This window comes from Watersipora subatra, chromosome 10, assembly GCF_963576615.1.
Source record: "Watersipora subatra chromosome 10, tzWatSuba1.1, whole genome shotgun sequence".
In the NCBI taxonomy this organism is placed as follows: Eukaryota; Metazoa; Bryozoa; class Gymnolaemata; order Cheilostomatida; family Watersiporidae; genus Watersipora; species Watersipora subatra.
In genome coordinates this window covers 2,444,173-2,495,065 of record NC_088717.1, presented here as the reverse complement: position 1 = coordinate 2,495,065, position 50,893 = coordinate 2,444,173, and the positions used below count along the sequence as shown (strand labels likewise).

Here is a 50,893-nt window from a genome sequence, read left to right as displayed (position 1 = left end):
TTATTTAATTAAAATAATATATTAATTATATTGCTCAAAAATGGAAAATCTGAGAGGTGTAGAAACCAGATATTTGAAATCAGCTCAAAATTCTGATCATGATGCCACTCTTATCACATAACCCACCTTCAAAAAGAATAAATCACTTTTTTTGACAACTTTTTGATGCCCTCCTACAGTACTGTACCAATGGTAATGCGTACGTCGAGATCATTAAAATCATCAGCTAAAAATAACTTAGATGTTGGGTATTTCTTGAAATATTTTGTGATGCTTAAAATAGCTTGGTCAATAGTTTAAACCTTTTCAGAGTTTTTAAAATCTGGAGGGCGGTATAGAACTGGGTATATAACTAGTGTACAGTTTAACTGCTGTAAAAGCAACTGGAATGCTGACATGGGTCTATTCAAGTATTCCCCCATCATTAGAACTGAGTAAATATCTTGCGTGTAGATTGTAACATCCCCACCAAGTCGTTTATTAGCTCTATGACATGGATGTAGATGAAATTCATCAATATTATAGAGATGTTCCTTTTCTACAATAAGCTGTGATTTGGTAAGCATCATAATATCATAAAACTTTGATAGTTGCTGTAGTTGGTTAAATTGATCTCCATTGATAGACTTGCCATTGTGAGTAAAAACAGATGGTAGAGTATAGATAGAGGCATTGTTAGAGTTAGAATGGTTTTTGCTGTAATCATCACCTAGTCAGGAACAGATGAAGATTTGACTGAGTTAGCGTTGAATCTTGAAGTAGCAACATTTTATAATGTATTGAAAACCTGACATTCACTGGAAGATGATTTCTGTTGACTATTACAATTCATGCAATGAGGAACATCTGTGCATACATACCCATGGTATGATTTTTTCACAGTTGTAACAAGTTCTATCATTTGAACAGGAAGATGCAATATGATTACAATGGTGACAATTGTAGCATCTAGTGACAGAAGGCTGATCACATTATTCAACAATAAAAGTCAAACCATTAGTTTTCACATTATCCTTGATAGCTTTTGTAGACATTCGGATGAGTTAAATTTTACCTTGTTGGCCCTTTTTGGTTTGCTTGCTCTGGAGATTCTAGAGGCTAGAAGTAACATAATATTTTCCATGGTCAATGTCTTCTTTAATATGATCAGCATCAGTAAATATTGGCACTTCTTTAACTAATCTGGTATTAGCTTCCCATTGTTGTATTTGTTGTATTGCCGTCCTAATATTTGAATGACCAAACCAATCTGTTGACCACTTATTTAAAGCAGTATCCACTATTCTTTTCTAACTAAATTGGACACAGAATTTCAACAGTGACCGCTAATTCTGCTAATCTTCTCTATTGTTATTTTTTTGTCTAACCCTCCCATAGTGTTTCTGATGTCATCATCACTTACTACTATAACACCATCTCTCTCTCCCTCTTTCTCTCTCTCTCTCTCTTTCTCTCTCTTTCTCTCTCTTTCTCTCTCTTTCTCTCCTCTTTCTCTCTCTTTCTCTCTCTTTCTCTCTCTTTCTCTCTCTTTCTCTCTCTTTCTCTCTCTTTCTCTCTCTTTCTCTCTCTTTCTCTCTCTTTTTCTTTCTTTCTCTCTTTTTCTTTCTCTTTTTCTCTCTCTCTCTTCCATGTAGGTGCAAACACAGGGCGCTAGCTACTCAGTTCTTTGGCGAGGTTTGCAAATAATAGTTTTAAAGAGCCATTATTTATAGCTTCTGATTCCTGCATTACAGTTTTAGGCATGTGAAAATTTCATTTGATTCATTTCAGTTTTGAGGCTAATGTTTTTGATTTAACAGCTCCTTTACTTTGTGTTCTAAGGTGTATATTCAGTCAAGAATAGATAATAGCTGATACTAAATAGCTTCGATTGCTGACAACCTTGTACAGAATATGTGTGTGGTCTGGTTGTTTCACCTTTGATTGGCCAAAAAGAATACCCAGATTGTTCATTATATTGTTTTTTGGCTACTGCTCAGGAAGCATTAAGTTCCGATTTGTCATCACTGTCACCTCTCTCACCTTGCTACATTGCATGAGCACATCTTTACATACACACCGTATGTTTATTGGCCTTTAGTATCTGGTCAATGCGAGGTGTTTGACTTACAGGCTTGCCGTGATTGGTGCCCCTGGTATATGGTAGTGAATATAAATTTTGTTCATTACAGGCAGCAGAATGTCCAATCATGGCAATGCTGGTATTAATTCAAACACTAAACAATAAAAAAATTTGGTAAAATTGATGAGTGATTTTTAAAAAAATGCTTTATTTAAAATTGAGTAGTAACTTAACGGTTTACTAAAAAATAGTTTGAAACAAAGGAGCCATTTTAAAATCTATTTAAATGCATTTTACGGTAAGACTAGATTAGAACTAATGTATCGTTAAAGACAAATGTCAGTTCCCACAGTCTGACCTGCTGCTGTCTCTCACTGTAAGTTGGCTAACTAGATCAGCAATGTCTCCACTGAAATGCTGCTATTTTTTTTTGCTGTTTCTAATCCTGCAGCTGACTGCAAAAACAGAGGCTGCTGACAACGAGGCCACCCAAGTTAGTGAATGTATTCAGTATTCTGTATTTGTTTCATCATTTCATGTTTTGTTGTACTGCTAGTATCTGTTTTAAGTTTCACGGTAGAATTAGCATTTTATGTCATTGCAGAAATCCATATTCTATGTCACAGGATAATTCCATATTTTATAAGACAGTAGAATTCCATGTTTCATGTCACAATAGAAATTCATGTTCCGGGTCACAGTAAAATTCAATGTTCCATGTCACATTAAACTCACATATTTTATGTCATAGTCGAACTTCCTTACTAAATGCTACCATTATTGTTTATTTGACAGCTATTGAAGTTGGCAACGGTGCTTCTGTATCGATCACCAGCAGGAAATGGGCTGGTAAGGTTCTTTGAAGAGAATGAGTTCAAGGTTGCTGCAGCAAATATTCAAGCAAGAAAGTACAACTTGTCAAAGAAAAGATGTGGAGTATGTATGCTTAAATTTATACATTGTATGTATATTTACATTCATCTCCCATAATTTTCATTCCTTCTTTCTCTTCTTTTATCTGTTTCCTTTTATCTGTTTACCATTACCTTCTCCAACGTTATCACTATATTTACCTCCTATTTTTCTTAATGTTTTGATGCTTTAATATATATAACTTACCTATTTAATATGACTTACTTTGCCTTAGACCGAATCTCACACATCTACACGTTATCCGCATGTCAATTTTTAATTCAGGATCTTTTCACACAAACCTCTTATTCGTTAAACAAATTTATACTCAGACTTCGTTCCCTTACCTTATGTGATTCCCTCAAATATTTCAGCACTTCAAACTAGTCAACCTTTCTAAATCTATTGCTGCCAATTATTTTATTAATTACTCATTTATGATAAAACTCTCTTTCTTCATCGTTTTTTTGTACTGCTTTTCCAGTTCTTCTTCATCTCCTATATTTATCAAACTTCTCTCATTTTTCTATTTATTCTTTCTTATTGCCTTCCTATTCTATTTACCCTTATTATCTTGCACTGCATTTAAATTATTTTTTATCTCAAGTTTTGATCAGTTTTCTTTTTTCTTGTAACCACTTTCTTAGTTGCTTGATGACCAAGTTCTAACAACCTAAACTATCACTCTCTCTTTTGCTCTCTTTTTCACTCTCTCTCTTTCTCTCTTGTTTTCTCACGCTCTCACTCTCTCTCTCACGCTCTCTTTCTCTCTTGCTTTCTCACGCTCTCACTCTCTCTTTCTCTCTTGCTTTTTTACGCTCTCACTCTCTCTCTCTTTCTCTCTTGCTTTCTCACGCTCTCACTCTCTCTTTCTCTCTTGCTTTTTTACGCTCTCTCTCTCTTTCTCTCTTGCTTTCTCACGCTCTCACACACACTCTCTCTCTCTCACTCTCATTCTCTCTTTCTCTCTTGCTTTCTCACACTCTCACTCTCTCTCTCACTTTCTCACTCTCTCTCTTTTGCTCTCTCTTTTCGCTCTCTCTTTCTCTTTTGTTTTCTCACGCTCTCTTTCTCTCACTCTCTCTTTCTCTCTCTCTCTTTTGCTTTCTCATGCTCTCATTCTCTGTCTCTCACTTTCTCTCACTCTCTCTCTCTCACTGTCTCTTTCTCTGTCTCTCACTTTCTCTCACTCTCTCTCTCACTGTCTCTTTCTCTCTTGCTTTCTCACGCTCTCACTCTCTCTCTCTCTCTCTCACTCTCTCTTTCTCTCTTGTTTTCTCACGCTCTCACTCTCTCTTTCTATCTTGTTTTCTCACGCTTTCACTCTCTCTCTCTATCTTTCTCTCTTGCTTTCTCACACTCTCACTCTCTCTCATGCTCTCACTCTCTCTCTCTCATGCTCTCACACACTCTCTCTTTCGCTTTCTCACGCTCTCATGCGCTCTCTCTCTCTCTCTCTTTCGCTTTCTCACGCTCTCACGCGCTCTCTCTCTCTCTCTCTTTTGCTTTCTCACGCTCTCACGCGCTCTCTCTCTCTTTCGCTTTCTCACGCTCTCACGCGCTCTCTCTCTTTCGCTTTCTCACGCTCTCACGCGCTCTCTCTCTCTTTCGCTTTCTCACGCTCTCACGCGCTCTCTCTCTTTCGCTTTCTCACGCTCTCACACGCTCTCTCTCTCTTTCGCTTTCTCATGCTCTCACGCGCTCTCTCTCTTTCGCTTTCTCATGCTCTCACGCGCTCTCTCTCTTTCGCTTTCTCACGCTCTCACGCGCTCTCTCTCTCTTTCGCTTTCTCACGCTCTCACGCGCTCTCTCTCTCACTCTCTATCTCTCTCGCTCTCACTCTTTCTCTCTCTCTCACTCTCTATCTCTCTCTCTCTCTCTCTCTCTTGCTTTCTCACGCTCTCACGCTCTCACTCTCTATTTCTCTCACTCTCTCGCTCTCACTCTTTCTCTCTCTCTCCTTTCTCTCTCTCTCCTTTCTCTCTCTCTCTCGCTTTCTCTCTCTATCTCTCTCACTCTCTCTCTCTCGCTCTCACTCTTTCTCTCTCTCTCTCACTCTTTCTCTCACTCTCTCTCTCTCGCTCTCACTCTTTCTCTCTCTCTCTCTCTCTCTCTCCTCTCTCTCTCGCTCTCACTCTCTCTCACTCTTTCTCTCTCTCTCCTCTCTCTCTCCTCTCTCTCTCTTGCTTTCTCATGCTCTCACGCTCTCACTCTCTATCTCTCTCACTCTCACTCTCTCTCTCTCGCTCTCACTCTTTCTCTCTCTCTCTCCTCTCTCTCTCCTCTCTCTCTCCTCTCTCTCTCACTCTCTCTCACTCTCTCTCACTCTCTCTCACAATCTCAGGCTTTTGCCCTTTTGCCTTTTTGTGCTTTCGCCATCTCTCTTTCTTGCCTTTTTGCCCTCTTGCACTCTCATTCTATCACCCTCTTGCTCTCTCGCCATCTCACTCTCTGGCTGTTTTTTTCTCACTTTTCTTTGTTTCTCTCTTGATCCTATCTGCTTTTAATGTTTTAGCCTGTGCTTCTTTATTTGTATGACACTTGTATGTTTCACTAACTAGATTCAGATAAGACAGAACTGGCTGCCTCAAAAAAAGATAAATTGAGTTTTGCTACTTAAAAGACCGGTTTAATCTTTAGAAAAGGAAGAGAGATATGGAAGACAACCATTTTAGTCCAAGTCTAGGAATTGAAGTAGATGGGGATTTGATGTACCTGCCATCTCAAAATGATGTTCTTAATTTCTTGGATACAAAAGAAGGCCAGGTAAGTCAGCCCCCGACCTTTAGTAGCACTCACATTTTTTGTTACAAATAAAGCAAGCTCATTCTTTAAAAATGGTTCAGCTTATAAGATGAGTGACGCGTGTGCCAGATTGAATGATGTCTGAAGCTTTTTACTATAAATAGATGCCAAAAAGAGTCTCAAACTAAAATGCAGCTGCTGGGTGAAAACTAAAAAAACCCATAAAAATTTTTACTACAAAAACTAGTTTTAAAAATAATTTGAAATAGCTTTTTTTCTCTGGCTGCTAGTTAATTTGTTTCTATAAAAACATATTAAAACTGTTTATGAATCTAGAGGTTGTCATATAAACTAATTCATATTAGTAACTGCACATGGCATAAAAGCAACTTTTATCAATTAGTAGGAGACTTGGCCAGTAGCAGTTTTATCTACTGTAGATTTTCAAGTAAGCAGGTGACTAACATGCTAGTCTCTAACCAAGCAATTATACAATAACATCACAGCTGTAAAGAGATCTTGGCGTAAATAAATGTTATTATAGACGTGCAAGCAATCTGTTCTTAGTTAATTAAGCATTAGTAAAATATGTGTACTTTTAGGAGAAGCCAACTCCAAAGTTACTAGCTGACAAGTAGAAAACGAAACAATTTTATAACAGAGTCATGTCCGAAATTTATGTTAAACTTTAACAATCAAAAATCATCATATTTATTCTTGTTACATTTAAAATATTTCAGCAGAAGGCAAGACAGCCATTTGAGAAATAGCAACTAGCAAATGGGGATCAGCCAATAGCGATTGACAAACACTGGCAGAGAAACGTGCAAATCTCTATACGACTCATTTTATTCCTTTACAGCAAGTTGTAGCTAGTCACCTAGCTGTTGAAGAACCTCTAGCATCTTCTACTCTAGAGGCTGAAAAAAGAGCAGCTAGCGTCAAAACATGGATGTACTACATACCGTCTGGTAACTTGGGAGGTAAAACGAAACCGGCGGTTCTACTTGCACGAGTTAGAAATGCACTGGCTAACAAGTACTCCTTCAGACTGTTCAACTCCGCTCTTGTCGATGCCACAATGCGTGCAGCATTGCAAAATGTCGCCTTGTGCTCCAGTACAGCCTCTTACCAAGCATTTATTCAACAGAGCGGATAGATCTATGTGTAATAGATCTATGCATATAAGTAGATCTATGTGTATCATGGTTACTTAACACCTGAAATATAATTTGTTGGTTTATTGAAATCTGAGTGCTTTCTCATGAGCTCTAGCTTTTCAAAGACCTTCCTTTATAGCAAACAGAGCTGTTTAACATCAAAAATTTAATTTAAAAAGTTCATAAAGCTGGAGTGTATGACTTAACTGTATAGTAACTATAAAAACTTGTAGTTTGGCAGTTTGCTGAGTCATGAGGAATTATCATGTGTAATAACATTGCGCATAACTATTCTGAGCTGTGACAAATTGGCTGAGTGGAGCAGGGGTTAGAGCGCTGGTTACAAACTAAAAAATGAAAGCGATGTAACTTTTTAATAAAGCTCTAACTGTGGCTTTGAACAGTCAGATGAAGGGACACAGCTCTTATTATAGTAAGAATTCTCTCAACTTTGAGTACTGAAAGGGCAAGTAAACCGAGACAAGTTTATCACTCGCTATTATCACCTAACGATGCTGCAGATTGTGTCACGCTAAATGCAACCCAGCAAGATGAAAACAAAGTAAGAATGATCTAAAGTAAGAAGGAGTCTGATTTTCCTTACTTTCTTACCAGAGAGTACTAATTGATCTATAGAGTAATGAATTTACCAAATGAATTGATTCAAAAGACAGACAACTCTTTGTAGTTAGCTGCTAAGATTATTTTGATGTTACCTATTAGACTCGTCACTTACAAAAGATGTAAATATCAGTGTTTAGGAACTTATTGAATTTTTTTTAGAGAATTTTGCTGTAGAGCTCAATAATGCTTCTATTCACAAGTTTTGCAATATAATTGTCTTAGGTGCTTTGTATGTCAAGGTCGTTCAAGAGATACACTCATAATCAGCTTACAACAAAAAATGTTTAAAATCTAAACAAAATTTATGCTGTGCATTACAGAGTATAGTATAGATTAATTAGAGCAAAAAAATTAAAATTTGACGTGACATGACTTCAAGTAGTCTATCACCATCAAAATACAAAATCTATGTCAAAAGAGGTTTTTATCTAAAAATCTAATTGAATCAATTGTCTCTGTAATGTCAAAATGTGTTAATATTTAGAAGCCTTCTGTTATACTACAGAAGACTTAACAAAATAACTTTGAGATACAAAACCAAACATTCAACTCTCCCCTCTTATAAATGGTATAATGTTTTAATTTTCACCAATTATTTCGATGAAGTGGACAAATGTAGTAGTCAAGTAGCCTATATAATAATTTGTGTTAAATGAAAGACTAGAAAAATAAGGAAAAGAATGAACTTGGAATACCTAAAATATCACTTCGTATGACATTTGAAATAAACACAGTGCATCACCACTGAGTGGGGCACTTTCTACATACAAACTTTAAAGTTTTCTTTAAACGGACATAGCGTGGGTAAAATAGAGTTGAAAAGGCAACATTGTTTTTGGTACCATGACACTAACATCCTAGATTGACCATCATATGTTTCAGTTTATAAACCTTCTTTTGCTATATCCACCAACTCACTATCCCGATTCTTCCGCAATAGTATTTGATCACCAACCTTTAAAACACCTTTGTTTCACGCACTCAATTATTCCAGATTTCTGTCTTTTCAGTTTTTTGGCATGTACTGGAAACCATAAACTTTGTTGATGATTATTAATAGCAATAAGAAGTTATACATAAATGTACATACAAGGGCAAGAGAAGATCATAGCACACAGCTCAATAGCCACAAACTGATACAAGAAGGACGAGCTCAAGAAGAATGTAGAACTGCAAAAGGGGACAACGGATAGTCAAACATTTCTAACTCAATTCTATAAACATCGCGAAACCTTTTAATAAGGCTCTGGTTGTTGAGAGAGTCGTAAAAGTTTATATAACTTGAGGAGAGTTTCCACTTTTCTACCTTTCGTATTGTTTTGCTCCGAACTTCCTTCATCATAGCGAGACTTTTGTTCACACCGGATGAGTCTAATAGGTAGCTGCCTTCAGCTTGCATGTTTTCCAGAACAACTGCAAACAAGAAGTTAAGTTGACATTTAGAAGGAGCCTGTTAAGCCCAAGACAAATGTAATAAAACCATCTTTAGTTACTGAAGTTGAAGATGGAGATCAACTCTCTCTAAAAGAAGCATGATATCATTTTGATAAGTTGAAAACTTTTATGGTGTCTTAGTTTTTCATATTTGTTGTCTCTTTTAGTTGTATATTTCACTCACAAACAGTCCTTTTTTTTTTTAAATTGGGGTTTTTGGGTTCGCTCCAGAGCTAGACCTAAATCACTGTTTTTGAAAATATAGGAAAAGATTTACTACTACTTTGTTTTCAAAAACAGATTTTATAAAACCATTACACGCGTTCATGTAGAAAAGCTGCTTTCGAATTGCTGCCAATTCAATATCACCAAAGATGCTCTTACATTTGATTGAGTGCAGCATTATTTTTTTGCGATTATTTTTTGCATATTACTAATGGAACACTTAATGCCAAAATTTATGCACGAAAGGATTCAAATTTTATTGCTGAACATCCGTTAACCACAAGAGTGCAGAAATGAGCAAACCTGAAAAGGTATATGGATGATTGCAGACGTCGCAACGCAAGTATGCTGGCTCCCAGTGAATATTGTAGATTCCCTTCTCCATGAGTGCCACGGCGCATTCAAAAAACTCTTCGAAGCTCAATATTGCTTTGTCGGGGGGCCTGCGAAAATCCTTGCAGAACTCTAGAAATTTTTCTCGCTGAGTTTTGGCGGCTACAAGTCAATAATCAAATGACCAAATACAACTAACACGTAACAGACATGTAATACACTAACATATATGTAACTTAATAAGACAAGCTGTGTCAAGATATTTGTAAATCATCAAACCTTCAAATAAAGCTGCACGGTTAAAAACTACTTGGTTTTTTTCCAAATTATGCTATGCGATTTGTTGGTATGAAAACTTGCTTATAAATTGAGAAACTGTTTACTAAACCTGTGCATGCCCACAGTTCTAAGTCTTGCTGACTGCAATTATTAACTGGTTGTTTCACATGATATAGCAGTTACTTTTATCTAATTAGTAGGAGACTTGGTTAGTAGTAGTTTTACCTAATGTAGGTTTTTAATCAAGCATTTATACATTAACATCACCACTGTAAAGACATCTTGGAGAAAAGAAAATTAGTTATAGACGTGCAAATCGTCTGCTCTTAGTTACAAATTTTCAAATAACTTTATACACATTCAAGAAAAGTCAGATCTGAAGTTACTAGCTGCCATGAAAAAAAAACAAATAATTGTAAAGCCAATTCATGCCCAAAACTTTATGTTTATAGGAAATTGTTGTAGTTGGAGAGCTAAACCATCAACCTATTAGATTGAAATGATTATTTTTACAAGCAAAAAGTTGAAACAAAATTCAATTTTTGCAGGCATCAAAGAGTAAACATACCAATGCTAATATTAATACAAACACTAAAGGATAAAAAGAAATATTTTGATAACAAAAACTCATTCGAACATCTTGTTAAACCAAGTAACAAAATAAATCTAAACCACTGAGATTTACTGATTGTAAATCATAATCTTCAAATTGACTATGTTCCAGAAGGTTCTGCAGCAGTTTATCTGAATACTGCTAAATGAAATCAGCTTGGATAGTTATTAAAATAATATCTCTAGACGCTTTATCTCAATGTAACAGCTAAAAATGTTCATAGTAATCACAGGGTTTTTACTCCACTTACAATTAACTCTGGTATCAGTATCTGCATCTCCGTTGCCACCAGCATAGTTAGATGCTCTATACATAATGCAGTGATTATTTTACTAGAATGTCACAAATAAACGTTCTAGCTCTCGGCTGGTACCGCTAGCATTAGCAGTCTTAACGACAGAGAATACGTTTATTAATTGTTACCTGCTGGTGACATCTTCTCTATGTATACGCTGACAAGTCTATGCCAAGGATTTCTAGTAATGTAGGCGAATACTTGCGATTTGCTCTACAAGATATAAACTGACATACTTCACTTTTGCATCTGTTTTCATATTGACCTTGACACACTTATTAAGAAGTTTTCAGCGAAGGGTTAAAATCACTAAACCAAAGAATTATCACTAACAAGGTTCAAACACAAGCCACATGGGTCTTCGAAGAAATATACGATTGACTAACTGAATACCCGGCATTGCACAGGTAATAAAATAACTACCCTATAAATTTAAGTAACCAACCTAGTAAGCTAGTAACTTAGGCTAATCTAAACCTTTAGTATAGTAAGAGCCATGTTAGAAGCCAGTCTAATAATGATCAAGCAGGCTAGTTAATAAGCAGTAGTATTTGCCCAAACACTTCAAAGGTTGACTTGCAACAAAATTAACATTACAGTTATTTGGTATCATAAGATTCACCATGTTTTACTCTGTTGTATTGTAGGTGCAAAATATATGGGAATGTGATTAAAAGCTCTTAAAAGCAAAAAACGAACAGTTAATCGCAGCCACACGAGACCGCCGTAGTTTGGAGTCCCTTTCCAAAACGGCTCAAATGGGACGTAGTTGTTACAGGATGGTTTTTGTTTACACTTTCATGCAAGCTCATTTGTCGAAATATTTTCACAAATATACTTCACGCATTCAATAAAACCATGTCTATTGTTCTTACGCGTCTGTTTTATTGTCATTGTAATGCTGTCACTTTTAGCACTGATATCTTATAACTTACCGTAAAAAATCGTTAAACTTTTTAACCGTACCTCGAAGGAGTGCATATCATTGTCTGATAATCATGACGAGCCTGTTGGTCACCTGTGATAATTGAAAAGTGCTGCAAAAACTATTTGAGAAGTATTGGGTCACATGATCAGAGAACGTCTTGACGATTGAATAATGCCGAAACAAAACTGTAAAGTAGCGAGCATCTATATTTAATACGGGGACTTCGGTAAAACCCGAAGTGTTTGTCATAAACTAGTGCTACGATATGTTTTATAGTGAGCTTTTTATTGGCCTTTCAAAACACGTGAGAACATCACATGACAAGACGATAACCAAACTGTAATGAATACGTCATCGAAATAAAGAGATTCCAATCTACGGCGGCGTTTCGTTTTTGAGCTTTTAAGAGCTTGTAATCACCTTTCCACATATTTGACACCTACAAAACAACAGAGTAAGACAGGGTGAATCTTTTGATACCAAATAACTGTAATGTGAATTTTGTTGCAAATCAACCTTTAAGGATGCCTGTTTTAATCCATGTAATATGTGCACTACTATTGATTGCCAAAGCCTAGTTTAGTGGGTTAGCTTGCCGTTTTGCAGACTTAGAAGTTCTAAGTTCAAATCCTTTGCAAAGTGAATTTTTCCTACCTAAAACTTAATCACTATAACTGGACACACCAACGACAGACAACAGACAAACACTGAGATTTATACACATGTATATAAATGCAATTCAATTTTCACACAGAGGTTGTTAATTATAGAAAATTTTGTGTCCACTGATGCAACCAGAAACAGGAAAAATTGGTTGATCAGGTTATACTATTAAATCACTCACCACATTTTTCCAGGCTTTTTGTACAGAGGTATAAGTGTAGTTCGAGCCAGTGCCATTTGTTATATGCTGTATTAGATGATTCCAGTACGTGCTACTCACTTTTGGTACCAAACATATGGAAAGATTGTGCTTGTTGGAGGAGACAACTCTCAGCTAAGTAAGACAAATTGGGCCTTTATCCAGAATCGGATTGAGAAAACAACTTTCCAAATAAATGAGCCTAATTAAGTATGATGCATGTATACTATAGTTAATGATTCCAATTTAAACTTTATAATTAAAAGCTTATCCGCTTTTTAAGTGTTATTTTACTATTTTCCTTAAATTATATGTTACATTTAGCATGAGTTTCTAGTATGGTACTTCAGTTGGCAATAGAGATATATTCATGAAGTTGCAGAAAGCAAAAAGTATGACACTCAGTGAACAATAGATGAGTTTTGTGAATTAGTCTATTGACTTTTGGTCAATTTCATTCTCTAGCCTGCTATAACTTTAACTGAAAAGTTATGCCACCCATACAAGAAAAATATTGTAGTTGGTTTTTGATACATAAAAGGCAGACAACTCCACACATGATATACTTATTAATGTTTACCAAAATAAACAAAAAGACGTATACATCATTTTAGCTTATTATAAAATTGAGTCTATTGGCCTTTAAAATGAATTCTTAATTTCCTAGTTAATTATTTTAAGTTTTCACTTACCCTACGTTTCAAAGTATAATGGCGATAAGAGATGATTTTTTATCATTAAACATTAGAAAAGTTGGTATAATAAAACCCTCCATTAATAGAGCACTTTAGAAAGCAAAGATAAATAGTGATAAGAGTAAAATTAGCCGTGATTATAATACAACAACTCACTGTTCTTTTTCTTCCCTTAAAAACTAGAAAGCATGCAAAAAGATGCTGACAAATAAGGGACAAATAAACCTTGAGCCAGAGCTAAACAGTTTTCCCCTACCAAGCACTTGTACAATTCAATTACTATTTCATTAAAGGTTGACTTGCAACAAAATTCACATTACAGTTATTTGGTATCAAAAAATTCACCATGTCTCACTTTGTTATGTTGTAGGTGTCAAATGTGTGGAAAAGTGATTACAAGCACTTAAAAGCTCAAAAACGAAAAGCCGCCGTAGATTGGAATCTCTTTATTTCGATGACGTAGCCATGAAATTTGGTTATCGTCTTGTCATGTATGTTCTCATGTGAATTGAAAGGCCAATACAAAGCTCAATATAAAACTTATCATAGTACTAGTTTATGACAAACACTTCGGGTTTTACCGAAGACCCCCGTATCAAATATAGATGCTCGCTACTTTACAGTTTTGTTTTGGCCTGGTCTAATCGGCAAGTCGTAATCTGATCATGTGACTCAATACTTCGCAAATAATTTTTGCAGCACTTTTCGATTATCACAGCTGACCAACAGGCTCGTCATGATTATCAGACAATGATATGTACTCCTAAGTAAGGCTAAAAAATTAAATGAATTTTTACGGCGAGTTATAAGATATCACTGCTAAAAGTGACAGCATTTACAATGACAATAAAACAGACGCGTAAGAAATATAGACATGGTTTTATTGAATGCGTGAAGTATAGTTGTGAGTATATTTCGACGAATAAGGTTGCATGAAAGTGTAAACAGAAACTATCTCCCACAACTACGTCACATTTGAGCCGTTTCGGAAAGAGAACCCAACTACGGCGGTCTCGTGTGTCTGCGATTAACTGTTCGTTTTTTAGCTTTTAAGAGCTTGTAATCACATTCCCACATATTTGGCACCTACAACACAACAGGGTGAATCTTATGATACCAAATAACTGTAATGTGAATTTTGTTGCAAATCAACCTTTAAGATTCATTGCTCTCAATTTGAGCTGGGTTTTCTGATATACAGAAAATTCCATTTGTACTCTTTTGACTGTCAATTTGCAGGGTTATGACAAGGGATTTTGTAAGCCGTAGCCTTCAAATCTTCCAGCTGTTTATAAAAACTTACAGCTTGTTCAGTTTAGTATTGAAGATATTACTAGTTGTCTCATGAGGTCAGTACTTAACTAGTGATAACTGGTAGTGAATAGGAGCCAGTCATGTTATCCATGGAATATCTATTAATATGTTTCATCAGTTTTAAATAATCATGACTTTCAGCCTTATACTCATTTATCGGGTTTCCAAAGTACAAGCTGTGCTTTTAATTTCAGTAAAAAAACTCTCATCTATTGCTGAAGGAATATTTACTTAGCAATTTACAAAAAGTAATTGCAAACAGAGATGTTTGTTTACAGTGTAAATGCATCTGCTTGCAGATTTTATAGCACATTTGGTCAATTCATCTTTTAACTTACAGGCTGCTCAGGAAAGCCTTTGTATCAGACACTATACTCACTCACCAGCTGTAGATAACTGACCAGATATACAATGCCCTGCAACCAGCTAAGTTCACATTGAAATACGCAAAAACTATACTCTGAGTGAAATAACTGGCAGAAAGCAGCTAGAGATTCTCTTATTTCTTCATTGACAGCCCACTTATCCTCATTTACAGCACACTTACCTTCAGTGACAGCACACTTACCCCCTTCCTTAGATTGTCCTTTAAATCCTTCAGAGACTTTCTTTGGGCAGCAATAGTTGTTTGATAAAGCTGGCAAACCTTCCTGCAAAATTGGCTTAGAACATGATACATGATGGCCATAGACATATGCTTTAAATTTGAGCACACGTTTCACTGACAATCTGCTGTATAGCTAAAAGTCTGTGGCACCAAAGGTTTTGGTGGTTTAAGCAGAGCAAAATTGTGGAAACAACTTCGGCACAATTTATGGAAGAGTGTCAGTGTATGCATACAGTATATAGAATAAACGCCAGTTTATGCATACTGTATACACAACAGGTGTCAGTGTGTGCATACAGTATACAGAATAGATGTCAGTGCATACACACAGTGTATAGAATAGATGTCAGTGTATGTATACTGTATTCAGAATAGTAGTCAGTGTATACATACAGCATACAGAAAAGGTCTGAGAGTATGTATACTGTACATGTACACTGAAAAAGTGTCAGCATGTGCAAACTGAATACAGAAGAGGTGTCAGCATTTGTATACTGTATAGAGAACAGGTGTCAGCATATGTATACTGTATAGAGAACTGGTGTCAGCATATGTATAGCGTATAACGAATATGAACAAAAGGTTAAACACGATAGTAATACTTGGCTGTCAATATATGAATGACAGCGATTGTGACAGTTTCTTGTGTCCACATCCTAAATTGCTGGCTTTTAACAACAATGAGAATAAAACTATTGAATTGTAAATCTCTAGAGCACTTTGTGAAAAGCTAGGCCAGAGACTTACATATTAAGTTGAGTTTGCCATAGACTATGAAGCTGCATATATTGGTATTGATAACCACATTTACACGAATGTGTAGACTTTAGCTATCAAATGAGCCAAAACAGAAATCAGATATGTTTAAGAGTGATCGGATACTGAGGGAGGTTTTAAAAGAAGAGAAAGAGTAAAATTCCTTGATAACTTGAAAACGTCATGAAAGTTTGCTTTCAGACATAAATCAGCTTTGGTAAGTCAACATGCTTTATAAGTAATAGCAATTTATACTACAATATCTCTGTAAAAAGATCTGACTAAGACTATTTTATGAGCTGCGGGAAGTTAAGGTTGATAGAGTCGTATGCTTACCATATTCTTTTATTCCTCTGCTCAAACACGCTAGCCATGCTCTTGTTTGACTGCCAATCCGGTTTCCAATTTGTGTAGTTTACATTTTTCCAAGCAAGGACAAGATTTCTGTCGAGCTGCATATCTTCCTTGATACCGTGAGAGACGGATTCTGTAGCCTGACTCCATAAGAATGCCAGGGAACAGCATGTGAGCACAACTAACAGAGCATAGATGCGCTTCTCACAGCTAAGCATCGCTACTAGACGAGGCTAGTAGTAGCAACACAATAATTCCTATTTCTATAGAGCCGCTTCGGTAACTGTCTTACTAGCTGCTGCGCTTAGCTAATATCAATGCAGAAAGACAATAGATGGAGCATTATGCACAGCAGCGTGTTTGTAGACGCATGCGGTCATTGTCTTGACAATCTCATTGACAAATGACATGAAACTATTAATAAACGCGTTATTGTTAGGGTTTTAGCTGCTACGATATGATGTAGCATATCTAAAAGTTAGAAAAAGTAAATCATGAATTATTATGATTTATGATTTAGCTTTCTCTGATATGATAAACTTCTTGTTATCTTTGTGGTTATGTGTTTTTTGTGCTGTTCAAAACTGCTTCACAATGTTACAGTAATTTTGTTATGTTGTGCGTTGCTTTGCACTCTTGCTTTGGCTGCTCAAGATGTTACAAGCACCTCAAATGATGCTCAACTAAAGATTGCAAGACTTTGCATTAATAAATATTTTTCTACTGAAATGAGTTTATTTAGAAGAAACTATTTTATAACCTAGTCAAAAGTGAAGAGCTTTTTTGTTGATCTACAAAATATTCAACCTATTGGTCTTAACTTTTTCTCGCTGCAGAAGTTATTGTGCTCATTTGACCTATAAAGCATATCAAGTATATAAACGAGCTAACCTTATGACCTATAAGGTATACAACCTATCACACTGCTATAGGTCAATAGAGTAAATGAGCGGCTAGTAATTTGTTGGCTTATATAACGGCAGGTAAAGTATTTAATTTACTTCAGTTATACCTATGAATTGTAAATTCTTCAGAAAGAGTTTTCAAAAAGGCTAGCTGAAACGATTACAAGAATATTCTGAGACTGGAAACAGTAATATTCCATAACAGAGTTGTTTACTCTAAAAACAAAGACAATGCAAACAGCTAGTTGAAGTGATTTGAGTCTAACTTCTATGACTATATTTTTAAATAAGTATATTGTATTCATCTTCTTTAATAACAATTCCAATCTGACGTATTACAATTAGCAACAACCATATTTTATTTGACAACATTTTAAAGACGTACACTACTTACATAAAACTTTAGTTGATTTTATCAGAAAGTATCAGTAGTATTTTATTATTTGCGGTTGTTTTTGATGTTTGAGATGGTTCGAATGCTAAGCTGTTTCAAGATTAAATTTCGCAAATCATTATGGCAGTTAAAATGATGTACACAGAGATGTAAAATAATTCACATCGGTTATTGCTATCAAAGTCAAGGGCTACACAGCTTTAGTGGCATATATTTTAATTTTTATTTGCACATGACTGTCGGAATAAAATTTTAAATCTAGCTACATATACATGTATATTGCTATAAGCATATCAAAAATCTCACAAAATTTAATTAAAATTTCTCATACTAGTTTCCTCCAAATGCTGTGTAAACATATGAGTACCGACTACGATTCTGCCAGTCTACGGTAATTAGGTCATTGAGTTAACTTATTTCATTGCGACCTTTTTATCAGCAAAGTTCTCAGCTGCTACCTACGTAGGAAGCTAGTTACTAAATAAAAGCTAGCAAGTTGTACCATCAAAAATATGTTAGAAAATATGTTCTTCGAAAATATGTTCGAATATGTGGTGAAATCAACTGCATCTCTAAAATTTGTGTATAGTCAAAGTTATCTAGTCATTATTACTAGAAATTCTCCTGTCATACAGCCCACGACACTACCTCTGAACATGTCCTCTGTCTGACATGAAATTTTTTGACATGACCTCTGAACCCAAATTGGCCATCACGCGGAAGACGGAATATTGACATTGTATGATTAACCTGAGAAATGAGTAACTGTTCTATAAGCGTAAGAGAAGATAAAAATTCAACAGATCGACCTGGGTCCATATTGTTGGCTGCACTGAATTTATTAACAGTGTCAGGTCTAACTTGTTGGCATGTATGACATAGTTGTATTTGAGCATTGTATGTAATGAAATGTTTCTCATTACATCCATTACATGTGAGCTGTGATATGTTGTTGTCAAGTCTGCCTAGAAAGTTGTTACGCAGTTCTTGAAAGTCAGGACGATCTAAAGATTGAAAATGAGGAATGTCATGAAGGGGGCAGCATTGGGAGGAGCAATATTGTTTTGTGCAATATTTTCATGGTCAAAGATGTCCAGAAAATCATGATCATCATCTGGAAACAAAGGGTCTGCCAAGTCCATGTGATTTACATCGCCTACAACATCTACTAAAGAATTATCTGAATCAGATGAGTTGTTGTTATTAATTTGAGTAGTGTGTTGTTGAACATTAGCATTGGATGTTGATGGTTGCTATGAGGACCTTCTATTTATCCTGCTATTGAGCTGTAATAATTGAGAGACACGTGGACGGCCACTGCATCGACCACGACGTGGTGTTCTGGGATGTTGTATGTCCATGGTAGTTGTCAAGTTGTTTTGAAATTAAATTCAAAAAGTCAATTATGCAAAACAAAAGGTTGTAAAAAAATCACACCTATTCTACTACTATCTTAAACCTATGTTTTACAACAATAAAATAAATATTAATTAAAGCTGTAAGCCTAACCTACTGTAATGTATGTAATTTAACAACAGCAATAACAAAATATGTTTATTAGAACTCTGAAATGCAATATTAGAAGTAAAATGGCAAGCTGCTGCGTAATATACACAGTTTGAAAGTTGGTTGTGTTGAATGTAGAATGGTTTTGATAGCGATCTTAAACAGAAAGCAAGTATGAGCATTCACGCGTCTGGAAGTTTTCTGCAAACTGGAGCAAAATAACAAAAATGTTCTCATCATAAAGGGGCATTGTGGTTCAGCCCTAGCTGGTACGTTAGATGTAAAGAATTTTGGCTAACGTTTAAATAATTTAATGAAACCTTCGGAAATTGAACAAAAAGACATAGGCTGATAAACTGTGTACCACAATTTTGTACCTGTAAATTGGTCTACGCCTCAAACGGTCTACATTTATTACAGAAACCTTCAGATAAATTCGAATAATTATTCTTATAATTAGACCTTATAATAATTTTATAACATCAAATAATTATCCCACGACCAAACACGAGCGAAGCGATTGGTTTGGGAGATTTATGATAAATGCACATGTGCACACAACTCCCGAAAAATTATCTGTCAACGGCTGTCACCAAACCCTTGTAACGAAATCCTATCAACAAATTTAACTTTTTTCAGTAAAGTCGTCTAAGTATAATAGTGATACAAAATGCATGTAAACCTATTTAAAAATGTTACCAAGCCTTTGAAAGGTTACCGCAAATTCCTAAAACTAACCCATCTGATCGGATTATACATAAATAGACAGATTTATTTGGCCGAAAATCGTTATTAAAACTTGCTAAGCCTTACTTTTATCAAAGTTAAGACTGGAAATTAAATTGCCGAGTGACAGAGAATAGAACGATTAAGTCGTGCGCATTTCACGAAAAAAATAACGTGCACGTTTCACCAGTCTATAGCGTTGTCGAATTGCCGAAGGTTTCTGTAATTAAGTTAGGAGTACTGAAATCGTTTCATTTTTGCGGATTTAAAAGTAACTGAAATTTTAGACAATTTGGAGTAATTTGGTATTCTAACTGGTGTCCAACGCAGTGTAAGTAAAGAAAATGACGATGACATTTTTTCTAACGGTTCTTATGAGATTATTACAATAACTAATTATAAGTTTGGATGACTACAGAACAATGACTACGTAGTACAGAATTTCTAAAAATTTATATAAATATCACAACTTCGTGATATTGTTAGCTATGACGTTTTGAAATGTAAACAAAATTGTGCATTGGTTTTATATTATCACTATGTTAATAATATTGGTTATTCTAATAATAACAGTGCATTTTACTTCTAATATTGGCCAATATTGCATTTCTCCTATTGCAGGGGAGAGATATAAACATATAATCTTTTCCTTTCATTATTGCTATTTGTTGTACATAATAACACCCACAGCCAGTACATTACAGCTACCATTGCAGTTATCCTATTGCACTGCAGTGCCATTTGACTGCTAATATTGCATTTTTCAACCATCAGTACCCTTTCTTTTTTCCAATATCACTTTAGTCGTGGGCTGAATGACAGTGGAATTTCTAGTTTTTATAAATAAATATTTCTGCAAACTATTAAAAACGGAAAAATATTAGAAACCTTCGGCAATTAAACAATGCCATAGACTGGTGAAATGAGCACGTTTTTCTCGTAAAATGCGCACTGCTTAATAGTTCTACTATCTGTCGCACGACTTTATTGGTGTATTGTTAGCCGGTCTTAATTATGATTAAAAAAAAGCTTTTCAAGTGTTTTATTGCGATTTTTGGCAAAATTAATCTGTCCATTTATGTATAATCCGATGAGATGGGTTAGTTTTAGGATATTGCGGAAACTTTTCAAAGGCTTGGTAACATATTTAAATATTTTTTATATGTGTTTTGTGTCATTATAATACTTAAACGACTCTACACAAAAATAGTTAAATTTGTTGAAAAGATTTCGGTACAAGGGTTTGGTAACGGCCGTTAACAGATAATTTTTCGGGAGTTGTGTGCACATATGCATTTATCATAAATCTCCCAGCCAATTGCTTCGCTCGTGTTTGGTCGTGGGAAAATTTTATACTAATCACATATGAAAAGTTGATAACATACAAAACCAATGATTTTCTGAGTTGACCAAAAGGTCAGAACGCAACAAATGACCTCAATTTCTTTTAAACCAATTTACCCACCGATTCACCTCTGAGAATAGACTTGTCTAGCAAAAAGGTTGAAAAAGCCTTTCCTGTACCTGGTTGGTGGTTTGTGGTGTGGACTCACCTGATTTTACTTAGTCGTGTGAAGCATAGAATTCTTTAAGTAGCTGTTAATATTTAGTCTGTTCGTTTGAATTGATTCGATCTATGCAAAAGCACAATGCCAATACAGCTTGTACCTGTCAATACAGTTCTGACTACACATCATAAACCCATCTATCAGACAGGTTTTTAGCACAAGTGGCAACAGGCCTAAATTGTATTTAATATGTTTTGCACATTTTTAATATATATTATGAGAGTGATGTATTGCATGGCAATTTTTAGAACTATATTTTGCACACTTTTTTCCCACACGCGGTTTAACAGGTCATAAATTCACCACTCGCTTAAAACTGAGCGCTTCAATCGCGACCAAGTTTGTTGAATTTAATCTTGAAACATCCTGGCAGTCAGACCACCTCAAACGCAGATGATAGAATGGTATCATTAGAAATGATGGAATAATACTGATACTTTCTGATATAATTTACGAAAAGATTTTGTGCAAATTCATCTTGAAAGTAAACCAGTATGTTTAGGAATCAAACAAAGCCAAATTTATAGAGCTATTTTATGCCGGCTGCTGGATTTTCTACGCTGATCTGATACTGATCCATAGACCTATTAACTGTACTATGTATATACTATATATACTATATTAAGTATAGTTAATAGGTCTATGTAGTGATCTCAGACTCGGGCTCAAAGAATGAAGTTAATTTCAAACGTTAAAAATCCATGCTATTAATTTGTGAATAGGCTGTCTCAGAGCTTCTAATAGTACATGACTCAAGAAAACTACTAGTTTCTGATGATAACCTGCTATGAATCAGCACAAATGTTTGCCATCTGCTTTTTCGTTTTCTTTGTTACTGGATTATGTAAAGGTATTTAATAACTTTCTTATTAGTAGAAAACAATTTTGCTCTAAAGATACAGCTTCTCATTACCTATCTAACCGAAGGCGTTTTTTTCTCTCATTGTAAAATTATATCACCTATAATGCTATTTTGTAAATTTCGTGGTTTAACCAGTCTGGCAAACAATACGGTGATTTTTCTGTTTATTTCTTTATCTAGTTATAGGGAGTCAAATGAGCTCAACATCCCATTATGTAATACTGTTTTTAGTGCTCATATTGTTACTGGTAATAGTAATATTACTAGTAATATTACTAGTAATATTACTAACAATACTGTTATTAATAGTGATAGTACTATTATTAGTAACAATAGTATCACCAGTAATAATAATATTACTAGCAATAGTAATATTATTATTACTGGTAATATTACTACTACCAGTAATAGAACTAGTAATACCTTTAGTGTACCAATAAACAAAATTCCAATCAGTTTGCATCCAACAACTGAGAATGTATTTTAGCCATCCAACGGAGATGAGATAACGACAATAATGACAATATTGAGTATAAAGTAAACTATATAAGGAATAAGCAACTCAGTTTTTAGGCTGCATCAGTTCAATTTGTGAGGAAATACAATATGTGATTGACAAGTATCTCTACAGGTTTCATAAATAACATGTTTGCTGTTGCAGGAACAATAGTTTGAATAAGCAACAACAAGCTTGTAGATGACTACGTATACGTATTTGAAATTTTAGCAATAATTATATTACTAAAAATGCTTCACTTCAGTGTTCAGAGTTTGATCAATATAATTCCACTAGTTTAAAGATCACATTCCTAACAACATCAATAGTTCATCAACGAGAAATATTATCTATTATCCTACTCAATTCTTTCCCTGTAGAGGCTTACTTCAAAATCATAGATGTGCTTTTACCAACTTGTATAGTTTGTTTTTGTTCTAGTTTTTAGCTGAAAAACCACTTTCTGTCCCATCAGCCTTACATGGTGGAAACATTGCTTTTTTCATAGTTATGTGTCCGTGTCTCTGTAGGGAGTTCCATGAGACGACATTGCCTTGGTTCTCACAAGTTTCTTCATCTATCTTTACGCTGTTTATCTCTCTGTCCCACATGTTGAATTCTGCTAGCTCTCCATATGTCACTTGATTCACATCGACACCACCACCTGATTTCAAGATCATGTGATCAAAATTATTATATCTTGATAGACATTGCAATGTAACGCAACACTTTTTAGATGATATTGATTTGCGCTTCCTCTATCGGTGAGATGAAAGATGGTTTTAGTACAAAATTTACAAACTGAGTTGTATAAAGAGAGGGCACAGAGAAAGTAGGACAGCAGCGAAAAGACGGATTACAACAGAAAAAGGAGCGAGGGCTTGAAGAACAAGGAGAAGAATACAGGATATATAATCTAGAGAGATCAAGATTACACAGACCTACATGTAGGTGAAAGTATGAATTCTAAACAAACTTTCCAAAGAGTTGGCAGGTCTGTATTACAAGTAGTATTATATGCTCATAGAGTTTTGTAAAACAGTTTGAAAGACAAGCACTAGCTGAAAGGAGGGATAGTAGAGAACTGGTAAAATAAGTGAGATTTCAATGGATTACGAGTTAGAAATTGAAGCACAAACTGGGTAAGCAGATAAATTACAGTCAATCTTATTTGCTGAGCACCCAATATATTTGCACCTCCAATATTTCTGTATTGCACTGGCTGCTTTTGTCGATGTTAATATACTGTACCAGCAGTGACAATTAGAGCCCCACTTGATGAACAAGTTTTATTAACTTCAACTATTGCTACTAAGTGAGAAGTGGTTGGAACAGCTGAGTATTTGATCAGAATAGGAAAACAGACACTTAATGCAGCATAAATGCAAATTTTGAAGACCAAAAAGCGATCTTTTTGTGTGAGATGTGCCACTCAAAAGCCATGAAATACTGACTACATAAAAATGGTTGCACTCCTGATTGTGATATTCATAAAATATTAATTGAAAAAGGTATTTTATGTTGGATTGGGAAGACTTATGAATAAGTTTAATTAAATATCCTTTGCGGTAAAAAAGACTAATTTTAGCGTAATTGACTAAAACTGGTTTTGTATACGAGAAGCAAAGTAGAAATGATGAACATGAAAAACAAAGAAAATATTTACACTGGCTGAAAAGCATGCTGATGTCGCGGCATTTCTGCATGGTTTTAGAAAAATTCTTCTTTCCATCAATTTGTCTAGTTAAATGCTACATGGTAACTTTGCAAATAAAAAATACAAAAACGCTCTTAAAAAGGATGAAGTGTCATTTAAAATTCTTCAGCAATACTTCAAAGTTTGTCGTATTTAGAATTAGTAAGAATACTGGTGAATGGGAGTTCTAAATAAAATATAATGAATAAAGCAATGTTAATAAAATTTAATAATCAATATTGAGATCAATAATGAAAATATAATGATATTGACAGTAAGATTAAAAGAGTGATAACAATAATAATAACTATAATATATAATAATAAGAGAAACAATATAAAAACAATAATGCAACGAATCATAAATAATAAATCATATTAGCAACTAATTATTATGCTAATAGACAACAGCAGTTTTTTGAACAGCCGTCATAATAAATGGTAATAATAATAATAGAGTAACCTTGATTATAAATAGTAGCCATTAGTATTATTAAATAGTCATTAATAATTGTAACAATCATAACAGCTTGCTAGGCCCATGAAAAGTTCACGGTTATACGTTCACGGTTATGCGTTCACTGTTATGCGTTCACGGTTATGCGTTCACGGTTATGCGTTCACGGTTATGCGTTCACGGTTATGCGTTCACTGTTTAGTTAGCACTCTTCACCACACGCAGTCACCTGCTCAGGTTAGTCTTTGCTTGATGGTTAATAAAACTCAAAGAAATCCATGTTGACTTTCTCCCATTTTTAATTTTTTGTTATGTTTACTTTGCTGACATGTGTACATTGTTATATACTGTAGTTGCTTTTCCCTAGTTTTACTTCTCCCGTGTTTATCTTTATCCTATGTTCACTTTTCCTCATGTTTACCTTTTCTCATGTTTACTTTCTGTAATGATTTTTACACTTTTAAATTGCATGAGATAATGTTTTCAATATTCAATATCGTGTTCCTAACTTATACTGCACACGTGTAAAATTAGATTGGAAAGGTTACATTTGCGATATTTAATTTAAACTATGAGCAACAGCTACATAAAACAATATTTCCAAAACTTGTTTGTGTATGTTTGTAGTGAAGGCCATTCCTCCTCCCTGGCCATGAGTAAAATCATTCTGAAATCAAACTCCAACTCTAAAATAGGTTATTGACTTTGCTGTGTTACCATAATTTTCTAAAATTTAACAAACGCTTTGAATGAATGAAATTATTTTGCTCTGAGCTGTTCCCATCTCCTTCTTTGTTGTTCTTTAAAGAGCGCTACACAACAAACATTTATGCTATTGTATTAACATATAGAAGATGATTATGACGAAGATAGTGATAATTAATATGAATAATAGAAGTAGCAACAAGTATAATACGTATCAGATAGTAAATAACAAAAATAAATAAAAATAATAGCAACAGTAGCAATGGATTAGTTACTAAAATACTTAATAGTAATTTATAATATAGCAATAAATACCGCTGTAAAAGCTCCAGTGATAGAATATAAACCATGTATGAACACTTAATGTGTGCTAATCAGCATATTGTTCAAAGTGTCACAAAGTGAATGAGAACGAAAAGATTGTAAGTTTAAAGTGATTTTAAGATAGCTAGTTGCAAACTACTAATACTGCTGTAATACAAGTGTTACTAAACAAGCTTACCAAATGAATCCTGATCATTGAGAAGGATCAAGTATCCACCTTCAGGTACTTTATGTTCATCAGTACCAACTGCCATGAGAAGGTCTAGTGATCCGCCATAAATTGTCTCCACGTACCACTAAATCACATCCATAAAGTGTCTTCACGTACCACTAAATCACATCCATAAAGTGTCTTGAAGTACTACTAAATCACATCCATAAAGTGTCTTCACGTACCACTAAATCACATCCATAAAGTGTCTTCACATACCACTAAATCACGTTTATAGTTTTATGAATCTTATTTAAAAATATTAGGAAATATTGTATAAAATTTTTTTTGCCCTGTATTGCGTTTTATTATTTTATAGCACCACATTGATTACATTAAATTTTATTGTAATTGAACACAATTGATTAGCACCTGATCTCATTGCATCTTAATGCAATATTTATTATTGCAATATATTAGGCCATCTTATGTTCTATGGTGTTTATTCATAACATATTTTTTGTTTGATTTCAAAAAACAATATTGACTTAATTACTTTTCATTGGCTTCAGATCTGAATTGAACAGTTTAAAAAAGTGAAAATGATTTCATCATAGTATATTCTGGGAGTTAAATGATTTGACAACTAAAAACCTCAACACGATACCATTATTACAATAAGTTTTCATAGCATCTTGCTTCTGCCATTGAATTTAATGAATGCATAATGCCTTTAAACTGTTGTTTAATTCAAATTTAGAACCTTTCAACCCAAATAATATGCTATTTTCATTTTATTAGGCTGTTAGTAGTTTCAATGTCATTTTGAAAACTTTTGTAGCACAAGAAGATCAACCAACCCATAGAAATATTATCAAATTCTGAAATGGCTTTATGTATTCTGAGTTGGCTTGTATTCACAAAATTGAGTTTAAATGTATAAGGACATGGCTGCTAGACAAACAGACAACAATGATCAAGCAGTTCAGAAAGTTTCATATTACCATTATGCATTTGAAGTCTATAGCAAATAGCCGTGTACTTTTTTAAACCATTTTGTTACAAAAAATGATTATCTTCATAATCTTTGCCTGTGGATGACTAGATGATTGTCTTGAAATGCTGTTATTAAGAATCGGTTAACAAATAAACCACCAATCTCTTTAGTCAAAGGTTTGCGCCTGTACTGTTTTTTTTTTATAATATCTGGCCAATATTGTCAACTTTTATTCACAAAACTTTGTCTCCTTTAACTATAAAATTTTGCAAATACCGCCGTATACTATCATGTCTATATTTTTCACTTACCGAGAAGTTATAGTTTGATTTCCAGGTGAAGCAGTGTTTATGCCAGCCAAGCCAGTAAGTTTCTAAATCATGAGGAGGCATGAGTAGATATGAAGTTGCTGGAAACATCATTCTGATAGTTTTAGAATCTCTCCATGAGATGGATAACTGATCTGACTGGCCTGAAATTATAATAACCAACTTTTTATAACCTTTTATCTTCCTCTCCCTCTCTCCCTCTCCCTCTCTCCCTCTCTCCCTCTCTCCCTCTCTCCCTCTCTCCCTCTCTCCCTCTCTCCCTCTCTCCCTCTCTCCCTCTCTCTCTCTCTCTCCTCTCTCTCTCCTCTCTCTCCTCTTTCTCCTCTCTCTCCTCTCTCTCCTCTCTCTCCTCACTCTTCTCTCTCTTTTTTTTTTCTCCTCTCTCTCGTCTCTCTCCTCTCTCTCTCTCCTCTCTCTCCTCTCTCTCTCCTCTCTCTCTTCTCTCTTTTTCTTTTTTCTCCTCTCTCTCGTCTCTCTTCTCTTCTTCACCCTCTCTCCTTCACTTGTTAAATTCCGCTCCCTTTTTTTGACAAATTTTTCTGCAGGTGGTGAATATTGCAGTTTCATGCAGTTGTAACCTTTTGCACAGGGAGTCGGATTTCATTAAATTAGAATAGCAAGGAATAGCAGATAGTAAATAGTATTAAATAATGATACCAGTACTACCAACCTTTTACTGAGATGCTAAACAGAAAATCAAACCGACGTTTATCATCATCTGGTTGCCCATTAAACCAAAAACACATAGTAAATTCTGAAAGTTCTGGAAGATTCTCATGATAAAGGTACTTGGTAGTCGTTTGCTCCTGAATGTAAACTTCCACCAGCCGCATCTTTGGGACTGCAGCAAAAAATTAGTTTTGTCAGCAAGTACTAAATTCCCACTAAATCCTTACTAAATCCTCGGGTAAAACAAAAGGTTTGTTCAAAGCAGTTTGAACATGTATAGATGATTAAAACTACCAGTAATCTAAAAGTCTCATCTATAAAAGCTGGTTTACTCTAGTCTTAGAAAACAAAAGCTATTCTATTGTAATCTACAGTATCTGTATACTGTATATACAGAAACTGTAGATACAGTAATGTAATACAGTATACACAGATACAGTACTGTATTACAGTATACCGTTTATACAATATGCTGTATATACAATATACTATATATGCAGTATACAGTATACATGTGCTATATATAGTATATTGTATATACAACATATTGTATAAATGGTATGCTGTAATACAGTATACCGTTTATACAATATGGTATAGTATATGGTATATATAGTATACTGTATATATAGTACTGTGTATACAGTATACTATATATACTGTATATATAGTATACAGTATATATAGTATATATGCAGTACTGTATATGCAGCATACTATATATATAGTATACTGTATATACAGTATACTATATATATAGTATACTGTATATACAGTATAATATATATATATAGTATACTGTATATACAGTATAGTATATATATATATATATTATACTGTATATACAGTATACTATATATATATTATACTGTATATACAGTATAATGTATATACAGTATACTATATATATATAGTATACTGTATATACAGTATACTATATATATAGTAGACTGTATATACAGTATACTATATATAGTATATGTATATACAGTATACTATATATATAGTATACTGTATATACAGTATATATGCAGTATATATATATGCATATATATGTATATACTGTATATACAGTGTACTGTATATGCAGTATATATATAGTATACTGTATATACAGTATAATATATATAGTATACTGCATATACAGTATAATATATATAGTATACTGTATATGCATATACACTGTATATACAGTATACTATATATATATAGTATACTGTATATACAATACTGCATATACAGTATACATATACTATATATACAGTATACTGTATATACAGTATAATATATATATATATAGTATACAGTATATGCATATATACTGTATGTACAGTATACTATATATATAGTATACTGTATATACAGTACTGCATATACAGTATACATATACTGTATAGACAGTATACGGTATATGCAGTATAATATATATATAGTATACTGTATATACAGTATAATATATATATATAGTATACTGTATATGCATACATACTGTATGTACAGTATACTATATATATAGTATACTGTATATACAGTACTGCATATACAGTATACATATACTGTATAGACAGTATACGGTATATACAGTATACTGTATATACAGTATAATATATATATAATATACTGTATATACAGTATACTGTATATACAGTATAATATATATATAATATACTGTATATACAGTATACTGTATATACAGTATAATATATATATAATATACTGTATATACAGTATATTATATATATATTATACTGTATAAACAGTATACTGTATATACAGTATAATATATATAGTATACTGTATATACAGTATAATATATATATAGTATACTGTATATACAGTATACTATATATATATAGTATACTGTATATGCAGTATATATATAGTATACTGTATATGCAGTATATATATAATATACTGTATATACAGTATACTATATATATAGTATACTGTATATACAGTATACTATATATACTGTATACTGTACATACAGAATACTATATATATAGTATACTGTATATGCAGTATATATATAATATACTGTATATACAGTATACTATATATATAGTATACTGTATATACAGTATACTATATATACTGTATACTGTATATACAGAATACTATATATATAGTATACTGTATATACATATCATCATGTGTAATAAGTATCTGCGCAATTATTTCACAATGCAGTAAGGTGGTTGGGCGAATCAGCTGCTAGTCATGGAATTTCCGTGATGCATTTTTTTCCTTGCCTTTAAGCCTGGCTTCGAATAGACGGATGAGCACAGGTTTTATTGTAGTAAAGACTAGTTAATTGTCTGACGTTACACGGGTAATGAAATAACTACCTGATGAATTTGAATAACTTAGGTTAGTAAAGCTAGGAACTCACCATAATAAAAGTCGTGTCCTACATCTGAACCTAGTTTGCAATGTTATGTATAATGGTCTATAACGCAATCATGAACTTTAAGCATGCTAGTATTTTTGCAAGTGAGGCCTAAGTATGTGCCCTATTATTCCTTAGTATGGCAAGGACAGTGCATCGCATTAGGTTAGCTCGTTGATTTGCAAACCTGAAAGTTCCAAGCTCAAATCTAGTGCTAAGCGGATAATTCATCCCTATAACTTTATCTGTCTGTTAGTCTGTGTTGTAAATGTTATGCATTCAACATTTGTTGCCCAATTTTATTCAAACTTCTCACACATGCTCCAGGCTTAGAGCCAAGTTGCCAAACACATTTTGTTTCATGATTCTATTGGGTTTGTGAAAACTAGCCTCATAAGCGGCCATCTGATTAGACACTCTAGAAAGAGCCTTCACACGCATTACGGACAATTGCAATCAATGAACACATTCATGGATTGTTTTTAGTGAAAACAGTGCAGGCAGCCATTAGTGTTGAAAACCTACACACGCTGTGGAACACTGGAATTACTGCTATTAAAATATAAGTTTTGCAGTGTCTCTTAAAATTACTAAATATACAAAATATAAGGTACTAAATATAATATACTGTATAGCAATGTATATATTATATATATATGTTAATATATATTAATATAAATAATATATAATATATTACTATATATAATACATATACCTATATATATTAATATATATAATATATATATTAATATATATATAAAATATATATTAATATATATAATATATATACATATATATATATATATATCTATATATATAAAAGTATTTAAGTGCTCAACAAGAGATTGATAAAAAGTTCCAATAGTTATTTTGTATTTTTAATCAAACTTGTTTGTATAAATTTGGTCGTGTCATTCTTTGACCCAACATGACAAATGCACCATTTTCTATTTATACTTCAACGCAAGTGTGCATCTTAATAAACTCTCTAGTATAGACTACAAATTACGTTCAGATGCCTTTACGACTAAGCAAAAATATTTATTATATAACAAGCTGTCTCCTTTGTTTCATTTGTCTACATCAAGGAGTATTCTAAAAAAATATTGCACTGCATAGGAATCAAACTAAAATATTCAGACCTTGCAATAACAAAATTAATTATGTAGATTAGTTATTACACATGACGATCTCTCACTTTGTACGGAGCTGTTGCCATACTAGTTATCAGTGATCAAAAAGTAGATCACTTCCTCAAGCTTTATGAACTTCAACATCATTACTGCCCTGAAACTAAATAACTAAAGAAGTTACACCATTTAATGTTCCCTTGATCCAAAGTACTTGTCTTAGTCTTAAATCCATTCTTACCTTCAGTGCAGTTTGGGGGTAGCTGAGACCATGTCCCATCTTCTCTACATGTTCGTTTCATGCTAGCATTAGAAGCATAACCTTCATCACACTTGTATGTAAATATATGGCCTGAATATATAACAGATTTATGATCAATAGTCACTGTGTTGACTCCATCCGGCAGTGCAGGGCAACTCTGTGGAATCACAGTCACTGCAACACAAAGCATGCATGGAAATCTTTTTATCTGTTAGCTGCCATAACAAAACCAACTTTCAAACATTCTAGCAAGTACAAACTTTACATCATTTTCACTTGCGTATGTATTTTTATTATTGCTAGCACTGCTATTATTGTTATTATTATTATTATAATTAGTATTATTATTACTATTGTTGTTAGAGTTTTTCTTCACAGTCATGTGGTAGTAGGTGACTGGTTTTATTCCATGTGGAGTCCGGGCCTTAACAAAAGGCTAAAGGATTCGACATGTTCCTCAATTCCACTAAGAGAGGACCTGCCTCAATATGTGAGCTGTTCCTAAGATGGCTGTCCTCTGTATAGTCCCAAAATACATTTTTACTCCTACCTCGGCCAGGTATGCTATATGCCTCATTGATATTGTTGAGTGCACCAATTTCTATTGGTATCACTTCTGTCTTCATCTTCCACAGTCTGTATATCTCGAACCCAAGCTCTTTGTATTTACCAATCTTCTCATCTTCCTTCTGTACTACCCTTGTGTCTCCAGGTATAGCTATGGCTATGACCTGACATTGTTTGGTTTCTTTGTTTACTAGTATCAGGTCTGGTCTTCTAGCTTTAATAACCTTGTCTGTCTGCGCATTAAAGTCTTATAGCAGCTCCACTTTCTCATTCTCCAATACAGCGTCTGCACGGTGGTCGTGCCATTTTTTGTGTGGGGCAACTCATGTTTCTTGCATATGCTCCAGTGCACTGCACTTGCCACTTTGTCATGCCACCCTTTATATTACATTTAATATTGTTACTATTATTACTGTTATTATTATTACTATTGTTATTTATATATTGGCTGTCATGACTATCATGATCGGTATTATTAATGAAATGGCAAAGTTATCAGTTCTGAAGCTGATGAAAATGTATGTTCCTCTCAACATGGTACTAGAATCTTACTCTCATAAACATCTGAAACGCTGTCATTTTTATTTTCAGCCGCAGGCAAGTTGGACAGCCTGCATCTTCCTTTGTCTGGATCAATCTCAAATGAAATGCACGTCGTGTAGTTTGATGCTATACAGAGCAGTCCACAGGTTGAAATGGAACTTCTGTTATATTCCTCATAATACGATGCCAATCTGTAGCCTCCTTTTTTTAAAAAGGTCTCTTTGACAAAATCTGCACTCTATAAAAGATACAATAAAGAAATTTCTCATCTTTGTGAATGTGAAATGCAAAATGCGGAACATAAGATTTTAAAACAAGGAATTAGCAGTTACTAATTGTAGCAGGCGGTATAAGAATGTACTTACACACAGGTTTGAAAAAGAAAGAAAAGTCAGCAGAACACAGAAGCATGATGAACAGTTGATTATTGAGTTCATCTTCCTAATATTTTTGCAGAAAAGCAGCTGCCAACTGCAGCTGACATTTCTCTTTATATATACGAGTGTTCGAACAAAATATTAATCTTCTAATGCCTCAGCGTGATGAGTCTAAATCAGCTTTTAGGGATAATTGAGACTGCAGAAACTGTTCACTATTGTCTGGTGACTAGTTTGACCAATGAGCAGCTATTATAAAAGTTTATTTACCCTCGCAAGACTAACCCATCTGCTAATTTATCTACATTGATTATCTGTAAGTGAATTGCTATACAGCCATCTTCTCTTATCTTACTACTAATACAAGTGGCTGTGAGATAAGATCATGGCAGTAAACAGGAAATTTAAAGTGCCACTAAAACTCCATTAATAAATATTATCATTTTACAAACAAATTCAGACTGTTTTTCAAATGTTAGCAGTAAAAGTGTGCAACTGTAATTTGATTTATTTTCAACAACTTGAAAAGTGCAGCAGTTGGCTCTCTGCAAACCTATCACAGTGCTGATTGTGATAGAGATCCCAGCACTGCAGTCTTTACATGATGCTCCACCCAGAGTCGAACCACAACAGATTGATCAAATCCTTAAAAATGGACGTTTTGAAAATCAATGTTCTTGCCAAATGTGAGAAGATTTGCGGCTCACTATGTAAGATGTTCAAAGATCAAAAAATCCAAATGATTGCTTGAATATTATAAAAAAGCAATTTAAAGTTGGCCTGTTGATACTTTTAAAAGACAACTTTAAATAAACTTTCACTGGTATGCTGTCTCACTCGCTGTCTATCATAGATGACAAACAAAGAGATCAGATTTCATATAAAAATGAATCAACATAGAAACATTAAGAATACCAAAATTAATGCCTAGCAGAAGAATATCGGATCACTAAGGAAAGCATAAAAAATATAAGGGTTCACACTGCTTTTGCAATTGAATCACTTCTTGATTCTGGTGATATCTAGAAAATTTACTCAGCTGTAGATATTGCACCCAGACCCTTTAGCCAATCTGTTGGCTTCCTTGTAGAAGCCAAGAGATTGTACAGGATGGTGTTGCCATTATTGACACAGCTGATAAATCAGACTGCTGGATTGAAAAATATGTCAATACATGAAACAACTACTGCATTACTAAAGATCTACCCAACTTCAACCAAACCTTTAGACAAACGTGTGAAAGTAGCATCTGCTCTTCGTAATAACAAATCTCATGCAAATATAAAGTTGTCAGAAAACCCCTTAAAGGAGATTTGCATGAAATTAACACGGCATCCACAACTGATATTGCACTGCTAAGCACAAAAAAACTATACTACAAAACTTCAAACATGCCAAAATTTTAGCTCTTCAAAAACAAGGGTAGTACTCAGAAATTACGGGCCCATGGAGAGTAGTTCTCGTATCGGCTGCAGAACCCTGGTGGTAATCTCACGCAGCAAAACACTTGCGATGCTAGGCTCAGTGGCTTATGTTCACATAAAACGGCATTGCTGATTATCGCATGAAAGTGCCGCTCGCCATTGCGTTGTAACAGTGCTGACCTTCACCTGTACAGTGAAGGGTTTTGAAAAGGTTTTTCGACAAGGTTTTGCTTGCGGCTCCTTGCTTTTTACCGGCGGTACTCGGCAAGTAGGGTCCCATCTAAGCGTTGATAGCTCTGCGATCCTGCCACTGGCGCTTGCAGCATATAAGGGAACTAGGCTTTACCTTCTCTCTTGCTTCTAAAGAATTGCTGAACCGTTCCTTCTTAAATCACAATTATGTTTCAGATTTGATATTTTGCGCAGATCAGATCCAGAAACATACTAAAGAGCAAAATGAGCATCGACTTGAGACTTCTATAGATTTGATTTAATATTCTGACCTAGCTGATAGAAAAAACCTTTCTAAAGTTGCCTGTTCATCTAGTTATGTAGGCTTTTCATGAGAGGATGCAAGGTCTGATTCAATATAAAGGGTGGCTACCTGATCGCTTTTCAATCAAATGAGGAGTTACTCAGACCATGTTTTTGTATCAACCCTATTAGGCATGTACTTCTTCGTTTTTTCTTGAGCAAGCATATTAACCTATGAACAAGTCTGTCAGGGTTTCTATTTTTTGTGTTGACAGAAATTTCTGTACCTCTTTCAAAATAACTTCCAAATTCTTTGTTTTAAATTTTTTGTACATAGACTTTGCAGTCTTTATGGTACATTCCAGACAAGGCCTCCAAAATCTTTTTAAATGTTTTTCACTGGCTTGAAAGACTTTGGTCTAACCGCTTTGGTCTAAGGCTTTAGGTCTAAAAAAACCAAAGACTGGTTTTTAGTTGTTTTTTTCATAAAAGAATGTCCAATTCAAAATAAATGCAGATGATGCTTTGTAAAGAATGTTGCAAACTTTAGAACAATGGTGTCACAATCAGTAGGAATTTCTAACTGAACTCAAACGTAAATGATCATCTTGCACTGGTGACTTCAACCTTTGGAAAGCTTATGAAATTAATCTGAAACAACAGACACCTAACTGTTACTAACATAGTATGAAGGTTGTGTGTTGAGCATTCTCATCTATGGAGCTAAGTTATAGTCTAAAAGATTTCTCTGTACACCAAGCATCTAAAGAAGATCACTATGCTCTGAACTGAACCATTTGCGATTACGAATATGATGTTGTAATATATGTGCAACTGTTTTGCAGAAAACAACTTTTCATCGCATAAAAAAACTAAATAGGCCTATAGTTTAATATGCAGCTTGTAACTTTTATTAACTGTTTTAGAGCAAGGCCTCCCGACTACGGGGTACGAACTGTTGCTCGCGGGGCAGGCTGCATGAATCAATCTTGAAGAGGCAGAAAGTGTATTTGTCGTCCCCTACATGAACCTAGATGGTTATCAAGCAGGTAAACAGTCAAATATCATAAAAGGAATTGTTTTATATGTTGCTGTTTTGTGAAAACATTAGACTCTATGTAGAATGACCTTCCAACAACATATTGTTTTCTATATTCAGATAATGTCTGTTTGTTTCTCATTACGTTTTGAGCCTGTTTTGTTTCATTCAATACAAGGGGGCGGGTTGGTGAAATTGCCCGCATCAGCCATAGAGGGTTCAGTGATGAAAACCAACAAGGAAGCACTGCTTTAAAGACTAGTGTTTCTATGTAGAGAATTTAGTTTGCCATCTGATGAGAGTTCAACACAAGTCAGTTTAGACCTTGAAATTTTGAGTTGTATTTGACTAAGCTTGTTACTGCTCCTTACTTTCTTTCTATCAAGCCTCTAAAGAATAGAGCTCTCTTACAGGAACAATATTAGCATTCTCACAATTAGCACAATTTCTATTAAGTTTATTAAACTAAAGAAGTTTGTATATCTTTGCAAATGAGTCGAAAAGCAGCAGATGACTTGATAATTTGGGCTACAAACATTAAGTTTTCCTAAATTATTGCAAACAGGACTCGTCGAAATCAAAGCTTTTGAAACACAGTGGTGATTCCTTCATAGCCTGGAAAGTAGCCATCAAATACGCTTTCCTCGAGTAGCTTGATTTTTCCTTCACTCTCCCATTGCTGTAACATAGGTGAGAGCTCTTTATAGCCTGGATACTCCAGTGTGTAGAGCCGTCTCATCACATTGATGACATAACCACCTAAAACAGATGTTTGCAAAAATGAAACACTTTGAACTGAAGACCTAAAGAAAGCATAAAAACATTATTTATATAAGAATTTGCCTAATTATGCTAGAAAATGCTGGAAAGTGTTGGCGATGGTGGCAGGCTGCAAAGCAAAATGTCACGAGTTCTAATCAAGGATAACGCAATATTTTTTATATATATCATAAAAAGTATAAAACTGTGGCTCCGGGTAGGTGGAAAAAAGCCAGCCATGGATCTTATTATAGTAAAGGTTATACTACATGATACCAGTACTCTTGCAGCCCTATGCGCCGTGAGAGATCCTCAGGTGTAATAACCAATTACTGAACTATTCCAAAATGTGGGAGAGATATTAATTAGTTAAGGGGATGTATCTTAAGGTTACCAAGCTCGAAGTTGTGAGTTCAAATCCTAATGAAAGCAATCTAATTTTCTAACCTTATACTGTGACTTCGGAGTGATGAAAATACAGACATAACCCTTATTATAGTACAGATTTACATGTATACCATTAGCAGTATTTCATTTAGGGTTTGGTAATGCCAATTTCCTGTTTGTAGTATTTCTTTATGGCTTGATAGAAAAATGTAAAGAAAACAAGGTAGAGATGTGAGTAAACATAACAGCTGACTCAAGCTGACATTTTACATCCATCACGGTTTTATTACGCGAGGGCATAGATTTACAGCATTGGGTTATCCTCTGTGTACAACCAACCATAATGTTGATAGTGGCAAGCTCACCAGACAGCGTTCAATTTAATTACGCATTTTGGCAGTTTCCTTGGATTGACCTGTCAATTCATTTTGACAAAGTTATTACTATGTTTTGAATTTGAGTTTTGTGTAAAGTAACTGTTAGCAGGTTTGTGATATACATACTTTAAAGGAGCTTTAGTCGCATATCAGCTGCTCCATTTCTTATCAACTCAGGAATAAAACAATTCAGGGGCAAGATCATATATCAACTTAGTTCTCTGTTTTATAAATACGCTATCCACTGAACTGGTTCCCTAAGCATTGAAGAAATAGGATGGAAGCACGCATTCAGCAAAAGTTTTATTGTTTTGAACAGATTTTTTAAAAGCAAAAGTCTGAACAGTGCTTGGAACAATTATACTTCTCCTAATGAGTCGCTAGGAATAAAGTTTGGATGCATACTCAATCATTGGTGTATGCTGTTCACTGATAAATAAAGATCTAATATGTATTACTTTTAGATTGTAGTATTTTTTAATCATCCTGCTGACACTTGTTTGTGCCATAAAAGACCTTAACCTCATTTTTACATGCTGCACCAACAGCTATAACACAAACCTTCATTGCTTTTAAATGTAATTTTCTATTAGCTCTGGTGTTCACTTTTGAGTTGAGTCACATGTTTTACTTTTATGCTAGGTAGAGCTCATTAAATATCAATAACAATGCAATAACACCGATATAAAGATATAAATCTAATATAGTAATTATGTAGTTAATATTATAATTAATGGTAATAATCAGTATAATATGATATAATCATTATGAATCAAAGCAGTAGCATTTACCCATGCATCTGTAACAGAAACACTAGGATGACTGCTCAATTTTAGGCATCATTTGAACATCATTGCTGGAACTTACCTGGTTTTACAAGGTTAAGCATCTCTTGAAATCCATCAAGTGTTATGTGGCCTGGACCAACACCCCCGCAGCATATAACAGCATCATAGGTATCTATAGGAGATTGTTATACAACAATAACTTTACGTGCAATGAGAAAAATTGCAATTTCACTCTGCTAAATATATGCATTATATCTGCTGCAAGGTAAGGTTTGTAAAAGTAACTCACAAAATTGTAGAATAGTGTCATTTGTTTATTTTATTGCGATACTAGCTAATGGCATTGAAATGCTAAAGAGCTTTGGGATTTCCATGTTTAAATTGTTGAAACATATACTAGATTACAAAAACTCATACTTGCCGATTTTCACTTGAAACTTGATCACTTGTAAAGAAAAAAATTAGGACCTTTTTATAGGCAGTTAGTAATATGACCTCACTGTAGTGAGCGTGCTATGCACCTTTTTCAAATGACAGGAAACAACAACTCCTTGCAGCAGTGCATTCATACTTGCTATGTTCTGTCACTGAATATAAAAATGCATGTACACAATGAGACTGTACAATTATGTACAAGTATGTACAGGAGTGTAAAAATCACTTTCTATCTTTACTGTTTTAGAAATACTCATAGCCATGTGTTTCTGACTGTCTAGTACATTACTAGCTGCTTAGTGCTGTTAGGTTCTGAATAATATAAAACTCTTTGTTCATAAAAAAAGACGTGATGTCACTTGAAAATGAATGAAATTGGTAAGGCTAACACTTTGAAGCTTGGATAAGACCTGAGTAAACCTGTATTTTAACCTTACTTTTCCATATTTTCAATTTATATAAGATTGCGAAGTTTTGGTCATTTTGCAGGATATGCGTGTTCAGTATCGTTCTGAAGTTTCAAATTGATTTGAATTTTAGTTTTTGAGAATTGCCAAAATTCCAATAGACCGTCCAGCCAACTAAAAAATAAAAATGGCTGCCGACAGAGCACTAGTTTCTAATGAAATGCTAATTGAAGTTCTTAGTAATGAAGAATTAAATATAAACAAAGCTAAGAACTTTATCTCCTCTATAACAAGAGATTCACGCTAAAACTGCTTGCTTTTCTATTCATAACAAATATACACACTCTATCAGACTCGGTGTACATCAACAATTATGTTTCTTCAGTTACATCTAAAACATCACATGTTTGAAAGAGTATAAAAAAACGTATACATTATTTGATTAGTTTTTTTATTGCAGTCTCTTAGCTTGGACCTTCAATATAGTATTCAGCTCAATAGGAGTTGTGCTATCCTACGTGCTTTCACAGCCAACTGAAAGTTGTTAATCCGCTCTAGGATCAGATGGTATGCTGGTGTATACAAGGTTAGACTTCCAAGTAGTAATGACACTAAGGGAGTCAAAAAATAAAGAATATAAAATAAAAAGGGCCCACTCAGTTTACTAGCTTGATTACTACTACTTGTACTTATAATTCAGGCCTGTGAGCATCATTTATACAAGAAGTGTTTAAATAAAGGTTGAAGCCAATTTAAGGTTACTCAGGCTGAAGTGTATTATTTGGCAGTATTTTCTATTTGTATAAAATACAGTTTTGTTCACATCTACCTTTAGTTTCTAGTTCGCAAGTTTGAAGTTTAATGAAGTACATAAACAATGACTTGTACAAGAAATATGGTGATATTTTAGTGGAATGTACATCCGTCTGTTGTGAACCTCTTGTCTAATGATATATGACTAACTTACCATGTGCCAATCCTGTATTAATAGTGAACAGCGTGTGGAATATTTCTTTGTAGAGACCACTCTGTTGCGCCACCTCTAGCATCCCTTTAGCCGCATCTAGTCCATCAATATTGTTATAATCGGCTAACTTGCACACCTGTAAAAGAGAAGAATATTCCCTGTTGAATTTCAAACTGTCGATCGGTTGAAGAACTCGACACAAATAATTGACAATCATATTATTGAACTGCAGAAGCTTATCATATCAATGTAAAATGAAGCATGTCAAAGGTTTTACTAAAAAAAGGAATTTTATTAACTAAGATGGTAAATAATTAGGGATGTTAAAAGAAAGTCTTCGTTCTGATGCATTTCTTTTTTGTATATGCATATGCATTGTTTTATATTCAATGATCGAACATAGCAAGTCTGAATGCACTGTTGCAAGGAGTTGTTGTTGCATTTCATCTGAAAAAGGAGCACACCAGGCTCACTAGAGTGCAGTTATATTTTTAACTGCCCCTGAAAAGCTCCTGAATTCCTTTTAGTTTTCAAGTTTTAAGTGGAATTTGCAAGCCTGAGTATTTTCAATCTTTTGTGACAGAAGATAGCAGCTGAGCGTAGAGCACAGGAAGATCGTTACAGCCATGCCGAAGCAAGGAGGACAGCCAAGCTCGACCGAGCCGAGAGACTCGAGTGAGCCCCGTCAGACTGAGCCCAGAGGAGACCGTGCTGGTCCACGATCTGACTGAGCTGGCTGGAAGCATGACTGGCCAGCTTGGCTACCAAAACAAGCCAGTTGGCTACCAGGCCGGCACCAAATAGAAAGACCTGGTACCGGGCCGGCAACAAATAGATCGACCTGTGACCGAGCTGGCTATTCTGAAGAAAGGGCGGAGCTTGCCAGCAAGAGAACTATATAATGAGCCTGATGAGCCAAGGCAAGGCAGAGCGCAAGGATGTCTCGTCATTGCAGTTTACGTACGCATGCATTCACTGTATTTATATTTATCTATTTGATCAAAATATATAAAGCTTTATATTCTAAAGTGGTTTAGTTCGTTTAGGAGTAGTAGAAGATCACAGCATAACCACTGCACTTGCAAATGTTTAAACGAGTTAAAGATGGAAATCCAAAGCCATTTTACATATCAACGTCGTTAGCTAAAATCACCTTAAATTGAGCAAATGTTCACAATATTGTTTTATCTTATTTTATACAAACCTTCTCTAGTATTATCATGCTTTAATTAGTTCTTTCAATAATACTTTGAATTAAAAAATCTAAACAAACACTTCTCTTTCCTGATCTTTTAAAAATCTCCTATTTGATAATTTAATAACTTACAATAATAATAACTGTGATAAGTAATAATTTACTTAACAAGGCAGTTAAAATTAGTTTTCATTATAGGTAATCAATGTATAAGCTAGTTGTAGTTAAGGAACCTAAGTCCACATACTGCGAAAAACCTAAGTTTACATGCTGCGAGGAACCTAAGTCTGCATACTGCGAGGAACCTAAGTCTACATACTGCGAGGAACCTAAGTCTACATCCTGCGAGAAACTTAAGTCTACATACTGCGAGGAACCTAAGTCTACATACTGTGAGTATCAACTCATTAAAGCTAACTTTTTGTTCATCGTACTAATGGAAAGCTGATCCCCTGAGGTCTTCAGGTTTACTGACATATTTTTGTATTCGTGAAAGTTTTTCACAACAGGAGAAATAATACTGTAAGTCAAAACTTCACGTACACCAACTAACCACAACGTACATGTATTCACAAATTTCAGATAGCTTTTCAAGAGCCACTCTGTAAATCAGTTTCTGGCTCATCTAAACTGAGCCCTATGAACGCTGATAAGACGATCCTAAACCTCCTTTTTCACTCTTTTGTTACCAAATTAATTTTGTCAAGGGACATAATTAAATATTCGATAAAACTGGGTATATAGCAATAGTATATATAAGTTGTATTAACTTATGAAGTATGAACCGCGCAACATTTAAAAATATTTTGATACAAGTTAATTAGCATAAAACTTTACATCAGCTGCTGCCAGTTAAAAGGCCACAAGTGTGTTGCAAAATAAGCTCGAACACCTTTTCAGCCATTTTCACTACTACTATGAGCATGTTTTAAGTCAGACGAGAGAACAAACACTAAAATAGTTTACGGCATTATTATTACCGCTAAAAATAAAATAAGAACTTTCAGTAGTAATAATGTTCAATAAATAATCATCAGAAGTCTGTTGATCTGCAATTAGTAAAGCCTCCTCAGCTGTAATGCATCTGACACAACTGGTCATTGCTAAAAAAAATTGCAATAAACAAAACTTTTGCAAATCGAAGCTAACTTCGGGAAAGCTGTAAACGTATTTTCTATTGGTTAAATGCAGGCTGATATTTGTTTCTTTTTGTTTTAGTACGATAAGCTAATTAATTAATTGCTCACTAATCAGAAACAGGAAGCCACACCATGTGTCTTTTGGCCATAACCAAATGTAGTGATGTGCCGCATTGCGAGTCTCATGGTATATACAATGTAAAGAGCTATATTATTTATAATCAAGAGTCTGCCATTACACTTTGCTCACGTCTAGGAAGAGTTAACCTTATCTTACCAGTTTCACTACCTCTCCTGTACCACCTGCCACATCCAGCACTCTCGCATCCACTCGACCTGTTACATAAATATTATTTTATAGAAGCATAAGTAAACGGTAGTCTGATATTATGCATTTCTGCAGAGCAAGTTGATTAAAAGTGAGAATTTATCTCTTTGGGTGCTTTCTTGCAGTTCTGTGGATTCATCAAAAGTAATCAAATCAATCAATTTTTGAATTTTCAAATTAATTAAACCATTATCCTAGTTAAAATTTTGTGAATTTTTGAGAGATCTAATTTAAATGGTTGAATGAGTCAGATGTAATAAAGATCAACTAAGCTTATACATGTATTTCATTTATTGAGAATAACTTTGAGAGAGTAAACTTCTGGTATTCGTAAAACAATTATTGACAAATGATTTTACTTTATTTTTAAAATTACACTTCTAGTTACTTTGTGTAAATTGTTATCTACCATTTAGTTGTACCATAACTGATGTTTTTATTAAACCATGATAAGAATTACTAACAAAATTCAGTTAGACTTTTTTAAGACTGGTAATATAATTAATATTTAAACTGATAAGAAAGTCTGTGAATTTTTGAAAAGCCCCTAAGAGCTACAGATTGTATGCAATATACACTTTGTGAAGCAACAACTTAAAAGAAAATTGTAACTAAAGTGACATGTATGATATATCAAGATAAGGGTGCTGTATAGCAAAAGAAGTAAGAATTGTGTTTATAACCTCAACAACATAACCGGTAAATACAAAGCGTCTGTTGAACCACCTGGCTTAGCCTCAGCTTCAGCTTTAGCCTCAGCCTTAGCCTAAATGTGTAGGCTTAAGTTATACTGTTTGTCGACACATGATAAGATGAAAAAACAAGCACACATCAACAGCTCTCTTTAACTTTAAAACAGGATTGAATTGAACCGATTGGTTGAATTAAACACAATTGCTTCCTTCTCTTTAGATGCTCTAACTTCAAAACATGATTGAATTGAATTGATTGTTTGAATTGAATAGAACTGATTTCTTTTCTTTAGATGCTTTAACTTTAAAATTGAATTGAATCATTGGTTGAATTGAACAGAATTGATTCTTTCTCTTTAGATGATTTAGCTTTAAAACAAGATTGAATTGAATTGATTAGTTTAATTCAACAGAATTGATTCCTTTTCTTTAGATGTAGTTCATACCTTAGGACATAATGCTTTAGCAGATTTTGTACCTTCTAGATGTTTATTAAAACAAAAATGCCTGAAAATAATATTTTATAATGGGCTGAAAAACTCTAACCTTACCTAAAAACATATACTATAGCTAGTGAACTATAGATAGATGTGCTAGAATAAAATTTTTTTCAATTGCTTCATAGTGAATGTAAGCTTCAACATATCAAAGTTGCTATTGAAGAAGTTTTCTACCCTTTGATCAAAAGGAATTGTATTAATATTATTCAACACAACAGAAGTTATCAGCTCTTTGCATTATCATTCTAAAATATTGAGCTGCCAATAAATATGATTGTTTTAACTTGCCATTGAGGTACTTGTGCAAGGCTTCAGCTGCCTTTAGTGGGCCCCCAAACTGAGCTTCAGCTTGCTCGCTGTCGTATTCTTCAGCATGAACACTGTAGTACTCAATCTTTTCTGCTGTGTTCAGTCCTTGGCTCGGAGTATCGCTATCACCATCAAGGCTTTGAACTTGGTGCCAAAAGGCCACTGTTGGTGCCTAAAATGTATTCACCAGATGTATTCATCATCTGTTAGCCTTTAGCTTTTTATAATAATATTTAACATTCTAATATTTTCAATACTTGAGGCACTTTTTTAAATACAGTCACTTCTTGTGAAAGTATTTATATCGAGGATAAATAGGTTTTGGAAATTTATAGGGTTTGAATGTGAATAAAAATTTTGCTAGCATATCAGAGAAAAATGGAAAAGTTGAGAGTGGATGTTTTTTTTAGAATAAAACAGTTTTTCAGTCTTCCATCAATCATCTGCTACTGATCTGAAGTCCTTAACTCAATACAAATGTATATACAGTATATAAACCACAGTCTTTGTCTTTTTGCCTTTCTGTTAAACCCTGTGTTCAGTTTTAGGGATTAAAATCTGGCAATGGAAAACCTGCTTGGTAATGAGGTTGAAATCGGAAAATCGATTTGCTTGAAAAATGTAACTTGCGTTCAACTCACCACTACACAGGGCTATTTTGCCTTGCTATGACATTGCGGCTATACTTATTGCAGCTACTAATCAAAGTACGCGTGACTGCGCATCCGTGCCTCTGAATGCACCAGTTCGATTGCTGGAATGCGCAATCTTTTTTCCTAGTGCTTTAGCAACGTGATAGCCGAGTTTTTTTAGCAATGCGAGTTTTTCCGTGAGCTGCATCTAGTTTTAAAAAAGGCTGTTTTTAAAACGTATGCTTCTTCAAGCTGGCTTACGCTCTAAACAGCTCGCGTACCACTACCATTAAATACGAACAAAATGGCCAACTTTATTTGCAGTTTTCATATTATTTTCCTACGTGTTTTATTTAAAATTGATTTTTTATAACTAACCATTTTTATCAATTTTATTTAAAACATTGTCATTTGTAAGCATATTGTCATTTGTATGTACGTGTATGTTATATGAATATAGTATGCTAACATGCAAAATTTCTTTTCATCAACAGACGAGTTCATTAGAGCGTTCATCACAAAAGGTTATTACAGTATTTTATTTGTGTATTATCTTAGACATTTTTTCCTTCGAATTTTTTGAATGTGTGATTCACATTCTCTCTCCGATAAGCAAGACAAAGAAAATGGTTTACCCTTGTGCGCTTCAGTGATGCAGGCCTATTTAATTATAATACTTCATTTTTTACGCTTTTACCAGCGTCGCTGCATTCAAACTTTTGATGATTAGCTTCTACAGCAGTAGTAATATTTTTATACACACACTTCTATGTACTTACTGTTAATATTAAACATATTCATGTTTTTATTTAATTTTCTTATTCGGTATTAATTGTATCAGTATTAAACATTTTTATTGCGGAGTATAACAGACTTTATCTAGCCATTACTTACTAATTATTTCACATTTAAACACCTTTACTGCTGTCTTAATTTTTCTGTAAATTTTTTTAACTGCACAAAACACATTAATTTTTTCATGATATGAAATTAAAAAATTTTTTATTCTGTTTTCATGGAAAAAACTTTGTGTGTAACAATCAAATTTTTTAGACATTACAAATTGTATAAAGTTTCCCGTGGTTGATATGTTTACTGGGCAGCCCACCACCATAAAAAATGTGTAATGCATCATTTATCCACCTCCTGTAAGTGTAAAAATTACAAAATTAGGTGTCAGCCAGCTCAAACAGACTGGCCAAACATAAAAATAATCAAATATATAAATAAACTAGATGAATCCCCTGCATTGCACGGGTTATAAAAAAGGTCTTTGCACAAAAAAATTACTTTTAATCAACATACACAGCATCTACTATGCTAAATCTTTTAAATCAAGGTGTTTGTTTATTCTGTGTATACTGTGTTTATTCTTGTATAATTCATAGTGTACCAGCTGCTGTCCTACAGCTCTATATTAATTGCAATAGTTTTGTTGGCTATGTGGGTTTGAGCATTTTTCTTCTGGCCAACAATTCTAACATAGTGCTAGCTCAGTGGTTCCCAACCAGAGTGGAATTCCCCTAAGAGGAGAATTTTTATTCTTGTATAATTCATAGTGTACCAGCTGCTGTCCTACAGCAGCTGGTAGGTGAGGTGTCGGATATACAAAGGGGAAAAGAGAGGTGTCGGATATACAAAGGGGAATAGAGAGGTGTCGGATTTACAAAGGGGAATAGAGAGGTGTCGGATTTACAAAGGGGAATAGAGAGGTGTCGGATATACAAAGGGGAACAGAGAGGAGAACAGAGAAGTGTCGGATATACAAAGGGGAACAGAGAGGTGTCGGATATACAAAGGAGAACAGAGAGGTGTCGGATATACAAAGGGGAACAGAGAGGTGTCGGATATACAAAGGAGAACAGAGAGGTGTCAGATATACAAAGGGGAACAGAGAGGTGTCGGATATACAAAGGAGAACAGAGAGGTGTCGGATATACAAAGGGGAACAGAGAGGTGTCGGATATACAAAGGAGAACAGAGAGGTGTCGGATATACAAAGGGGAACAGAGAGGTGTCGGATATACAAAGGAGAACAGAGAGGTGTCGGATATACAAAGGGGAACAGAGAGGTGTCGGATATACAAAGGAGAACAGAGAGGTGTCGGATATACAAAGGAGAACAGAGAGGTGTTGGATATACAAAGGGGAACAGAGAGGTGTCGGATATACAAAGGGGAACAGAGAGGTGTCGGATATACAAAGGGGAACAGAGAGGTGTCGGATATACAAAGGGGAACAGAGAGGTGTCGGATATACAAAGGAGAACAGAGAGGTGTCGGATATACAAAGGAGAACAGAGAGGTGTCGGATATACAAAGGGGAACAGAGAGGTGTCGGATATACAAAGGGAAACAGAGATTTTGTCGGATTTGTTAAAGTTTTAATTTGAGTTCTGCGGTGCCGTGTGAGTTTGGGTTTCATTATTTAATATTTTGGTTTTATCTATAACATTAGTTGCTAATAATGAGCTACTAGTAGAGCTACTAGTCAGAACCCAGATATATGTGAACACACTCATCCGAATTTTGATTAGATAGTAAGTTAACCTAGTCATGAACCAATTCAACCAATTTAACCTAGTCATAAACGAATTTGCCGCCATGCCGAAGGTCACATTTGTTGTGTGTTGTATGTGTGCTGCATAATATTGATAATATGTTGTTTTATGTTTATATATGTACAATAAAATGAAATTGTAATTCGTATTGGTTGTTTTTAGTCATGTGAGTTAAAAGCGAGGAGGAATCAAATTTATAAAAAGGCATAAGAGGGAACTGAATGAAAAAGGTTGGGAGCCCTGTGTTAGATGACGCCATGAAAATATTGTAATGAGTACAATTTAGAATACTCATTATGCCTTGTAATGAGATTCACTGTAAAGTACACAATTTATTTCATAGTATAATCAGTTAGACAGCGTAGTGTATTGGATATATAGCTGTCTGCAGAACTGGTGGTTCCAGGTTCAATCCCAGTATGAAGTTAATTTTTCATTGCTAGATCTTAATTGCCATAACTGGGCACAGGAAAGACAGGAAGCAAAAAACTCAATCATCGCTTTAAATTAAAATGCAGAGTAATAAAAGTTGTATGTTAAATAAAAATCAATTTACTTTGCAAAGCGTTTTTATTACTCGTGCCATGCCTAGTATTTAGTTACTATTATATAAATCAAAGCGGCAATGAACAAACTTCATGTTCAAAGTGTTTTCTCAAAATGACATGGCCATTTATGATTACTTAATTGTATATTATGTGAGAAGATTAGAAAACATCTCAATTACACTACCAAATCATACATAAATATTATTTACACAAAGCTTCTCTGTTCTTGCAGGTCTGCGGAAAGGAAAGACAACTCCTTAAAGCTCTTTACCTTAAACTGTATTATACTTAATACTGTTTACTCACCACAGGATCAGCCATTGTTCTCCTTCTGTCACAAGCAGTGATCTATAAAACACGGGACCATTATTTAAATTGTCAAGCCATGCTGACGGTCTTCTTACAGTACTAGGCAGCAGGTTAGTAATTGTCTGCTCAATTATTTGGTTAATTAATTTTCAATTAGTGATCTGTGTTTTTATTAGTGCTTGCATTTTAGTTACCTAATTAATTTTAGTTAGTCTTTAGTTTTTAGTAGCATTGAGTCATGAACATTGTACAACAAAAGATTTAGGTCAATTGGTCAAGGATTTTTATCGTTGCGCTGCAACTACGATGTAAGGAATTACAGTTGATAAAGCAAATACAGAGCTTTCAACTTCAAAGTATCTTTTGAACTATGGAAAACTCACTTGACTGTTTTTGAACCTCTAAACAATATTTCAGTGCAAAGATATAGCTAACTGCAAGCAAGGCTGCCATATACTACAACACTTTCAGTGCAAAGATATAGCTAACTGCAAGCAAGGCTGCCATATACTACAACACTTTCAGTGCAAAGATATAGCTAACTGCAAGCAAAGCTGCCATATACAACAACACTTTCAGTGCAAAGATATAACTAACTGCAAGCAAGGCTGCTATATACAACAACACTTTCAGTGCAAAGATATAGCTAACTGCAAGCAAGGCTGCCATATACAACAACACTTTTAGTGCAAAGATATAGCTAACTGCAAGCAAGGCTACCATATACAACAACACTCACCTCAAATTAAGTTAGGAAACAGGATTTTAAATGACACAACTTCAATGTCACTTTCATATATACATACATACTAGGCTTTTGCACCAATCAAAGCCCTTGAACTGGTGTTGCCCAGCAACAGAAGAACCACAAAAGAATTGAGCGGAGTTCAATTGGTGGCAGTAGATTCATTCTGTCTACCAATGGAATCTCTATGGCACATTCCAAGGTCACAAACTTGACCATGCTCTAGTTCTGGAGCATCAATTCTTGCTACATCATTCTAGAAATCAGCAGTTGGCTATCTATTGGTTAAATCATTCATGACAAAGATTGGCAGCAGACATACTGGCAGCGAACAGATTGGTACTAGGCTTATAGGCTCACTACTTTATGAGCTTGCTGACAAGCATTAGCAGCTGCTTGTATTCTAAAATTATGTATTACGCATATAAGTAGATCAGAGTCAGCATATGCTGCTTTAAAAAGTCTTGAGTCTGTTTAATTTTTTCGAATCACGCTTAATAAAAAGGTAACATTTTCATTTAATGGCAGAAGCAATTCTTGTTACACCCTCACGTCTTGTTTTCTTCACTCTTGTTTACTAGTTAACTCTAGTTCCTGCAGCTTTACTAACCTGTGAATTAATGCAAACTCAGTCTCTCTTTAGAAGTTAAGCACAATGGCACATTTCAACTTTACAATAGATTGAAATCTAATCTTGAATGCATTCACTATTGGCAGCAACTTGTCAATCACTGGGGAGCCCTCAAGTAATGCAGGAGAAATGCATGTCAAAGCGGTTTAAATTGGACCTAAGTCTATATTTTGTGCGACTCAACTCATTAAAGCTAACCCTTAGTTTAGCGCACTATTGGGAAGCTGACAGTTTTGGGTCTTCACACCTACTGGCACGTTTTTGGACCCATGAAGGTTTCTCTACAAATGAGGAGCTAATAGGGCAAAGTCAAATTATTACATACAGGAAATAACCACATAATCAGAACTCTACCCTGAGAATTCTACATATTTTGTGTTGAAGCATTTATACTTTATTTCTGTATAATGGCAAGTTTTTGTCCAAAAACTGCTTCCTGCTACAACACAGAAAGTTCGTGTACTTTTTAGCTGCAGCAATATAATTTTTTATTTAAGATTATGGCAAACCTTTTAGATTACGTCACAATTATATCACTCTAGTTTTGATAGTATAAGTACTAGATGCATTAACAAAGTCTTTAGCCTCATTCAAAGTCATCAACGTTTCTCTCAGTTTAGTTTTTCCAGATCATGTGCAATATCTATCGAGATACACAGATTGCCACGGTATACTTTTTTTGTTTCATTCTCAGAAAAATGATGCATATACATGTACATATAAACTCAGCATACTTGGGCATAGACTCATACTCAGCATAGAGTTTAGATGTATATGACTATCTTGTTAACATTTTGTAAATAGAATGTCTTTATTGTTGAACCAATACATGTGAGAGTCTCTATCTTATCATTGTTTATGTTGATAAGTTTATGGCATAATGCCAACCTTAGCATTTGCTATTCCTGTCACTGGTGGTGGACAGAGTGACACTTACGCATGTAAAGCATGTAATGTTTCCCAAAATTATTAATATTATATTAATATTATACCAAAAT

The 50,893-nt window shown here is 34.4% G+C and overlaps 2 protein-coding genes, 1 long non-coding RNA gene and 1 pseudogene across 4 annotated transcripts; all 4 read right to left on the bottom strand.

The window, feature by feature from the left end:
- Nucleotides 1–1,404: 1,404 nt before the first annotated feature.
- On the bottom strand, nt 1,405–5,417 carry LOC137406209 (RNA-binding protein 25-like; annotated as a pseudogene).
- A 2,721-nt stretch (nt 5,418–8,138) lies between these two features.
- On the bottom strand, nt 8,139–16,255 carry LOC137406537 (carbohydrate sulfotransferase 14-like). 2 transcript variants are annotated; one of them, XM_068093134.1, is made up of 6 exons: nt 16,181–16,255; nt 15,050–15,131; nt 12,455–12,607; nt 12,031–12,049; nt 9,466–9,657; nt 8,139–8,916 (listed from the first exon to the last, which is right to left on the bottom strand). In XM_068093134.1, exons 1-6 carry the CDS (start codon nt 16,216–16,218, stop codon nt 8,657–8,659), a joined length of 744 nt encoding a protein of 247 aa, XP_067949235.1. In that variant the 5' UTR covers nt 16,219–16,255; the 3' UTR covers nt 8,139–8,656. The 2 variants fall into 2 exon arrangements, with proteins under 2 accessions (XP_067949235.1, XP_067949234.1); XM_068093133.1 differs by lacking the exon at nt 12,031–12,049 and adding an exon at nt 10,811–10,895.
- Nucleotides 16,256–36,627: 20,372 nt separating this feature from the next.
- On the bottom strand, nt 36,628–43,394 carry LOC137406207 (demethylmenaquinone methyltransferase-like). Its single transcript, XM_068092743.1, has 5 exons — nt 43,379–43,394; nt 42,919–42,977; nt 40,308–40,443; nt 38,578–38,670; nt 36,628–36,946 (listed from the first exon to the last, which is right to left on the bottom strand). Exons 1-5 carry the CDS (start codon nt 43,392–43,394, stop codon nt 36,765–36,767), a joined length of 486 nt encoding a protein of 161 aa, XP_067948844.1. The 3' UTR covers nt 36,628–36,764.
- A 1,060-nt stretch (nt 43,395–44,454) lies between these two features.
- On the bottom strand, nt 44,455–49,280 carry LOC137406614 (uncharacterized). Its single transcript, XR_010979919.1, has 3 exons — nt 49,259–49,280; nt 48,517–48,558; nt 44,455–44,642 (listed from the first exon to the last, which is right to left on the bottom strand). It is a non-coding gene; the product is annotated as an uncharacterized lncRNA (long non-coding RNA).
- Nucleotides 49,281–50,893: the final 1,613 nt, after the last annotated feature.

Bases quoted from the DNA above. Each gene is read 5' to 3' on its own strand.
- LOC137406537 (XM_068093133.1), bottom strand. From the start codon at position 16,218: ATGGCTAGCGTGTTTGAGCAGAGGAATAAAAGAATATG. The intron at 9,658-10,810 runs GTAACAATTAAT...ATTGACTTGTAG, and splicing joins AGAGAAGATGTCACCAGCAG to CCGCCAAAACTCAGCGAGAA. The intron at 8,917-9,465 runs GTTTGCTCATTT...TCTTGTTTGCAG, and splicing joins TCATCCATATACCTTTTCAG to TTGTTCTGGAAAACATGCAA.
- LOC137406207 (XM_068092743.1), bottom strand. The intron at 38,671-40,307 runs GTAAGTTAGTCA...AATCTCCTATAG, and splicing joins TAATACAGGATTGGCACATG to ATACCTATGATGCTGTTATA. The intron at 36,947-38,577 runs GTAAGTTCCAGC...CATCTGTTTTAG, and splicing joins GCTTAACCTTGTAAAACCAG to GTGGTTATGTCATCAATGTG.